Genomic DNA, 72,089 nt, shown 5'->3' with positions numbered 1-72,089 from the left:
TTAAAGAAATTATGTACCATACTAACATTGAAATCTTCTAGCAAAAAATCCCAGGGATCAGCATATCAATCAATGAATAATAATAATATAAACAAAAACAAACGAATTCATTTTTTTTTTTTTTTTTCAAATAAAAGGGATAAGAATATTTCCAATTATAGTACGTGTCAAGGCTGAACCATTCAGATCCTGGGTTTCTTGGTTGGGCGTTTTAGGGCTGCTGTCACCAGTTTCTTATTTCCTGCTGCAGTAACGTTAGCGTTATCTGTCTTCATACGATCCTTGTTAGATTTTCCATTTCCCGCCTTCTTTCGTTTATTTCCAGCCCGTGGATGTTCATTTTTTTTTTTGAATCAAAAAAGGATCCTCCTTGCTTGCATTGCCAGTAAATGGTCTTTTATCTTCGTTGCTGGACTGCTTTTTCGTTGATGAAGGAATATCCTCAACCTTAACGGTCTGGCCAGGTTCAACTTGGATCCTTTTCTTGCGTTTTTGGGTGACTGACTCATTTCCAAATCGAGCTTCTTTTAAAACATCGACGAAAGCAGCTGACCACGACTCGTCTGCGTTCTTACATGCCTCGCTCTCAGTCGATGGCAGCTTCTTAAGGACTTTAAAACGATTCAACGGATAAATACCTGATGCTCTAAATCCTGTCCGCAAATTGTCGCTGGCCTTGTCCATTCTATCGAGTGCTTTTTTAAGGAGTCCTGGGAATACGAATTTCGGAACCGTTCCCTTATGTTTAGTCTTGTATTCAACCAACACTTCCTTCCATTTGATCTTAGGCGGCCGAAAATATGCAACATCTAAGGACTGTTCATTTTATAAAGTGGACACTTTGTTTATGCTATAACTTTTTTATTTGTTTATAAAATCGTAATCGGTTTTCTGTGCATCGTTCAACTATTATTCTACAATGCTATGAAAATATAAGATCTTAGAAAATGCTTTTGGTTGAAGAGCTATATAGTTTTTCCAAAAACTGCTAAGATAAGCTGTTCGTCAAAGTTTAACATGATTTTTCGCAAAACAAAAATTCTAATTTTTTTGAACACATTGTATGTTTGTATCCTTTACTATTCTACTAAAGGTATAGCTTTAAAAAAATCAATTATATTCCACAATTCGCTGACATTAGGTAACTTTAGTGATTTACCCATTTATGGCCAGATTTGCTGATCCTTTCACTCCCAGCAAAAGAGAAAAATAATAAGCGTGTTCAAAACTAGTTTGGATTACTAAATAAACTATATTTGTATAAACGAGAGCTAAATCGTGGGTTTAAACCACAGTTTTTAGTATAAATTTTACTGTTTATGGTAGGTTTACTAAAAAGTCTAATACTTTTAAAATCATGTACGCTTATTAATCGATCTACAGCAAATTGTAATCGGTTTTCTCCGAATATTTCAATTGGTAATCTCAGAACAACATATTATGAAAATAATATGTGGAAAATAAAATCCATTTTATTACAGCAGTGTTGCCAATTTTGATGATTGTCGATGTACTTTGAAAGATCTTCTAAGAATAAAGCATTTGTGTTTCTATTGTGCTTTAAATGTGACGTGGGGACTAATAAGTAACTCTATGACGGCGTAAGTTATTTTTCATATTAATACTATATTAGCACTTCCCCCAGGACTTACTTTTAACCAAAAAATTCTACTCATATCAATTCCTTTTAAATTTAAAATATTTTTCTCTAAAAAATATAGGGGAAAAATGATTTTATTATATCTGTAAAATTGTTGTTTCAAAAATAACTTGATTTTTTCCATCAGACTTCTGATTGATGATGCTTTCGGAGAACAAGCCTTTTTTGAAAATAAAAAATATAAATTGTCGAATTTTCCAGCTATTTTCTAACGATCATTGATATTGATAACCTCCAAAAATCGACCAATTCAATCGTTTTTCAATATTCGTGTGAAATTTAATTATTTAAGAGAATTTTTATTTTCACAACATTGTACAATACTAGTCGAACGATGTGCAAAAAACCGATTGAAATTTCATTGATAAATTAAAAAGATACAGCATGCACAAGGTGTCCACTTTATAAAATGAACAGTCCTTAGAGGCTGGCAAATGTGTGTGCTGTTAGGAGGCAGGAACACAAACCGGATGTTGTGATTTCGACAAGCTTCGATCACTGAAATTGAGAGTGACTGGCCAAATTATCTCCGATAAGCAACTTGGGGACAGTTTCCCCAACTTTTGGGTCAACATCCTTGAAATGTTTCAGAGCAATTTTGAAAAACCATTGTTCGAACAGATAGTTATCAAACCATCCGCTGTTGGAACAGTCATAGACAGTTCCTGCAGGCCCGTACTCAGTCCACGTGTCGTAGATGAACTTGCTTTTATACACCACGAATGGAGGAAATACCTTACCCGATGCTGTCCCGGCAAACATTGCTGACGTACTGGTTTTTGTAGAGTCCATAATTCGTTCTGCATGTTTGGCTCCACGACGCACGATGACTTGAGAACGACCTGGATCATCGGTCAAATTCGTTTCATCGTAATTGATGATAGCATCCGAGGAAACATCTTTCAACGTCACTTCCAAGTTATCAAAATAGTTCCCGATTTGCTCTTTCGACACAGCTGCTCTTGACCTCTTAATATTCTCACAGCAACGAGTCTTCAGCTCCTTATGCCGATTCAGAAACGAGATGCACCAGTCGATACTGGGAAGATTGTCCTTGAATCGTGTTTCTTTTCGACCTTGCTGGTCGAGAAAGCGTTTTACTACAGTCCGCACTTCGGTTCGATCAAAAGGCATCCCCCACTCGGCAGCCAACAGGAGGCCATCAACGAGCCTCTTCTCTTCCCCAGCTGTGAGAGCCGTAGGTCTGCCTTAGGACCGTTCCTTATAAGGATTATCTTTTTTCATGTTCCGGCTGATCGTGGAATGACACAGACTGTACTTATTTGCTGCCTCACGGATGCTAATTCCTTTCTTTTTAACTTCAGTCATTGCCATTTGCAAAATGCTCCCCGAAAAGTTCGCATTGGCACGGCTCCCGGGTACTTTTTTGCTGTTTCGGGCATGTTTTTCTCACAGCTGTAAAGAAAACAAAAAATCAACGCTGTTGCATGTTACGCCACAGAGTGAACCAGAAGCTATTTTTACATAGTTTTGAACTTTGTTGAGATCTCCGGAAATTTTTTAGTATGCTTGTTTGTTCACTACTGTGTGTCCTATAAGGGTATGCGATATGGATTTTTTCCATGTCGATACGAAACGAAACGATACGCGGAATATCTTGCGCTGATAATGACGAAACGAAACGAATTTTAAAAATGTTTCGTGTAACTCGATACGAAATTAAATATCTCACGGAATTTTTCGAAACGAAACGAAATTTTTGAGTTTGTTTCGCGGAATACATGTTTAAGTTTTTTTTTCTTGTCAAAAGCTGGAAATTTGACAAAAGGCTTAAAAATCGTATTTTTAAATCCTCTACCATATGGAAACCTTAGTGTTGCTCAGCGGAATCCTTAGATGTTTTGGTAAGACTCTTGTTTGTTTGAAATCTTCTCAATAACTTTATAAGGTTTCATTTCAACATATCTGACATTCACACAATAGAATGAGTGGGTTAAATGTTACAACTAAGAAGTGGATGGAAAAGCAGTTACAAACATTTAAAACAATCTCAAAAATATTGAGTTGAGCCCAAAATTAATTAAATTTTTAGAAATGCCTTACAATTTTTTTAATCATGTGGATGTGATGTTATGCCAATATATACCAAAAATGGAATAATGATTTTCATTTATTTTTTGCTGTACTGTATGCTTTGTGGCTTGAATGAATATGATTGGGGAAGTGATCATGAAAACACTTAACTGAGAAGTAGACTCTGTTCCAGTTGGAACATAACGCCAGAAAAAAGAAGAAAAATAAGTAGAACAGATGAATCTCTGGTATATTTGCTTTAGTCTTTACTGGAGTATTGAATTAAATTACATTTTAAAGAATCCATCAACACATACCTAAGAAATCAATCAAGATCAATTTAAAAGAACTGCAAGAGTAAAGGGGCAAGTGAAAAGTAAGGAAATATTTTTCAAAAAAAAAAATCTGTATTTTTTTCTTCAATTTTTCATAAAAATCAATTTCAGCATGCTGCTTATATATGGTGGGAGTCAAGCTAAAAAAATATACACAACCTCATTTGTTTCAATTTAAAGTCTCTAGAATTGGAACAATCTCAACTATGCGAATTCCATTACCCACTTGCCCCTTGGTACCTTAACTGATTTGTGATTTTTCCTTAAAAAATCATCAAAATCGATCGAAAGATGGCGAAACTAGCGAATTTTGAAACTTTGATGTCGGTATTGAAAAGGTTAAGACCTTTGCCTTGCGGCATTTGGCTTCCAATACTTGTGATGATATATTATCAATATTAAACAATCCGAAAAAATCGCATTTTTTTTTAAATTGGGGGTCGTGAGGAAATTTTGTTAAGATATAAGAGGAGAGAGGAGTTGGTGGTGTGGTACAGCGTGAATAAACCTAGATTCATTTTTCGATATAAAATAATGAACGCATCTTCCTTGTTTGAGGTGAATATAAATCGAAGGCTTGCCTCAGAATTTCAAGAGCACAAATCTAACAAACCCGACAGCGGTTCAAGCTGAACACTTGATCGATTGGCCAACGAGTAACCAATCGATAGAGTTTTCAGCTTGAATCGACATCTGGTTCTTAAGATTTGTGCTCTTGAAGATTTCAGGTGTGGCTTTGGATCACCCAAATCAACGCGATTTTTTACGGCGACAACGACAAACAATCGCTGCGATTTCGCTGCTACATGTAGAGTCTTATGACACAACAACGAACTCGCGGCGGTTTTTCGTCGCCGTCGCGGAAAAAATCTTTTAACGACGACAGCGACAAGAAATTGTCGTGATTTCGTTGTTGTGTCGCTGAAAGCACTCTTCTATGGAACTATCTTGACTGACACGACGCTAATCGCTGCTAAATCGCGTCGCTGTGGCTTAGACGTGCTCATCAAACAGTGCATGCAGCGAAATATCAGCGAAATCGCGGTGATTGTTTGTCGCTGTCGCCGTAAAAAGTCGCTTAGATCTGGGGGAGCCTTACTCATATGGCGCGAATAATTGATGCGTGCTATTAGTTTTCTCTTCTTTTCTCCCGCTGTTCTTATAAAGAGTTAAAATTCACGTCACAGCGGGAAACCAAGAGAGAACTAATGCGCGCCTCAATAATCTGCACCATCTGAGCAAATCCAGAACATCAGGGACTCACGCTCCGCAGCTTTGTTTTTGACATTTGTGTATAAACAATTTTTGAGATATATTAACGAATTTACTCAAAAGGACACGCGATGTTCTCCGGAGGAAACGAACAACCGTGGTTTTGCTTTCTTCAGTAGCCAACCGCGGTGGGAACTTTGTTCGTATACTGACAGGGAAGGAAGGGTTTATTTCTGCAAACCTGGACCGTCTGTACTCCATATTAGAAGCGGCTCACAACAGCGTCTGTACCCCATGTCTGGGGCGGCTGATCATCGACTGAATATCAGAGAAGGACTCTAAGATAAACTGAGCACCATGGTCCTCCGAATATTTAGAGGGAATGGTCCTCCGGATATCCAGGGGGTTGGTGTCAGGCCCTGTAAGCCAGCCGTAAAATAAATCAAGCATCGAATAATCAACGAGATAATACGAACCGGGACAATCGGCGAAGACCACCGCGACGTAAAGGGACTAGCGATTGGAAGCTCGGTACGTGGAACTGTAAATTTCTCAGCTTCATCGGGAGCACACGCATACTCGCCGACGTGCTGAAGGACCGAGGTTCGGCATCGTACAGGAACCCTGAAAAGATGGTGTTCGCTTCGAATCCGGTTGGTACAAGAAGGCATGGAGTGCAGCGAGCTAGATGGGTGGATCATGTGCGTATCGATTTGGCGAGCGTGGGCAGAACCGAGGATGGAGAAATGCGGCCACGAACCGAAATTGTGAAACGTGTAATTGTTGATTCAGTGTTATCTGTCTAAATGTTAACTTAATGAATGAAAATGAAGTTACACACTAACATTCCTTCCCCAATCCTACCTGACTGCAAGGACGTTGCCGGTGCCGTTATTGACCCTATATAAATAGAGGAACTGCATTATACACACTGAAATAGATTCCGGCCAATCCCAGCCGAAGTACCAGTTTATTACTTGTGCATCTTCATTGTCTTCGGTCAATCACGAAATAGCAGCCATTGTTATGTGCAGTCAGTCTAAGTTAAGCTAAGCTAGGAACAATAGTAAAATTCCAAATTGCTGTCTTGGAGTAGAAGGCAACTCTTACATAATCATCTCATGTTGTATCGCATGAGAATTTGTGTGGCTTATTATGCATCTTCTGAAATTTCGGGAATTCCCGAGATTTCAAATAAATATATGAGATCTGGGGTTCTTAAGATCTCGGGAAAACCAGGGATTTTCGTCCCAAGAAATCCCGGGAAAAACCCTCTAATTAAAGCTCTCGTTTTGACCATCTCATGGTCAGGATTACTTGTCGCATTTCGATCTCAAATTGAGGAACCGAATTAAGTGCAGACTGTTAATCTTGGTACCCGTAACCTGGTATTTTTTCTATCGTTGGAAATTAAATTGGCTGATATGTAGGCTCTAAATAAAGTATTGCATGATTTTACTGACCTTGAGCGAATTAAGTAAATTTAGTACTATACTTGTTTGAACTTCAATTTGTGCCCTGAAGACTAAATCATATATTTTATTTACATGAAGAGACTACACTAAACTATTCAAAGATTTATGATCAGCTATTCTACTCTATAAGTGCAGGGTGAAGCTTCAGATCAATTCACGGAGTCGCATCGTCAAACAAAATTGTACACTACTGAGCCATTTTCAGGGGTGGTACACGGCGTGTATATGGGAAAGGTTTATATAGTTCGTAAAATAAATATAAAGGAGGTTTTATTTTGTAAAAACTAAACTGTTATTTTGAGGATTTAGGATTCGATTAGATATGTTGAAAGTTCGACTGTTGGACACATATTAGTACCACAGACAAACAGACGTAATACTTAGAACAAATTGCGATCAAAATTATAGTCGAGAGAACATGTACGTTTAATGCTAAAATCGGTGTGTTTGGCCGATGGGCCAATAGATGGTGGTAGTGTGTAAGCGTCAAACGCGAACAAAAACGATGCGAACGCTGCCGGTTGTGGATTGACCACCTACAATATATTTGAACCGACGTTTAAAAAGGTAGTCGATGGACAATGGTGAGAGTATGACGTCTGTTTGTCTGTGCTTGTATTGTGAAAGTATTGATCCGAGCACTATTTCTTTTCATGGTTAGAATACATCAAATGTATTATTTCTTCTTCTTCTTCTGTCTGGCATTATACCTCTGCTGAGACATAGTCTGCTTCTCAGTTTAGAGTTCGTTGGGCACTTATATAATAATTGATAGTTGTCTTATTATCCGGAGTATCGATTTTTTTTTCATTCCGGATAATCGAATCCTCCGGGTAATCGAATCACTAAGAAAAAAAATTGAATCTTCGATAAAAATATTTAAATATTTTCTTTTTTCGTTGTTTTATTTATATGATGCGGTGGCGTAGCCAGAAATTATTTCTAGGAACAGTAGGGGTCTTTACAAGGATAAAAAAAATATAGACCAGCATACACAAAAATAAACTTTTTCAAACTCTCCTTTTCTTAAATACGCTCAAAACTGCAAAACCATTTATATTGTATATTGCAATATCAAATTATATCAGATCTATGCATAAAAATTGAAAAACAAGAACATCAAAATCGAATTCCGGATAATCGTGTCTAAAATTCCGGATAATCGAATCCCGGATAATCGAGTCCCCGGATAATCGAGTCCCCGGATAATCGAGTCTCCGGATAATCGAGTCTGACCTGTACCTGAAATTCGTAGACACAAAAGTCAATTTGGACAAATTGAGATGTAAGATTTGAAAAATAATAGAATCGTTCTGGTGGGTTTCGATCCCACGACCCAATACGCTAGACTGGGCGCGTTAACCAACTACGCCACAGAACGGATAAAGATTCTGCAGCGCAATCGGCCAACCTGAAACCAAAGTTTTTCACAACATCTTTTACATCTCAATTTGTCCAAATTGACTTGACCTTCTTGTATTTTCAAAACACCGTCGGTTGGTTTAAGCCGTAATAGACATGACAACCCTAGTTGAGTTTTCTTTGCCAATCAACTGTTAGTGCATTTGTATTTTGTGTTGAGGAACCAATCAACCTTTTGATAGTGTGGTCTATGAGTGCGATCTTGTCCGATTATTTTTGTGCTGGAATGAGTTATCTGAATTCCTGGCAATCATCTCACACTGCGCGATAAAATTCACAGATGGCTCAGAAAGACGCAAAACGATAATATCAGGTATCAAAAGGCCGGCTCCAGAATCACGTTCCCCAATGAGCATATATACTAAGATGTGGAAGAAGAAGCAAAGGCTATGTATTAGTAAAGATAAAAACGTTAACAAAAATAACTACGTCAATAATTTACACGGCTTCTTATGGGAGTTCGTTCGCTTGTAGTTGTGGAACATATTGCACCGTACACGGATGTTACGCACACTTAATGTCTTCTTCCTCACCTCGGTATATACACTACCCGTCATAAATACGGACTCACTAAAATAAGTATTGCAACACTCAGCTGAATAATGAATCACCCCCAAAAAGTTTAGCATCACCTCAAAACAGGTTAATTCACATTGCTATCTCTCGAGATCCTTACGACTTGCAAAGAAGCGATCTTCAGCAAAGTTGTTCAGGGGATCAGGGACATCCGGAAAGCGATCAGTTTAGTTCGCGATTTCACCGTTAGGTGGCGCTAGTGAGCATGTAAAATTGAGCATTTTGAACTAGTTCTAGCTTGTGATCCATAAGAGATAGAAAGTTCGGGTCTTCGGCAAAGTTGCTCAGGGGTTCAAGGACATCCGGAAAGTGAACAGTTAGGTTGTAGATTTCGCCGCTAGGTGGCGCTAGTGAGCGTGATAAATTGAGCATTTCAAACTAGTTCTAGCTTGTGATCCACATGAGATAGAAAGTTCGAGTCTTCGGCAAAGTTGTTCAGAAAGTCAAGGACATCCGGAAGACAGATAGTTTGGTTCGAGGTTTTGCCGCTAGGTGGCGCTAGTGAGCATGTAAAACTGAGCATTTTGATCTAGTTCTAGCTTGCGATCCATAAAAGATAGAAAGTTCGAGTCTTCGGTAAGTAAAGAACAGTAAAGTAAAGGACATCCAAATATCAAATTTTTTGGTTCTTAATTTTGCCACTAGGTTGCACTAGTACGCATATTTAATTAAATATATGAAACAAATTCTATCTTTCGAGCCAGATGAGATAGGAAGTTTGAGTCTTCGGCAAAGTTGTTCGGAAAGTCAAGAACATCCAGGAAACAGTTTACTCTGGAGGGATGACTGTACCTAAAAATTATGAATTTGATAAGATAGAATTTCCAGAATGCTGTTCAGAAACCCTTTGACATTTGGAAGTTGAAGTGATTAGGGATGGAATCATATTAAATTAAAATGATTCAGGTCTGATCAAATGTATATTCAAGTGTATCATACAGTGAATCCTCCATGAGTCGATATTGAGGGGACCATCGACTCATGGAAATATTGAGTCATGGAACAGTAATCCTATGGAAAGCTGTTTCTAGGGACCATCATAGTAACCATGAAATTTCGTTTCTAGTATGGTTCCATGAGTCGATATCGAGTCATGGAACATCGACTCATGGAGGTTTTACTGTATCTGATTCATATGCTAGTGTTTCTGGTATGACTTACTCCATGTGCGAGTGACTCAGTCAGGACTCATATTCATCATATTCAAATTATACAAGTCAGAATCTCTTCATGGTTCAAGTTTGATTGACTTCATATCCAAGTGATTGATGTCTTATTCTCTTTATATTCATGTCTTTCGGGTTTGATTCACTCTACAGTCGACTCTCCATAACTCGATATTCAAGGGACCATTGACTTATAGAATTATCGAGTTATATAATATACCAACGCAAAAAATCCCAAAATCGAAGAAACAAATTTCTGTATTTCCAATACATATATGATTACTTCTGAAAAAAACAATAATATTTTGTTGATATTATTTTACAAACAAAAATCCCATTATTTACCTCAGAGTAAAGTGGGGCAAAAGTTCGAGCGGGGTGAGAGTTTCTTTTTAAGATATCTAGCTTAATTCAAAACAAATCTTATAAATGTCATGGTGGTTCGAATGCTATTCAAGTAAGAGACTTTCAATCCAAATATCATAAAAATCGATTGAGATTTGGAAAAGTTATGGCTGTTTGTTGTTTTTCGACGTGAATATTGTAATTTTTGGTCGAACTTTCGTAGCATGGAACCAATCGAAAATAAAATCTTTTTCAATGTTTTATATAAGGGCGTTTCTAGGCCTAGGGTTGCTTTGAGGTGTATTAGTTTTTGCATAAATGCTTGTAAACAATTTTTGGCCCATAGCGGGGCAAAAGTTCGAATCAGCGGGGCAAAAGTTCGACCCATGTATAAAATCACGGAAAAATTTGCAAATTGCCTAAAATCCACATATTATCTTCAAATTTAGTTAAGTTTGTCTGATCGTGTAAAAACTGTCACCAAAATTTTACATTTCCACTTAGTTTTGCGAAAAACTGCTATTTTTGAGTATATTACAATTAACCCGGATTTGGGCAATTTTTTGATGAAAATTTTGTGTGTATTTTTCGCAAAACTTAAGTTTACGGCTGGTGTAAAGTATGCCTGTCATAAAAGGATCGATATTTTGTGTTTTAGCCAGCGAACTTTTGCCCCACACTAGATTCGAACACTTGCTCCACCGGTGAGGCAAAAGTTCGAATAAGACAATCAACTTTGAAACTGTTATAACTAAAAATGAGTAAATATTTTGACACAAGTTCGTTCAGCAAAATTATAGCCAATATGTTGAAGGTTCACTGTATGGTATTTGTTTTGTTTCAACTGCTATTGTTTTCCTGGAAACTTTGATTATATCACTAAGGCCGAACTTTTGCCCCACCTCACTCTACGTGTTTTTTTTATTTTAATGTTTTAAACATTTATTACAACTTTCAAGTATTTATTCGCTTCCAGTCAAGAGTAAGTCCAAGTTTCCCAGTATAAGAAGGATTTTAAAATGGATATCGAGTTATGGAGGGAAATTTTCCTCTCACCTGACATCGACTAATGGAGATATCGAGTTATAGAAATATCGACTTATGGAGAGCACGATATATGGGAATTTGAAGGGACCGAAAAATCCATCGAGTTATACAGTATATCGAGTTATAGAATATCAAGTTGTGGAGAGTCGACTGTATATTCAAGAAATTCAGGTTTGGCTTGAATATGGAGTAAACAAAAACATGTCAAATTCACTCCATGTTCAAGTGACTCAGGATTGATTAATTTAATATTCAATAGATTCAAGCTTAGTTCTCTCCATACCCGCAAGTGTTTCACGTCAGATTCACTTTATTATTAAGTTATTCATAATTGATTCATTTTATTTTCAAGTGATTCAGTTTGTTCCATATCCTAGTAATTCTTATCTGATTCACTCATATTCGACTGGTTTAGGTTTGATTCATTGATGTTCAAATGATTTCAAGTGATTCACTTCATTTTCAAATGTTTCAAGTTTGATTCACTTTATGTACAAGTGATTCAGGTCTGATTGATTTCATATTCAAGAGATTTAGGATTTATTTCCAGTGATTTATATTTGATTCGCTTCATATCCAAGTGATTCATGTCGGATTCGCTCCATATTCAAGTGATTCAGGTTTGATTCGCTTTATATTGAAGTGCTGCAGTTCTGAAAGTGCCTAGTTTGAATTGCTCAATTTTACATGCTCACTTGCGCCACCTAGCGGCAAAATCGCGAACTAAACTGTCCGCTTTCCGGGTGTCCTTGAACCCCTGAGCAACTTTGCCGAAGACCCGAACTTTCTATCTCTTATGGATCACAAGCTAGAACTAGTATGAAATGCTCACTAGTGCCACCCAGCGGCAAAATCGCGAACTAAACTGTTTGCTTTCCGGATGTCCTTAAACCCCTGAGCAACTTTGCCGAAGACCCAAACTTTCTATCTCTTATGGATCACAAGCTAGAACTAGTTCAAAATGCTCAATTTTACATGCTCACTAGCGCCACCTAGCGGCAAAATCGCGAACTAAACTGTTCGCTTTCCGGATGTCCTTGAACCGCTGAGCAACTTTGCCGAAGACCCGAACTTTCTATCTCTTATGGATCACAAGCTAGAACTAGTTCAAAATGCTCAATTTTACATGCTCACTAGCGCCACCTAGCGGCAAAATCGCGAACTAAACTGTTCGCTTTCCGGGTGTCCCTGATCCCCTGAACAACTTTGCTGAAGATCGCTTCTTTGTAAGTCGTAAGGATCTCGAGATATAGTAATGTGAATTAACCTGTTTTGAGGTGATGCTAAACTTTTCAGGGTGATTCAATATTCAGCTGAGTGTTGCAATACTTATTTTAGTGAGTCCGTATTTATGACGGGTATTGTATTCTCATTGCACGTTCCCCGCCATTTGGGAGATTTGTGCCATCGCCATATTTGAGCATATTTAATCATCTACCCGATGGGGGAGGAAAGGGACGGGAAAGATGGGAGGAAATAGGGGAGGGGGTCTATTGAAGAGGGAATATCGCATAAGCGAAATTAGAGCATATAGCTCCATACCACAATGGGTTCGAACAGCGCCCTGCAAACGCATGAGCGTAATTAGAGCCTATAGCTCATTATCACAGCGGGTTAGGAAAAACATAATATTCTGAAAATTCAGGTATCTGAAATTAGTTTCACTTAATAAGTATTTATCAAGTAATTGCAATCGCATCTGCGCAAAAACTGGGCAGTTACATATCAGGTGATACGAAGTTCCATAATACTCATACACAAATGAGCCAGCACGCTGAAAATTTGCCTTGTGATAGTTGAGTTAGCAGTGGGCAGTCAAGGCTTTGACCAAAAGACTGCAATTCTGCTATGACAGATTTGTTAAATACGTTGTCACCTTGGGGATAGCTCAGTAATGTACAATTTTGTTTGACGTCATGATCCAAACTATTCCAGTATTGCTTTTGCTGAGTTGCCGCTCAAGAATTTTTGAAGCTTCACGTAGTACATCGAAATTGGAATAGCTGGTTTAGAGCCAATGAAGTCATGCGATGCTCCATTATAAGCTAGGCCATTAGCCAATTAATTCCCAGCAAATGGGGGAACGGCCAAGTACCCTTACAATTTGAGTTCAACATGTGATAACAAGCCTAGACCTTGACTTGGCCGAAGCAAGAGTTTCCATAGCTGCCTGACTATCTGACATACATTTTTTTGCAAACAGTCAAACGTTCACTGTTTCCGTGGAGAGAGTTGTGTGGGAAATTTCCTATAAGGAAAGTGACAAGCAATTGTGAGATCACGCGGAGCAAGGACAATTAGTCCTAATACACCAGAAGTGGCAACATCCAAATCACTAGGATTTCCAATGGACGGAGAGAATCCATGAAATTTGAACACAAAAAAATTCCCAGCTTGTGGAGTATATAAATGCAAAGTCTGTGAATATACATTCAAATGTCCAAAGAAGATGTAGCGATGGTTAGATAATGATTTACTATCTGAAACTTGCCAATTTGTCAACTCGTGACTGTTTCGGTTCGAGCAGAGCATTTGTCTAACACTTCTTCTTTAGCAGATACAATGTAGGTTAGGCGATTACCAATACTGAGTAATCCAAGATCTGTACTACTTAAGTATTCGAACAGACTGGAGCTTCTTAAATTTAAACCTGAGCTGTGCCAGATGATGTGATGAGTATTAGCATCACTGCCCATAATCAGTCAAGGCCTTTTATTAGGCAATGTACGACAACTCGTTTGAAATCATCTGTTGAAGATGGTTCATCGTGTGGTAAATATACCGAACGGTAGACGTGTTTCCTGTTGAGGTCACCAACAGAATTGTGACATCATCTCTGACTGTTAGCTCAGGAATGAGTGTAACAACGATTGCTTTATTAACGAGGCATAACACGCGAGTTCGCCATTTCATGTTTACTGTAAGTAGAAAAACTGGGTCGACAAGGTTACCAAGATAAAAGTTCTCCTTACGAAAGTAAGGTTCTTGAATAAACGCCTCTTGCGCTGTAGTCTAAAAGTCAGCAAAGGCGAAAAGCACGGAATATACTGTGTAATACGCACAATTTAAAACTATAAAGGTGATAATTTAAACTAAATTACATCCCTTATTTAGCCTCGGCATTGAGACTGAAGAAGGGAAACCGATCTTCTCGGAGAAACACAAGGTCGCCTGCACCATTGCTCCGGATAGCGCAGGAAGGGCACAATACTGTGGAGGGAGTCCTGGTACTCAACAGGTTCCATTAGCGGTTAGGTTTTATTTAGACCTCCCTAACCATTCATTCTTAGGCACGGTAAGCTTGAAGCCGCATGAATTAGGGATACCCTGTGAGATGGACTTTTACCACCGGAACAAGGTAGTCCGTAGTGTTAATTCTTAGCCAATTGAAACAACCACTACCGACACTACGCACCTATCTAGGCTAATCGGGAAAAGGAAGGTAACACAGATGATTAACCATCCAGGCATTTTTACATTTCAAACAACAATTGTAGCAGTGAGGCTGTCATCAAAGCCCTTTCTTTGGCTAGCTCGAGTTTATTAAAACCGTCTCGAATGAGGTTTTTTAGTATAGGGCACATGTTTACTTGTTAGCAATTATATCGTCTCTTCTCAATCTTCACCCAATGTTCAAAAACCAACACAAGCATCATATCGAACTTGAACTTCAAATCCGACAGTTTCAAATCCGTTCGAAACCGGTACTCCCGCAACAGATAGACAAGCATTAGTTTCATGCTCATCATAGCGTAACGCCAGCCGATACAATTGCGTGATCCACCACTGAATGGCAGGAATGCGTACAGATGTCGCCCCACGGATCTTTCCGGTGAGAACCGTTCCGGATCAAATTGTTCGGCATCCGGTCCCCAGATGTCTTTCCGACGGTGAAGTGAGTAGAACGAAATGAAAAAGATATGTCCGGCAGGGATTGTAATGCCTTCTAGTTCGATCGGAGTCATGTTCAGCCGTGCAATGTTGGGAGCAATGGGGCATAACCGCAGACATTCGAACATGAACATTTCCGTATAAGTGAGGGTCTTGAGCTGCTCCACCGATATGGACTCCTTCCGCGTCAGAGGAATCAATTCTATGATTTCTGAGTACACTTTTTCCTGGATGTGCGGATACATTCCGAGAAGCAGACAAGCGTAGGCCATAAGCTGGCCGGATGTGTCGTTGCCCTTAAAATAAAAATTAAATGATCAGTTAGACATCTGATATTTAATCCGAAAATTCTTACCGCAGCTATCATCGTGCATACATTGTGCATTATCTCCTTGTCACTCATTGTGTCGGATAGCTTAAGTAGTTGATCCATGTAGATTCGTGGCTTTTTATACTCAAGATCATTTTCGTTAAGAGGTTTGTCCTTCATTTCATTTTTCTTGATATTCAGTATCTATGGGAAACGGAAATTAGTAAAACTGAGAATATCTCGCTGAAACCAGGCCGCCATCGGCACATTTCCAAAGAACTCAAATTTTTCTTATAAATTAGTTGGAAAGCGGTTTGATTTGCACAAAATGGTGGTTGACCGTTATGACTCAAGTCCCCTACATATTGAAATTGTGAAAATAACAATATCATGGATATTTTCATGTTCGCAAACTGTTTAGTTTGCTGACTAACGAGGAGCTCACCAACTTTAGTAAACTAATACGCTTCCCTTCTAGTTTTAGCAATTTCTAGCAAACAGCGATAACAAAATCGTTTTCTAACGATATGTGCCGATGACGGTCTAGTTTCAGCAAGAATTTCTCAACTACATCATCGTGTTGTTATACCATACCTTCCTAGTTGCTCCAAGGATCACACCGTATGACTCTGATTCCATGGCGAAGTTTTTAGTCAAACGATACACCGGCTCCCAGTAATGATGCAAATTCAACACTCGATTTGTAGAAATGAAGAAAAATCTATACATAATAATCAAAACCTAATTGAGAAGAGGTGATAATAACGAAAGCCTTACCGTTTGATATGTTTCACCAAACTAGCGCTTTCTTCGTTCGAAAGACTGTCTGTGTCCAAGCTGGTTTGAAGAATCATGTTCAAAGTGCAGCGCGTCGTATGCTGAAGGATATCGATACGATCTCCATTTGCGAACGGTTCCAAACAGTTCACCATTTGTTGGCAGCATTTCTCGAAAATGGGCAAGAAGCTGGTCAATATTCGTAGGTTGAAGGTGGGATTCAGCTGCTTCCGTTGACGCCGCCAGAGATGAGCTGGAATTGAGTAATTTTGGGATAGAGTAATTTTGGGATAGAAGTGAAGCAAAAGTTCAAGCGAGAAAAAAAAAATTGTTATCAAGATTCCACGCTAGATTCCAATTAAAATAGTAGTTGCAGAATGATGATTTTTACAGCACGAGTCGTAAATTTATCCTACGAGGCTTGCCGAGTAGGATAATTAGGACGAGTGCTGTAGAAATCGAGTTTTGCAACAAGTTACGTACAACATTTTTTGCAATTTCATAGAAGACCACTTGAGGGTATCAGAAATAATATCGGAATTCATTCAGCATTATTTTACAATTTATGAAAAATTGTTGTGTAATGATTCATTACGTAACTCAAAACAGTTGCGTACTGAGAAAGCGTTGCGTAATAAATCATTACAGCACTGCTCTTTAATGAATGGTCGAATCCTCTGAGCAGAATCTCAAATAGAGAAACTTAAAAGTAGATGGAGTACCGTGTACCTTTTAATTCCACTCCTTAATGCTTATCTTTGACAGATACGTGAATTTCGACTACCACTTGCAGTCTTCTTCAGTGCCAGTTACTCGTATCCACTAATGGATACTCCACAGAACAACCTTGAAATAGCATTTGAGTTTCTGTAAAGCCTGAAGCTGGAAGTGTCGATAAAGCAATTAATCACCTCAACTAAATCTTATTAACTCTCTAACTCACTAATCTGCTATTTCATTCACTAACCCATACATTTTATCATTATCTCACACACAGAAAATTTTGTTTTCCATCCCAAATTAAAAAATCATATTTCCTCTTTTCTCCACATGTTTGGCTTATGTCACCTCAGCCTTCATTAAGTGCCTCAAAATAGTCTCATCCTCTATATTTGGTACCAATAAACGTAAGAAGGATCATCAGTACGCTCAGCACATAATAGATCATTGCTATCAGCGGGACTGTTATGCGTAGATATTCACTTAAGACCCCGTATTTCTTGATTTCCCACTTTGAATTTCGTAGCAAAATTCACTTTTTCCCATATTATAAACTCTTGATTCTAGTGAACACGATATACTTCAACAATTTCATATAAATTTATTACAAACCTAACCAATACGTTACATGAATGTGCTAAAATCATGAAACGCGTTTTTCTCGGTTGCATATTTTGGAACAGGGGACAATTATGCGTGTAACGACAGTACACTTTCCGAGCCATATGAAGCTTTATGGATAGGAATAAAAATGGTTCACGAGAACTGGGTGAGAATAGACTGTAGTAGAATTTGTAGATCAAAAGAACATGAACTTCAGGATGATTTGGATGACTTCTTATAACCAATATCTTGTCAAAAATTTATGGACAAGTCTGTTAAGGTCGCTTATTCATTTGAATGATTTCGGATCACATCGCCGGATTGCAAAATCGAGTCCAATAGCTTTGAAAAGTCATGAACTGATAGATTTATCTATTGATCATCATTTTCTACCCAATTTTTTAAACGGTAACTCGAACGAAAAAAAACTTTAAATTTCCACGCAGCGTCTCACGAGAAGGAGTTGTTTCAGTTGGACTATTGTCATGCTGCTCACTATCATTGAATATCCATGCTCCTACTATTGAGTTGCAGTGCTTGTTGTGGTTCATTTGTTCTATGCGGATATTGCTCGCTGCGCGTTATTTCCGCGAAACAATCCAAATTTTAAAATTTTCCCCGCAATATCCAAATATCACGATTTTTGGACCTTTACTAACAATAATATGAACCACGCCTACCTTTGAATTGACTTGTATTTTTTTAAAGAGTAAAACTTAATCAAATTCTGTTCCCAAAACAGCAGAAAAATCAATTTTGAATGGATATATCGAAAATATATCACGATTTGAATTTGAAGAGAAATCATCCTTAGGTAGGTAGCTACGTAGGTAGGTGTGACTCACAGCAACGTAACTTTTTTTTGCACAGACATATGGTTATATGGTTAATTAAAAGAATATCTCTCCTTATACAGCCATTCCATGAAAACCCGATCTAGTGGGTAACCGTATTCCATGAAAATTTGCTATTTTGTTCCTTTTCCGAAATAAGGATCAGTGCTGGGAATGGTAAAGTAGTAGGCTTGAATTTCGAGAAACTCGCGTGGTTCTTCCCAATACAGTACTTCAAAAACGGGAAATGCAGCGAGAAATAGAATATTTTTCTACAGTAATTTTGGGTTGCTCTTAGCAACGGTTTTTTGCCTACAACAGCGATGGGCGTGAGTTTCACTGAATTCGCTGACTGTGATTTGCTGTGCTTGGCTACTGTAGAGTGAATTTCAAGATTTTTTCCCAACCCTGATAAAGATACACGTATTTTTGGATTGTTTATTAGGGTAACCATTTGCGAAATAGAGCAGAAAATCGCGACTTTGCAATATTTTTATTTATTATTTAAAATCATAACTTTTGAACTGCTTGACCGATTTTCAATTTCCTCGAACGAAATGAAAGCTAAAGATTTTGACATTTCAAAAATTCAAAAATTGTTTTTTTACATGACAAAACAAAATACAAAATTCCCATTTTTTCTTGTTTTGAAGGCCTCGGGACCAGAGGGGCTATTGCTGTTCTCATTTTTTCTTGAAACTTCAGAAAATTTTACGTGTGCTGTGAAGTTTTTAGCGATGTATGTTTTTTAGTATATTTTAGATATGCATATATTTATATTTTTATTTTGAAAATAAAAGATCAGTCATTTTTAGCGGCGCACACTGTTAGTCTAAGCGCATTAGATTTTTTATAAAAAAAACTACCTTTTGAATAGCTTTACTGATTTCAATTTTTTTTTGGAATGAAAGCTTAAGATTTCAACTTTTCAGAAGATACAGTCAGTGACATAAGTTAGTAACCAAATACTGTTTTTCCATACAAAATGCCCAAGTTTGGGGTGCTGTATCTCAGCTTCTGGTAGTCCAAATTGGCTGAAATTTTGATGACGAACTACAAATAACTTGAAATTTTGCCTGTAAAGGAATTATTACTTTGCAGTCATTTTACATAGAGTTTCAGAGGGTTGTTCAAGGACAAAAGTAAGTAACCAAGAGACTTTTTAATTTAATTCGAAAACGGTAAGTTGTGGGTTATTGGTCTGTTGCACAAGGTTGTTCAATTTCAGAAGTCACACAAATTTGCAGAACACACCAACTTTCCACGACTTACCGTTTTCGAATTAAATTAAAAAGTCTCTCGGTTACTTACTTTTGTCTTTGAACAACCCTCTGAAACTCTATGTAAAATGACTGCAAAGTAATAATTCCCTTACAGGCAAATTTCAAGTTATTTATAGTTCGACATCCAAATTTCAGCCAATTCGGACTACCAGAAGCTGAGATACAGCACCCCAAACTTGGGCATTTTGTATGGAAAAACAGCATTTGGTTACTAACTTATGTCACTGACTGTATATAAAAGTCTGAAAAAATAAATGATTTGATATGAATAATATGTAAACATTTCTAGTTTTTAAGACTTTTTTTTTTGTTTTTTGGGTTTTTTTCGATTATGGAACCAGAAAGGATATTACTGTTCTCATTTGTTCTAGTAACTTCAGAAAATTTTAAGTATACTCCTCTCTTTTCAGCGATGTATGTTCTTTAGCTTTTGAGATATATGTTTTGAAAATTAAAAATCAGGTATGCCGCAATCAGACACTCAACATTAAGGGTTTTTTCCTCAATACCTGGTTCCTCAAGCAGCTTTCTTTTCATTTTTTTAACTCAATCCTTTAAGAGTTTAATGGTTCAGGTATATAAACGACACTATACCTTGTAATAGGTACGTTGCGATACATGATGTTGGTATGGTTTTAGATAACATTTGAAAATTTAAGTGTATAAGTGAAATTTTCTGAATTTTCTAGAACAAATGACAACAGAAATACCCTCTTTGGTCCCAGAACCGAAACAAACCCCAAAAAACTAAACAAAAGTCCGAAAAAACTAGAATTTTTTATATTTTTCCATGTAAAACAATTTTTTTCAGAGTTTTATATTTGTTTTTAAAGTTGAAATCTTAAGCTTTTATTCCATAAAAAAGATTGGAAATCAGTTGAGTTGTTCAAAAGTTATGATTTTTATTAAATGAAAAATCTAATGCGCTGAGATTTACATTGTTTGCCGATAAAAAAGACTGATTTTATATTTTCAAAAAAATATAGCGTCAGCGTTGTTACGGTATACTTCGTAGATTGAATACTAGCAACATTCATGTTTTCTTTTAATAATCTAATCCAGACTGCTTTCAGAAACAAGGCAGGGAAGTATACCTTGTTCTAATCATAAGCAAGAATATTAAAAGCATGAATATCGCTATTCCCGGCCACGATTATCTTAATTTTCAAAAAAATATATTTCAAAAACCGCGGTCTTTAAAACACAAAAAAAAAACGGATTTGTTTTTTCATGTAAAAAAAAAACAATTTTTTTGAAATTTTATATTTTTCCTGAAAAGTCAAAATCTTTAGCTTTCATTTCGTCTAAGTAAATTGAAAATATGTCGGTTCAAAAGTTACAATTTAAATAATAAATAAAAATTTTGCAATGTCGCGATTTTTCTGGTCAAGAAATCCAAAAACACGTGTATTCTTATTTCGGATAAGGAACAAAATAGCGAATTTTCACATAATTCGGTGTAGTGGGTCATCGGTTTTTCATGGAACGGCTGTTTAATAACTGTTTAATCTTGCTCATACTGAAAGTTAGTAGAGGATTCAAAGCGAACAGAGTGAATCGTATAATTCTCGACAAACAAGCAAGAAAACAGTACCTCTAAGTGTTACAAAATTAGTACTTCTTAATGCACCTCTTTAATAATAATAAGAGTCAATACTAGTTAGAACCAGTTGAAGGTGATAATCCTTCCTGGACACCGGTTTGGGGATAAAACCATTGTAAGATAACAGGTTACAGTATACTAAATTTTCACTTGATTAATTTACTATCACGAGCAAAGGAAAGGCACGGTGCTCCCCTGACCGTTATTATCAGAAAAAAATCTCCATCAAATCTGTGCTCACCAGTCGATTTCTATAGCCAAGCTGCATGTCTGGGCAAAATTTAAAAAAAAATCCGCTCGTTTTGGAGTTAGGCCCTTTTGAATGTGTAAGTCCACTTATTCTAAAGAAACCCGAGATATTCAAACGAGTTTTCATTGGCCGTGATTATCAGGATAGATATAATGTTAAAATTTGAATCAAAGTTGGATTATATGGTTATTTGTAAATTCTGGGGAGAATTTTGAATGAGAAGATAGACGAAATTTGGAGTTACGTCCTTTTGGAAGCGTAACCATTGAAAACACTCATTTCCAATAGATTAATTAGGTATTCTTAAACCTTTGAGCATGTTCAAATGTTTTTAATAGCACATTGCACTTATATGCCGCCAAAGTATTTCACAATCAACTGATTTTTCATAGGCTCAAGTGTTTTAAGGCATTACGGAGCTAATTTCATCATGTAACCAAATTAGTTCTTGTAGCACAATATTCTGGATAGCTTGGTGAACCCATGTACTCACGATTCAGTTTATTTTACATGCAATTATTGTTACCTGTTGTATATCGAAGCGAAGTATACGTGAAGGAATACTTTACGAGTTAAGTTTTCGATTATGGATAGCAGTGTATGGAATAAAATAAAATTAACAACGTAGACACCAGCGATACAAAATGGAAGAAAACAATGCAAAGTTTAGAACATCCGTTATTATTTTGTTTAATGGAGTTCAAAATTGTAGCATTTACAGAGCTTAAATGTTTGTCTTTGTCAATTTGGAAAACTTTGTGAGGCTCCCAAAGTATGCATTTTTTAGTTTGTGATGAGTCATAGCATCTCTTTACTTCACAAGCACAGTCTGCGATCGAAAACAAATAAAAGTGTACATGGAAATCTTTAGATTGTGTAGGATTGAAACCATATTCTGGTATAAAGTCCAGCAGGTTATCAACAGGGCCACAGAACAATTTACGATTTTCCGGTAATCATAACTGGAATTTACGTAAAATCCATGAACAACTCTGTTATAACCATATTTTATATATCTTTTCAAAATTATACCCCTTGACTTTGAATTCCATTACCCCGAATACCCGAAGACCATCTTCGCAAGTTCCAGTTTCTAGAATGGCATTACTTCGAATTCCATTATCACGGGACAATGTCATACAAGGTAATTATATATCCGGGACAAAAGCATTCAGTGTAATAGTGCGTTCAGAGTGACGACACTCAGGTTAATGAAATTCTGAGTTAACCCTCTAATACCCAACCCCGCCTTTAGACGGGGTACTCTTTGGAATTTTGTGTATTTTTTCGTAGCTCGGAAATCAAAACTATTTTATTTTTGGCTTAAACCTTGACTCATAACACGCATATAAGAATAGTTTTTTATGACTTTCGAAACTTTTGTGTATTTTTAGAAATTGTTTGAAAAATTGCATTCTTGTATAACCTGGCTGGGCTTCATTTAACGTGTAATATAAAAAATCGTACCTTTTATATTTTTATACGATCGACCTATCACAAAAGAAGAGCCAGGTGGTATCAACATAATTTCAAACCTGTTTTTCCGTTAGTTACACGGAAAAAAAAATCGCTCCGAAAAAAAATTAAAAATGTAATATTTTTAAAAGTACCACAAAAATTTAAATTTTTATTATTGCCAAAAATCAACAACCAGAAAAGGTTTCAAGAAAAAATTAAAAAAGTAAGGGATGTTCAAAAATAAAAATTATAAAAATCAAAAACCAAAATTCAAAAATTCGAGAATAAAAATAAATGATTGCCCAGAACGTGTTTAAAACGATTTTAGATAACGAAAAATAATATTTAAATCGAAAATAAAAATTTGGGTATTAGAGGGTTAAGGTATAGAATCTTCTCAAGAGAGTTTGATTTTCAAGGAGCCATATAACATAGAGCTCTGAAAGTGTTTTGATTTTAAATTCAATAAAACCAAATAATAACGAATGTTTCTTACTTTTCTTAAGCATATTTCAAGTACTGAGGCTTTGTTTCACAACATGCCATGAGAATGGACTGTTTGATTTATACAATTCTTTCACTATTGTATTTTTACAGGGCTCTTACGTGTTTGTGAAATCGAAAAGACCGAGAAATCCAATGGTAAAATTGTAGATTTTTGAAAAATATAAATGAAGTTATGTATGCTACAACTGATCACAAAACTATTGACAGTGGTCTAGAGTTCTATTAGGTCCGTCACACTCGGCCTCAGATTGGGTACCACTTTTAGTACTTTGGTCCCTCGGTAGTGCAAAAGGTACCCAAGTTTGACAGATCGCAGTACACTTTTCACGGCATTCTAGATTATCTTATGAGCCATAAAATTTTGGGAAACTGCAAGGGACATGGCGGTCTTAATGTGTCTTTGGTTCTATAGTTTGGCCAATAGTGCATTACTCAGCAATTGAAGTTTATGTTCTGGGGCAGTACAAAATTAGCCGCAATAGCCGGTAGCTCTCGGTTAGGGAAGGCCCAAGGTAGCTAGTTGGGCCATAACAATATTTTATGAATAATAATGACACGAAAATTGTTCCGTAATGCCTCACAGCGCTTGAGCCTTTGAAAAAATAATCAGTTATGAAATACTTTGGCGACATATAAGTGCAATGTTGCATTGAACACATTTGAACATGCTTAACGGAATGCCTGCCTAAAAGAATACCTAATTAATCTATTGGAAATTAGTGTTTTCAATGGTTACACTTCCAAAAGGACGTAACTCCAAATTTCGTCTATCTTTCAAAACTACTCTCAGTAGTTACAAATAACCATATAAACCAACTTTGATTAAAATTTTAATTTTATATCTATTCTGATAATCACGGCCAATAAAAACTCGTTTAAATATCTCAGATTTTATTAGAATTAGTGGACTTACACATTCAAAAGGGCCTAACTTCAAAACGGGCCCTACGATTTTTTTTTAAATTTTACCCAGACATTCAGCTTGGCTATAGAAATCGACTGGTGAGCACAGATTTGATGGAGATTTTTTTCTGATAATAACGGTCAGGGGAGCACCGTGGAAGGAGCAACCTCTGAATTCACTGCTTTCTTCGAAAAAGAGGATATCAAAACTATTTCTCAACGTGTCAAAAATTAACTGAGGGGCGTTCCTCCGCAATGCCTGCTTTCTTCGGCATCTTTTTCTCTTCGTTATGGATGGATTCTGGTGAAAAAAACTGTGTGAAGTACGACTATAAGTCTTATAGAAGAATAATATCCCTGCGTACGGAAAAAATAATGTCAGTTACTCTATGCAGTTCAGTAAATGGTGGAGAATTATTCTTATAGTATTATGCAGTGCTACTTGGGCACTTCCATGATTCACTTTGGCACAAGGGGTTTTTCCCGGGTCAAGAATTGAATCCGTCTCCCTACCAATTGCAAAAATAACTTATTTTTACCAGGCCTGTTTATTTGGAAAGAAGTTCTTGTGATTTCAGGAAAGCAAAATTCCAAGTTTAAATGTTGACACTAACAATTATAAAAAAAATGTCAGACAAAAATCATTCCAATCTTCTCTTGGTACGATAAGTGCTATTTATATTTAATTTTCATTAATTAGACGCGGTTTTATCGTACACGCAGGAGAGTTCAATTAATCTGAAAAAATTCTGAACCATTACGGCATTTGATATGTAATATGTTGACGAAATGTATTAAAGGCTTATTAAAGTTTTACTTTTAGAATACCTAAATGTAAGCAATGAATGATATCTGAAAAAAGTGTGTCAGAATAAACATCACTCTTTTAATTCCATCACACAACTTACCTCTTCCCACCAGTAAACCGTGATCCAATCGTGCGAACCGGTAGAAAAACGGCTTGTCCACACACTCTGGGTGGGTCAGAATCGCTTGGATGACATCTGGATGGCAAGTTGCGAATGCCATCCGCGGGCCAAACCACACTCTGAATAATCGATCATGCTGCGCGAAGGTTTCCGCCAATATCTCAAATTTCTGCACGGGAGAGGCACGCAGCAGTTTCCAGTCGTTTATGAACAGCGGATACCGGGACATTCCACCGAATGGAACACTATTCGCGAAACGGTTTATGTACTGAAGCACTCGGACGTACAAAAATATAAGAAATACGATGGCAAGGGGACCAGTAAGTAGCAGTAGAAATAAATCCATCTTGTTGGAGGCACAACCGATTCTATACTGACTCCCATAGATAGTCTGTTTGAATGTTCTATTCTGGATTACAGAATACCATTTCCGTACCCAGCAATCAGAAAACTATTTTATATTCCAGATTCGCGGTTCTCGAAAACTGGAATGGTATCAGCGCAGTTAGGAGAAGTGGTCAGCGTCAATTACCATTTAATCGTTACATGGCTGCATGAAACGTGCTTAATAATATGTCATTGATCATTGGCATCAATAACTGATAGAAGCATGCTGTGCTATTGAGGACTGGATCGATAAGCTGGTAGCATTTGAGACTTTCAACGGAAATTTCATGTATGAGCTAACTAATGTGCACATTTATGTACAAGAGGACATAGTTTCTAATCTATCAAAAAGATAACATAAATTACCGAAACATGGGACCTTCCATAGCCGAGTGGTTAGAGTCCGCAGCTACAAAGCAAAGCCATATAGAAGGTGTCTGCGTTCGATTCCCGGCCGGTCCAGGACATAGAGTAAAGTATCATCATCACTGTCATCATCAATCACGCGCAGCAAAGTATTTTTGTACAACTATGAAGTTTGCAACTACTTTTCGATACAGACCATTTTTTCTGCGTATCTGCTTCAATTTGAAGCACTTGACAGTGCTATCAATTAATACAATGATGTAACGTTAGAATGTCAGATGCTGGATTGATTGTTGGTTTAAGACCCTTACAAAATCTGCCCGTGCATTGAATTTGTACGGCTATAATACAAAGTATTGAATACAGCTACCGGATGAAGAACGTTCACCTTCCCGATCAGGAGGGCAAAATAAAATCGAAACACAATCATACAAACCAGTATCAAGTTTTACTACCTTACTTCAACGTGGTGAGATGACCGAGAGGTATCGGACATGGCTCTCACTTGCTTAACCAGGGTTCAAGTCTTGGTCAGACTTTTACTATTTTTTGTCAACTTGTCAAACCGGTTCTATCGATTGCTAGATTTCATTTTTCAGCAGTAGCTTAAGTTTTAAACGTTTAAATGATGTAATTGTACATCCTATTTGCGACGGGACTCATGTGCAGCTAAGATCACGTGGTATTACAATATTTTTTTGCTGTATAAATATCGAGGTTTATTTTATTCAGATAGGCTTATGAAGCGTGTTATGCAAACAGATAATCATAATTACATAACAATAACAAAATAAGTTCTAGAGTCAGATGGATTTAACCAGACAATGACTTGACATCGGTCCAACTAGTTTTTGATCACCGAACCGACTGTTCGGAAATACTTCAAATAACTCTTCGTGAGGGTTTTCAGAAATTTATTCAAGATTTACCCAATTAGTAACATGTATTGCCGTTGTTGGGAATTCCGGGAAGAATATTATGAAATTCTGTGATACCTTATGAAAACACAAAAACTTCTTTTTTGAATATCTTTAATGAGATTCTGCTCAGAGGGATTGAATACGTAAGAATATGAGAAATCTGGTATACTCCTGCTATTCCCTACTAAATAAATATCATAAGTTATGGACTTCTCAATGCATTCTTCGATCAATCCACTCGTTTCTCCAATTGAATCATATGGTCACAAGCTAGTTTCAAAGTTGATCCAAACTTGTACCGCAACTGCTCCGGTTTCAGTTGAGTTGTCAACCTAAAGTTCCGTAAAATGTACAAGATCATGATTTTCATACTGATCATTGCATACCGCCCACCTGAAATGAAAGGAATGTCAGTATCACAGCAGAAAGCACAGTCAAGCCTCTCACCAATGCAATCCCTTGGCCCGGTACTGAACGGAATGAAAACTCCAGCCGGTCGGGTTCTGCATTTGTCCTCATCGAAGTTATCCGGATTGAAACGATCTGCCTGTGGGCCCCAAACATCCTGCCTTCGGTGCAAAGCGTACAAGCTCAGTATAATGGTGGTTCCCTTAGGGACGATCAGTCCATCAAGCTCCACGTCTGCCAAGGTTTCTCGCGCAATATTGGGGGCAGGTCCGGTCAGACGCAGCGTTTCTTTGATGCACATCTCGGTATAGGTGAGCTTTTTCAGTCCTTCCGGGGTGATCTCGGAGTCGGAGTAGGGGAAATGTACCTTGATTTCGCTATGAACGCGTTCCTGGATTTCCGGATACATAGCGAGCCACAAACAGCAGTGGGATATCGCCAGTGCGGACGTATCGTTCCCCTGTTGATGGAAAAAGCACATTTTTTTACTAATGAGAAGTCGCTCAAGTGACTATAAGTCACCCGAAGAGAATAAAAATGGAATAAATTATTTAATTCGATTTTTTCCAGTCCAAGTAATCATTATGAAAAAGAGAACCCAATCTGGCATTGCTCGGAAAGGGCTTTCTCAAGAATATTATTTAGTCCACTTGATTTAAAAAGATCTAAATAATATTAAAGCTTAAGAAAAAGCAAGACTTATGTTCGATGTCCGTGTGACATGGGAACATTTCCAGAAATCTGGAGGGAATTTCCAAAACCCCACTCAGTACCGTCGGTGCTAAAAGTGTAATCATGGCACAAAACATTGTCGCAGGGATACCAAATGGATGATTTGCAGAGGTTCTTCTCACGCTAAGGACGTCTGTTATGTGAAGGGAGATACCAAAAAGTGTGTATGCCCAAATTGCTGTGGCAACCATAAGTCTAACGTATGCGAGTCGTCAAGGCTCGTGTCTGGCTGATGAGCGGTAATGATTGTCGTTCCCGGAATTCCCCTGACAGAATTTCAAACAATGCTCATTTTTTAGTTAACAATCGCTTACTTAATAATTGTACCCATTAGGTGATTTATAATGATGCTCATTTATAAGTTAATTCTCTTTCGTCAGGTAGTCATTCGAATCTTTCAATTACAAATGCATCTACCCAAGGTAATCCTATGTCGATTTCGTAGCAGATAATTTAAACGCCTCCCCCTTTTTATACCACGAATAATCGTTTTAAATGTTTCAAATCAAATGGAAAAACCCTGTCGACAAAGGAAACTTCTACTCCGCCTCTTCGTCTGCCAAAAATTCAAACAGAAAATCATCAGATAATGTGCTCGCTGCAGACAATATGTCTCTCTCTGGTTTTATTTCTCTAAGTGAACAATTGAATGATTGATGCAATAAACCACCACTTTGACTGAAGTGTGAAATTTACTAATAAAATTGTTATCGAATTACGTTTATCGAATAAATCCAACTATTATTTGAAATATTTTAAATTGAAAAGCTTGTTTTTTTTAATGGTAAAGAGGATAAGCTGTTTAATTTTCTAACAGCTTATAACATCAACTTAGCAGTTATTACTGAAACTTATTTGAAACCAGGATCTGAAAACAAAAAAAAGATCCAAACTTTTTTGTGTATCGTAATGATCGACTTGATAAAGCATGTGGTGGAGATGCAATCATCATTCATAGGCGTGTAAAATATCAACTTTTTCTTCATTTCAAACCAAAGTTTTTGAAACTTTAAGTGTTTCTGTTGAAGCACTGCTTGATATATATATTTTCAAAGCTGCCTATTTCCCTTTTCAAAGCACTGGGCAGCAAGTTTAGGCCATTCTCATTGCGCCGTGCCGGGCCGGGACTCGTCCGGAAATCGACCTGGTTATGTTTTGAATGTCTTCCATGTGTTTTATATGTGAGCGTTCACACCAAAGTTACCTTAGGTACCTTCCTCTTGAAGTTCTTCATGAAATGCCTCCTGGAGTTTATCCAGGGATTCTTTAAGGAATTCCAGCAGGGATTCTTGAAGATGTTCTTTCAGGAATATCCCCAGAAGTTTCTCCAGGAATTACTTCCAGAGTTACTCCAGGTAATCTTCGAAGAGTTCCTTCAGGATTTTCTCCAATAGTTCCTTAAAGATTTCCTCCAGGAGGTGTTCCAGGGATTCCTTTAGGAGTATCTCCATGGATTACTCCAGGGTTCCTCCAGGTATTTTTCCAAATATGTCTTCAGAATTTCCTCCAAATTTTCCTCCAGGAGTTCCTCGAAGAATTTCATCAGGAATATCTCCAAAAGTTCCGTTAGGAACTCCTCCAGGAATTCCTGCAAGAAATCTTCCAAGGGTTCCTTGAAGAATTCTTTCAGGATTTCCTTCAATAATTCCTCCAGGAATTCCTTCAGAAATTTCTCCTGGAGTAGCTTCAGTGTTTTCTGCAGGAGTTCCTTCATGAATTCCTTCAGGAATATTTTCAGGTCATCCTTCAGGAATTCCTCCAGGATTTCCTTCAAAAATTCCTCGTGGAGCTCTTTCAGATATTCCCCCAAGAATTTCTTCAGAAAGTCCTGTAGTAGTTCCTTCAGGAATGCCTCCAAAAGTACCTTCAGTAATTTCTCGAAGATTTCCTCCAAATATTCATCCAGGTGTTCGTTCATGAATTCCTCAAGGCTTTCGTCCAGGAATTCTTCTATGAGTTTCTTCTGGAATTCCTCCAGGAGTTCCTGCTGGAATTTCTACAGGATTCCTCCAGAAGTAACGCCAGGATTTCTCCAGAGATTACTTAAGGACTTCCGCTAGGAGATCTTCCAAGCATTTTTCCTGGTATCCCTTCACGAGTTTCTCCAGGGAATTGCTCCAAATATACCTTCAGGAGATCCTTCAAGGATTCCTCCAGATTTTCCTTCAAAAGTTTCTCCAGAGATTCCTTCAGGAGTTCCGATAGAGATTCCTAAGGAGTTTTTCCAGGAGTTCCTCCTGGTATCTTTCGCTAGTTATTCCAGGGATTTTCTCAGAAGATTCTTTATGGCTTTCTCTAGGAGTTCTTTTAAGGACTCTTTCTGGAGTTCTAGCGATTAGTATTAGAATTATTCAAAAAAAATTCTTCAGAGATTCCTCCGAGAGCTCCTTCTGGGACTTCACTAGGATTTCATCATGTGATTATACCATGAGTTCCTCCAAAGATTACTGTAGTAATTTCTCCAGGTATTCCTCCAATTATTCCTCTTGGAGTTCCTCCAAGGATTCTTCCAGGAGTTCCTGCATGTATTTTCTCAAGAGTTCTTTCAGGGATTACTCCGAAAGTTCCTCCAGGGATTCCTCCAGGAGTTTCTCATGGGATTTCACCAAGAGTTACTTGAAGGATTCCTCCAGAATATCCGCTAGAGATTCCTAAGGACTTGCTCGTGGTATCTATTAAGGGATTTCTTCACGAGTTCATCCAGTGATTTCCTTAGGAGTTTCTTTAAGGATTCCTTCTTAAGTTTCTTCAGAGATTATTCCAGGATTTCCATCAAAAGTAACTCCAGGAATTATTTCGGTAATCCTTCTAAGCATTCTTCTAGAAGTTTCTTCAGCAATTTTTCCAGAAGCTACTTCAGGGAATTTACCAGGACATCTTTCAGGGATTGCTCAACGAGTTCCTCCAGGGATTTATTAAGAAGTTTCTCCAGGTATTCCTACAGGAATTTCTCCAAATATTCCTCCTGGAATTTCTTCAAGGATTCCTCCAAAAGTTCTTCCATGGATTTTCTTAAGTTTTAAATTTCTACAGGAGTTCCTCCAGCTGTTCTTTTAAGTATTCCTACAAGAGTTTCTTTCGGAATTCTTCCAGAAATTGCCTTAGTTACCTTCCTCTTGAAGTTCTTCGTGAAATTGCTTCTGGAGTTTATCCAGGAATTCCAGCAGGGATTCCTGAAGGTTTCTTCAAAATTTCCTCTTCAGGATTTCTTCAGACATTCCTTCAGTAGTTGCTCCAGGAATTACTTCCAGAGTTCCTCCAGGTATTCTTCAAAAAGTTCCTTCAGGAATTTTTCCAATAATTCCTTGAAGGATTCCTCCAAAAGGTTTTCCAGGGATTTCTTTAGGAGTTTCTCCATGGATTACTTAAGGGGTTCCTCCAGGTATTCTTCCAAATATTTCTTCGGGAATTCCCCCAAATTTTCCACCAGGAGTTCCTCGAAGAATTTCTTCAGGAATATCTCCAAGAGTTCCTTAAGAAATATCTCGAAGAGTTCCTTAAGGAATATCTCCAGGTGTTCCGTTAGGAACTCCTTCAGGAATTCTGCAAGAAGTTCCTGCAAAAATCTAACAGGGTTCCTTCAAAAATTTCTCCAGGATTTCCTTCATTAATTCCTCCAGGAATTCCTACACAAATTCCTCCAGGAGCAGCTTCAGGATTTCCTCCATAAATTCCTTCAAGAATATTTCCAGGCCATCCTTCAGAAATTCCACGAGGAGTTCATTTAGATATTCCCCCAAGAATTTCTTCAGGAAGTCCTGTAATAGTTCCTTCAGGAATACCTCCAAAAGCCCTTTCAGGAATATATGTAGAAGTTCCTCCAAATATTCCTCCATGCTTTCGTCAACAAATCTTCTACGAGTTTATTGATGAATTCCTCTAGGAGGTCTATCTGGAATTTTTACAGGAGTTCTCCCAGGGATTCCTCCAGAAGTTACGCCGGGATTCCTCCAGAGATTACACCAAGAGTTCCGCTAGAGATTCCTTAGGAGATCTTCCAGAAGTTCTTTCTTGTATCCCTTCACGAGTTTCGCCTGGAAATTGCTCCAAATATACCTCCAGGAGATCTTTCAAGGATTCCTCCAGAAGTTCCTCCAGGAGTTCTTCCAGAGATTCCTCCAAGAGTTTCTCCAGAGATTCCTTCAGGATAAGGAGTTTTTTCAGGAGTTTCTCCCTTTTCTAGTGATTTTCTCAGGGGTTTCTTTATGGATTTCTCTAGGAGTTCTTTCAATGACTCCTTCTAGAGTTTCTTTGGGAACTCTTTCAGAAGTTCATTCAGAAATACCTCCAGCAATTCTATTAGCGATTCATCTTCGAATTCTCCAAAAAGTTTCTTCAGAGATTTCTACAGGTATTGCTTCATGGACTTTACCAGGATGTCCTCCAGTGATTCTTCCATGCGTTTCTCTAAGGTTTACTGCAGTAATTTCTCCAGGTATTCCTACAATTATTCCTCCTGGAGTTCATCTAAGGATTCTTTCAGGAGCTCCTCCATGTATTTTCTCAGGAGTTCTTTCAGGTATTATTCCGAAAGTTCCTCCAGAGATTCCTCCATGGTTTTTTTTTCAGGGATTACTTCAGGAGTTTCTCCTGGGATTCAACAAAGAGTTACACGAAGGATCCCACCAGGAGTTTCGCTAGAGATTCTTGAGGAGTTCCTCCTGGTATCTACAGTGAAACCTCCATGAGTCGATATTGAAGGGACCATCGACTCATGGAAATATCGAGTCATGGAACAGCAATCCTTTGGACCATCATAGTTACCATGAAATTTTGTTTCCAGTATGGTTACATGAGTCGATATCGAGTCATGGAACATCGACTCATGGAGGGATCACTGTATTAAGGGATTTCTTCACAAGTTGCTCCAGGGTTTTTTTCAGGAGTTTCTTAATGGATTCCTTCTGGAGTTTCTTCAGGAATTATTCCAGGAGTACCATCAAAAGTAGCTCTAGAAGTTTTTTCAGTGATTCGTCTAAGCATTTTTCTAGAAGTTTCTCCAGGTATTCCTTCAGGATTTTTTTTTTACCTAGAATTTCTCCAATGATTGCTCCAGAAGTTCATCCACGGATTCCTTCAAGAGTTTCTCAATTATTTCAGAACTTTCCCCAGAGATTCCTCCAAGTGTTCCTCGAAGGATTCCTCCAGGAGTTCCGCTAGAGATTCCATAGGATTCCTCCAGAAGTTGCTTCTGGTATCCCTTAAGGGATTCCTTCAAGAGTTTCTCTAGGGATTTTCTCAGGAGTTCCTTTATACATTCCTCCAATAGTTCCCATGGATGTTCATTCAGGAGTTCTTACAATAGCTCATGCAGGAATTCCTCCAAGAGTTTCTTCAGGAGTTCCATCGGGAATTCCTCTAGAAATTCCTGCAGCGATTGCTTAAGGAGTTCTTAGAAGTGGTTCTACGAGAAATCCTCTAGAAATTTCTATCAAGGTATCCTGGAGGATTTCTTTATGCTATCCTTGAAAAAATTAGAAAGGACTGCTTAACAAAAACACTTGCGTTCTCGGAGGAAAATCTGGATAAACTACTGGAGAAATTTCAGGAAGAATCCTTGGAGCACAATTTTAAGTAATCATAGCTAGATATATTAGGTACAAAATGTGTAAATGAAGATTATACATTGTTATTCCATGTAGGGTGCAGAACCACTTGGGCACTTCCATGATTCACTTTGGCATGGGGGGTTTCTTATGCGGCCGAATGGTCTGAAACTTTGCAATAAGAAGCGCATCAGCACAACGCAAATTGTGGCCAAATATGAGCTCGGTAGCTTTCAAAAAAAAACCTCACTGCCGAAGTGAATTAAAAGAAGGATCCAAAGAAGAAGAAGAAGAATCAAGAATATGATCCAGCTCCCTATTTGTTTCAGTGTGCAAGATTTATTTGTCAGTGTACAATTTATTTGACCTAGTAAGAATCTTTTGAGCGTGCTCCTAATTGACAATTCCAAAGAAAATAAGCGCGAAAAGTGGTTTGAACTTGATGATGATGATGATGATGATGATGATGATGATGATGATGATGATGATGATGATGATGATGATGATGATGATGATGATGATGATGATGATGATGATGATGATGATGATGATGATGATGATGATGATGTTGATGATGATGATGATGATGATGATGATGATGATGATGATGATGATGATGATGATGATGATGATGATGATGATGATGATGATGCGTTATACATTTAGGTTGAATAAATTGAAAGCGTTATTTTCTCTTATAAGTAGGTGAAATCAGCTCACCTGTAAAAAATCTGAACTGTTACGGCAAATGAAATGTAACAGGTTGTTAACAAAATGTTAATAAAAACTAAATATAGTTTTACTAAATTAGTATGACTGTGTTGTTGAACACAGAACACCTAGATATAAGAAATTAATATTATTATTGAAAGAAAACTAATAAAAGAAATAAAAACATCATTGGTCAGATAGCCAAAAAGTACCTTAGTCATAGTTTTCGACAAATTGCGTAAAATTCTAATATAGAACTATTAAACATCTTATAAGCCTAGCTCTATATGACTCTATGACTAATTGGGTGGTGATAAGAAATCGAACTTACAGCGGCAATCATAGTACGAACGTTGTGTTGAATTTCTTCATCATCGAAAGGCTTCCCCGCTCGATTTGCAGACAGAATCTGATCCAGAAAGATCTGCGGCTTATGGTAGCCATCTTGGTCCTCGTCTATTGTATTACTTTGCTCGTTTGCTTTCATTTTTCGACGTCCTTCATCGATGATCTAGAATTTGGAGAGTTTAACATATGTCATCAGTATACTTAATACCGGTTCACCTCAGCAGCATACTGTCGATTCATCTTCAATGAGTGCATTTCCTGCCAGAACATAGGAGTGAAGAAATAAAGTGCAGTTATCTGCATGGGTATACTCAAGATCCGTTCGCCCATGATATCCATCACTCGTTCAATATGATGCAGAAATCGACTTCCGGACTCCTGCTGCAAATGTTCCATTCCGAGGGTTGTTCCGCAGACCATCTCCAGCGTACATTGGGACACAAACTGTGCCAAATTGATAGGTTTTGAACATCCTACGTGGTTCTGTAAACGATTCACCAATTTCCGACTGCACTCCTCAAAGATCGGTATAAAACTGTGAAGAATTTTCAGATTGAAGGTGGAATTCAGTGCCTTACGCTGCTGCTTCCAGAGTCCATCTACAAAAGTACAACGGCATCACAAACAAACTCGTCCCCATTCCCAAACCATCATTACTTACGTCGAGCCACCAGCAGCCCTTGCGTCATCCGAAGCTGTTTGTAGAAAAACAGAGGCCGCTCGATACAGTCCGGATGGTTGACGATTTTTTGCACCAACTCCGGATGACTGGTGCCAAGTGTGAGCTTCGGCCCGAACCACAACTTGAAAAGGCGATCATTTTGAAGAAATCCTCGCGCTAGGTTTTCAAACTTTTGCTCAGGGCTTTTTCCGACGAACATCAATGCATTGCCCAACAGTGGATAGCACGGTTCGACGGATGGAAGGTCCTTTGCGAATCGGTGGTTGTTTCGATGAACTAGTTTTAACAGCGTAAGTACAATCAAAAATGAGATGAGTAGCAGTACCATTTTGTTGTTATCTAGAAGGCCGAATGATTTGAACTAAGCGTTGGGATGTATAACACGCTAGAACGGAGACTCAAGTAGAAGCAATTATGTTTTTGCCAGTAAAAAGTGGGGCATGATTTGACAAATATCTGCGAACGCTTTCAAACGGCAATGAGGAAACTCCCGTATGACGCTCCATGGTTTGTCCCATAGTGGCATCTGTCAGCAATTTGTACTAACAATGACTAGGTTTAGCCTGAAGTTGTGAATGAAGCGCGTTTTTTACTAGGGCCCATACTTTTTTTTTCTTTGCATTCCTTCCTTACTCAGACGTCTAGATTTCCAGCATAATGTTTTATGAGCACTTCCACAATTATTAATCAAGATATTTTTTGTCAAAGTTGTCAATTTTGCATTTTAACATCGTGGTACCATACGATAATTTTGTACAGAGAAGTCCACATAATTTCCACATCAAATTGATGCGAGATAGTTGCGGAGAACGAGCTCAGACAGCCTCACAATCAGTATGGCTTTGTTAAAAAATATACTATTACCCGCTCTACCATCAGCAACATTTTTTCTTACCACATAAAAATATAAAGACTGTTCATTTTGTAAACTGAAAACCTTGTTTCTAAAATATCTTTTTAATTTATTATTGGAATCAAAATCGGTTTTGTGTTTAACCTTTCACTATTATTCTACGATGCCGAAGCTTTTGGTTGAAAAACTCAAAAGTTTTTCTACAACAGCTGTTGTGAAAAATCAAACCTCTAACATGTAACTCCACCTTCAAACGAAGTTCATTTTACGATTTTTTTTTCATAGTTTTGAAATGATGATTTTTTCAATTAATGAGTTGAACCATAACACGCATATCATGCGAGTTTATTACGACTTCAATAGTAGTGTACGCAACAAGTTTCAGAATGATGATTTTTACAGCACGAGTCGTACATTTATTATAATAACGACGTGCGCTGTGAGAATCGATTTCTGCAACGAGTTGCGTACAACGTTTTTTGCAATTTCGTAGAAGACAACTTGATGGTACAGGTCGGACTCGATTATGCGGAGCATCGATTTTTTTTTTCACTCCGGATAATCGAATCGAAAAAAAATCTTCGATAGAAGAACTTAAATATTATGTTTTTTCATTGTTTTATCTATATGATGCGGTGGCGTAGCCAGAAATTATTTCTAAGAACAGTAGGGGTCTTAAAAGGAAAAAAATTTTTTTGATCAGCATACACAAAAAAACATTTTTTCAAACCCCCCTTTTCTTAAATACGTTCAAAACTGCAAAACAATTAATATTGTATATTGCAATACCAAATTATCTCAAATTTATGCAGAAAAATTTCAAAACAAGAACATCAAAAAACAAATTCTGGATAATCGAGTCTAAAATTCCGGATAATCGAGTCAGACATGTATCAGAAATCATATCGGGGTGTGTTCGTAATCAAATTACAAATTTTGAAAATTGTGGTGTAATGATTCATTACATTACGAAAAACAGTTGCAAAACGAAAAAGCATTGTGCAATCAACCATTATGAAACTGAAAACAGTTGCGTAATGACTATAACAATATGGAGTGTTGTTCATATTGTTCAGTGTAGGAAACTGGCCCGTTTCATGACAGATTGATGTGAGGAAAAACGGCCTATTACGATGAGAAACTGCAAAAAAAACATTTTCACAATTCCTTTACATATTAGCTTTTCATTTTTTTGTCTTGAGTACAAATAAGATAACATACGACTTTTCCTACAAATATAAACAGTGCTGAAAAATGATAATTTTCAACACTAATATTGGTATCGAAAAGTAGCACTTTTCAATACTTTTTTGGAAGTTATTAAATAAATATTTGATTACGTCATTTTTTGAATTCATGAGCATTTCTCACCCAGACAACCACGTACGTATATCGAAATCACCTGCAGGCTTTGCATGTGCAAAATTTCACTTATAAGATGTCGCGAAAAGGCCTTCTACGTACAAAAGATGAGGCGATAAACGTGCATATATTATGAGATGAACAATAACATACAATGCGAGTGTATTAATATTCTACCGAACTAACCTGTGATCTCATGCGACTTAACTTATGATAACAAATGTTGATTTGTCAGCTGCTACGGACTGATTCGACTTACTTTGTACGAGTGTACGGGATGAAACAAAATGTACAAATGAACTCAGAAAAGAAGTGTTTTATGCGAGAAAACTCATCAATCTGACGAGTTTATCCACGGTGTTTTGCGGGTTTGATGTAATTAGTATGAATAAACGAGTTGTAACGTGAACTTTCATACGATTTCTGGTTGTCTGGGGCAATGACTAAGTCAATTAAGTTCTGATTCTACAGTCGCCTCTCCACATCTCGATATCGAAGGGACCATCGAGATAGGGAGAGATCGAGACAAAGAACTAATTTTTGATGAATACTAGATGGAAAAACTCTCCGTTGCCAAGAAAGTAATGCACAAAAAGACGTCATTTTGCACTCCTAACTAGTTTTGAATCCCAAAACTTAGATCTAGTAACCTTCGATATTTGTCATATCGACATACGGAGAGAAAATTGGGAATAAAGAATCAACAGAAACACATCGAGATATGGAGAGAGAAAAAGTATGCGGACTGAAGGGACCTATGAAATCATCGACATAGGAAGAGATATCGAGATGTAGAACATCGAGATGTGGAGAGTCGACGGAATCGACGTATATACGTTGGACAGTCCGAATTCAGTCAAATTTGGATCGTCCAACGGATGTAGATTGAGAAGCTTGTTGACTGTAAGGGATTCTAAGTAGGAATAGGACTACGTTTTGTGGACTTAGTGGAGGCAGCAGAATGTGTTAGTTCGTAAGCTCTCAATAAGCATGGTGGTCGTTCAGGGATATTCTAAGCTATGAATGTCAAAAATTGTAGAGAGCATAACTAAATAAAACTCGTTACAGGTCTGGTGGAAGATCTTTTCGGAATAATAATTTTCTCAACATCCCAGAACATAGAGTATTGTTGAGCTTGTTGCGATACATATATTTGAAAATAGTAAATTGACAAAGAAAGTTCGCAGTTATTAATAAAGGGAACGCGCATTAAATATTTCTCTGCAGATCAAGCTCTTTCCCAGTTTGGACGTAACACTTGATGAAAATTACTTGGTAAAAGAAGGGAAAATTTATTTTCAAAATATTGCAATTTAAGAGATAACTTTCCGTTCTACGGTTGAACAGAAAGCTACCGCAGCTACCACATTACTGATTTTCACAAAGCATCATCGACCGGCAGCGATGATACCTTGGAAACCACGCAAATTACTGTTGTTTTCTGTTGTTTATACAAGCTTTGGACTCTACTAGCATACTTTGATTAAATGGTTTCGTTCAATGATTCAATGATTTTTAAGCCTGCGGTAGAACTTTGACAGCTGCGGTAGAACCCAGACAACCAGAAATCGTATGAAAGTTCACGTTACAACTCGTTTATTCATACTAATTACATCAAACCCGCAAAACACCGTGGATAAACTCGTCAGATTGATGACCTTCCTCGCATAAAACACTTCTTTTCTGAGTTCACTTGTACATTTTGTTTCGTCTCGTACACTCATACAAACAAAATCGGATCACTCCGTAGCAGCTGTCAAATCAACATTTGTTATCATAAGTTAAGTCGGATAAGATCACAGGTTAGTTCGGTAGAAAATGTATACACTCGCATTGTATGTTATTATTCATCACATAATGTATGCACGCATATCGCCTCCACTTTTGTACGTAGAAGGTCTTTTCGCGACATCTTATAAGTGAAATGTTGCACATACAAAGCCTCCAGGAGATTTCGTTATACGTACATTTTGGTTGTCTGGGAACTTGGCGGCTACCGCAGAACGGAAAATTTTCAAAAGAACCGTAATATTCAAAGCTCTTATCCATAGATAAGATAGATTGCAGCATACTGCAAAAATAGCCTAAGTACGAGAGCAGGTTATATTAAGTTTAAGATATTTAAGGCTCTAACTCAAAATATCTTTTCACAACATAACTCAAACGAACTACACATGTTTGAAAAAAAAAATGTGGAAAAACTTTTTAACGATTCAATATAAATTTTAATATTGAAAGTGTACCTGATGTACACACTGTAAACACTGTCTATTATCGAAAGAAGGAAAAATTTGTGATTGAAATAATTTTTTTTTTCCAGCATATCTCAAAAGGAGATCTTGTGTTTGCAAAAATAATATCATGAATATAGGCAGGTTCTGAAGAAACTATCATTCCAACAGCACGTTTGCAAGAATTGATAAACAACTAAAATAAAAACGGTTAACATTTAGCTTAACTAAATAATACAATTTAAAACAGTATAAATATTAAGAACAGCCTGTTATTAAAAGAAGGCAAAATTAATGATTAAACCAATAGAAGATTGGACGCCAAAAATAATTGCGGCATAATAAAACAAATCACAATTGCGTTCAGAATCATCGAAGTGATTTTGCTACTTTTCCCTGAATGTCGTTTCTCCGAATGCCGGTTCTCCGAATAACCCTTTTCCCCAAAAAGTGGTGCAGTTAAAATAGGTGCTATAATAGCCTTCAGCGGCTGGATGAAGGAGGTATTCTGTCATTTTCAGCTATACACATTTTGGAAAAAATGCTAAGACGGTAAAACTCGAAAAAATTAAATAAAGAAGGGTGCATATCAGATGGCCAGTTCGTTCACCACCCTGAAATGTATAAAGTTACGACAATTATGAGTGCCAAAAACTTTTCGTAGGCTGTTCGGGGAAGCGAGAACTGGCATTCGGGGAATTGGCGTTCGGGGTAACGACATTCGGGAAATCGACACTCTGGGAAAAGTAACACAACCTATCGAAGTAACTGCAGTAATCGATTTCTCTTTTTGCTTATAACTTGAGCCGATCAATGTTATCGATTGCCGCCCTTTGGCAGTTGGAAGCAAAAACATATCTAAAAATACACAGCGTAACAAAAATGACATGTTTGCGTGTCTCAAGGATCAGATTATGTGTCTCTTACAGATTTAGGGCCGCTGAATCTGATGCCGTTCTCAGAAATGTCCCTGCACGTCACAATTTTTGGCTACAAGTCGCTATAGTTGTATGTACCACTGTTTTCATTGATGTTTACATGATATTTAAAGTATGTTATACCAAACTTTTTTGTAATCTGATCCAGCAAGCATGCAAATTAGGACCTCAACTTTCGTTTCAGACATAATTTGGTTGAAATTGCACGATAAAATTTAGATTGAATCGATTTTTTCTACCTACTTGCAGTCTCCATAAAAAACGCTTCGTTTCTTTCATATGAAAAAATATAATACATATCTGAAACACTGAAAAAATAACTTTTAAGCATCGATAATATCATGAACTTTGCAGGTGATTATTGTTATAACATAAAGTTTGAATTCTGTGACAAATTAAGCAAATAGATTGCCTTACAAGCTGGCAAACTTGCATGCAAGTTGGCTGAAATAGTCAAATTTTGCATTTTCAACTGCCAATATCTCAAAAAATAGACGTGCTGTGATATTTTTGAAAACGGCAATGGATTCAGCAACGCTTAATTAAGTAAATAACGATTGGTGCTGTAGACAAAAACGTGTTCCGCAGTGATATAGCTCCAAAGAACAGCCTATGTATAAAAGAAGGCGAAATTTATTTAAATTTCAAATCAGTTTCTATACCTATAATTATCAACCCCCTGAAGAAAGCGCTAGTTCTTGAAGCCTACCACAATCTGTGTGGCGCTAGTGCTGGAGTAAACATATTTAGGCTTTGCCCTCATCAAACCCCGCGCGGAAGCGACAAATGTCGTATGAGAAAAACACTATACTATTGATAATCGTTTATCGTTGGGCCTAATAAAATGTGGCTAAATTATCTAGAAATTACAGAAAAACTGGATAAAATAATACACCCTAAATACCAGATTGGTAGATAAAATATGAATGTCGCATTCGAAAACGAGTGTGTCTCGTGCCTAAAACGGTATTTTTGGACGAGCTGTCAAATCAGCACCTTCTCCAGCACCAAATTTTTGGCTTCACTCCACTTGTTCGAGGATGACAGCCGTTTCAGTCCTGTGATAATTATGGTTACATCATATTTACAAAAAAAAAATATTATGTTTGAAAGAAGGGTAAATTTGTGCTAAATATATCAAACGGCTTTATGCCAAACGTTTTATGCCAAATGACCTACCACCAAGCCAAGTAAAACAAATGATTGCGCAGAACGTATTAAGACCGATGAAGATAGTGAAAAATAATACTTAGATTGTTAATAAAAACTTGGGAATTGAAGGAGTAGCTTTATATAATACTTTTTTCTCAAACAAATTGTTCCGAGTGCTTTTAAAAGTAGTGATTATACAAGATTTTCCTAGAAAAACAAAGATTATATCATACAGACACGGTGCTCCCCCTGACCGTTATTATTGAAAAAAAATCTTCATCAAATCTGGGCTCATCAGTCGTTTTCTATAGCTAAGCTCCATGTCTGGGCAAAATTTAAAAAAAAAAGTCATAGGGCCCATTTTGGAGCTACACCCTTTTGATTGTATAAGTCCACAAATTCAAATGAAATCTGAAATGAAATATTTAAACGGGTTTGAAATGAGTTTGAAATGAGAAAATAGACAAAGAAAATATAACAAAGAACACGTAAAAGTCCTGTATAAATGCAATAGCGAAAGAATAGTATATATCAATCAACCCATTCTCAGCCTTAACTAGTTGCAAAGATGGTTAAAATGAAAAAGATGATCGACTCTTTATTTTGTCATATATTTTGTCGACGACACGTTATTCAAGTAACACTACTGCCATCTGTTGAGTCAAAAGCGCGTAAACATTATAGTCAGCTAAAATAAAATCATCGTGCAATCAAAAAACGAAAAGTGGAAGAAATCAAAACAACCACGCTTAAAAATTGTTACACAGAAGTGAGTTTGACTCACATAACATCAGGCTTTTCTGGAACAACACAAAATTTGAGTAATTTTTATATATACTAAAAACTGTTCATGTGCTGTATTTTTCTTCTTTTTCTCACATTTTATGCCATTTAGAGCTGACTGGCAATGTCGCACACCCTCGTTTGAGCTGTGTACCTTTTTTCAAGCGTGAATGTCATTAACAAACACCTCAACATCTAGTGGTCACTAGGAGAACATTGCATATTAGTTGGCTTTTGACTCACCAGAGCGGCACTATTCATGTCACCTAGAAAACACGAGAGTCGGTTATCTTTTTCCTTCTAACCATCTTTGCTAGTTGGATCAGAGTCATGAGTTGGCTTTACGAGGATGCCGCAATACTTGAAATACGCTTCAGAAAATAATATTCGTTATTATTTAATTTAAATGAATTCAAAATCAAAACACTTGCAGAGCTTAATTTAATTAATACTTAAAAATTAAGAACTTAAATTAAAACTCTCTTGAGAAAATTTTACACCGAATTCCATTTTCCTGAATAACATTAACCCAAGTTCCATCACTCTGACGCACCATTACGATGAATGCTATTGTCCCGAATATATAATTACCTTGAATTAGGTTCGAAGTAATGCCACTCTAGGAGCTGGTGCTCGAGGTGATGGTCTTCAGCATAATTCAGGAGGTGGTGGTCGGGAAAATTCGAAAATAAGTTTTAAAAGATGTATATACCTTCCATAACATAGTTTAAATCCTACACAAATTGATGATTTCTATGTGAAATCTCTTTTTTTTTCGATGGCAAACTGTGCCTGTGAAGTTAAGACTCACCAGCTGCTATAACCAGTTAAGACAGACAATCATGATTTGGGAGCTTCACAAACTTATCCAAGCTGACGAAGACATATATTTTAAAATAAGGCTCTGTAAATGTCACGATAATTAAATTGATTTTTACGAAAGTTACTACATTTGCATTATTTTCTTAAATTTTGTATCGTTGCTTCCTACGTCGTCACTTTCATTTTATTCCATACACTGCTACACATAACCAAAAATTCAAGACCAAAAGTATGCTATGACGTATATTTTTGCTTCGACAACAATAGTTGCACTTATGAATCGTGAATACATGGCTTTAACAAACTATTCAGAATATTATGCTACAAAAACTAATTTGTTTTCATGATTAAATTGGCTCCGTAATGCCTTATAGCGCTTGAGCTCATGAACAATCTATTAATTGAGAAACACTTTTGCGGTAGGTAAGTGCATTATGTCATTGAAAACATTTGATCATGCTTATCGGTATTGGAATGCCTAATTACACCTTAAAAAGGGCGTAACCTCAAATTTTGTTAATATTTTTACTCAAAACTCTGCCCAGAAGTTACAAATAACTTTACAAACCAACTTATATTCAAATTTTGTTTGCACATTTTTTCAGATAATCACGGCCAAAATAACCATCTATATATCTCAGATATTCTTTCAATTTGTGAACTTATGTAAACAAAAGCGCGTAACTTCAAAACGGACCGTACGATTTTTTTTTTTAAATTTTGCCCAGACTTACAGCATAGCTATGGAAAACGACTGGTGAGCACGGATTTGATGGATATTTTTTTTCTGATAATAACGGTCAGGGGAGCACCGTGAATCCTTCTCAATTTCCACCAAGGAATCTAGGAGGGAGGTAATTCAATCTATCAGATTCGTCATTCAGCCATTTTGAAATAGAAACTGACAGCTTCAGTTCAGGTTCAGGATTCTTAAGGTGAACCTATCAGGATTTGGTAAGAATTGTATCTAAGATTTCGTCAGAAAATCGGGTAAGATTTTTTGAGACTTTTTTTTAGAACAATATGAGACAAACGGAGTTTTCACATTATTCTGCTCAAAAATCTATTAGATGTACCCAGGCTCGATTTCTTTCAGAAAAACACCGAGTATTATGCTAAAATCCACAGATATGTCCAGGACTGGGAGGGAGGCACAGATACTACACACGAAATATAAGACAACGTTTGTTTGAACTGCAAGATAACTCCAGCTTGCCATCAACAATCAAGGCAGGCTTGGGAAAAATCGCTAGTTTTCTTTTGTTGTGTACTTTCGATCTTTCCTGACAAACATGGAAAAAGGGCCACTGTTTTATATGCACTAAATATTTATTTTCATTGGAAAAAGTAAAACGAGGCGTTTTTCAATGCTTATATTCAATCAGATTGACAGGTGCTCACGTGGCATAACTTGCACTATGTGCATGAATTTATTTTAATTCGATTTTTGTCACTTTTGATGGAATTCGAAAATGTGTTTTAATCAGTTACGCGCTTTTTCCATATTAGTCCAATGTTTGAGATCTGGGCTCACTGTGACAGTTCGTGACAGCGGAATCTTGGCTCACTATGACGTACAGAAATTTTGTATCGGTTTCTCCCTCCCAGGTCCAGGATATCCTTTGATAACTAGGGTTGTTAGGCAGGTTATATTTTCGGGAGCTTTGTCATGAACGGTTCTTTAAAACGACTTCCTGTTCAATTCTCACCGATAAGACCGAACTTTTTCGAAAATTTCACATCAGTTAGTCCATTCAATCCATTTGCAAAGTATATGGAATGTTTAGATTTTTGGTAGTTGGTAAACTTCCACTTACGTCCATGAAATAAATTAAAAAACACGAATTATTATTATTTAAACAATTATCAAATTGAATTTTTTTCTGTAAAATTGTTGTGCATTCACAAAATTCTCCGTTTTTTATTTATGTTTTTGATATTTGTCTGCTGTTTCTTAGGTTTGAACTGAAACTCATAAGTGTATAATGAAACAAAATACATTTTAGCAATGCAATAGTCAAAATAATTCTGGTAGTAATTTCGCTGCTACTACGTTACGAGGCTCTTGAATAAACTCAATGTTATACCAATTTTATGGTTGTTCTTACCACAAAAACTGGCCGGAGATTCCCTACGTTGTGTTCTTTTCTTATTAAATTTCAGTCGTTTCGATCCACACAGGCAACAGGCGAAGACGGAGTAACTACGGTGCACACAGGTAGGTAATTTCGTTTCCTTTCAGGTTTCGCGGTGAACGGCGACGGACTCAACAGGCGACGACGGCTTCGAATAGGAACGATCTCGGAGTCTTCAAACGCACAAGTCACTTGGCACTGAAGAATCACTTTATTTTATTGAAGCTCACAAACTCACAATACAATTTGTTCCAGCTGCACTACTACAAACTTTATTTGCCTTCCTATTCCTAAGCACTTCTGTTCGACAGGGAAATCAAAATAGAACTGACCTTGCACAAAACTTTCACTTTCGCTGCGGCTCAGAACAGCTGATGTCTCAGAGGTCGGCTAGTGGGATCGATATACATGGAGCACACACGATCGGGATTAATCGGTGCAGTGCTGCCAGAAAGTTTTAGAAAAACACAAAAGTAGCGCATTTCGAACCGGTTATTCCGGGAGCTACGGTAAAAACTACTACGATCGAACATACCCGCCGCCTTGAATCGCATTCAAATTGTAAACAATCATGAGCTAACTGTATTAACTCGAAATTGTCCGAAATGTCGAATGCGACAAATACGCAGTTATAGGCGGTGTTCGTCAATGTTTCTGAAACGCGTGTACTCTGGTTGACAGTTGCGTAAAAGTGAAAGAGTGAAACATCTTCGCCTACTAGATCGTGTTGCCTAGTTGCGGTATAGAGTAGACACATTAGAAATAGAGTGCTAATGTCACGAGTATTCACGTTGCAGTTAATCATTATTCTGCTCAGGTATTATGCGTTGTTACGCGTAGATTTTACTTATAAATAGTCTCAGACTTGGAAGCGATCAATCCTGAACAGGCAGTATACGGATTGAACAAATTTACTGCTCGGTATGAGAACTGAGTGAAATATATTTGGAGGTTTACTGTATACATTCGATATATCTCTTACATTTTTTATCAATAAATTAGTAATTTTAATCATTAATGTATAATTGCATCACAATAAAACCAATTCATCTACTGTTTTCAATTACTTCTTTTAATCGTTACAGGTGCCCGTTTTTCCAACGATACCTCTGGTTCGATTGACATCTTCAGCAGCGCTTCAAATTCGAAACGAATATCTTCGAAACGTCTCCGAGTGTGTATCTTGAAATGCCTCAACAAACGTACCAAAACGATCTTCATACTGTACATCGCGTAACGAGATCCTGAAATGTATCCAAATTCTAAACTTCGTCACAACTTTAAACATTTTCCATTTGACTCACCAATACAATTTCGATTTCCACCGCTGAACGGAACGTAAGCAAACGGGTGCCGGCCTTTGCTCCGCTCGGCCGAGAAATTCTCCGGATCGAACTGGTCCGCATTTGGTCCCCAGATGTCCTTTCGCCGATGCATATTGAAGATGCTGACTGCCAATATATTACCCTTGGGAATCGTGACGCCTTCCAATTCCGTGTCTGCGGTCGTAAATCGCATAACGTGCGGTCCAATCGGAAGCAACCGCAAGCACTCCTTGATGAACATTTCCGTGTATTCCAGCTGGCGTAGGTTATCCATGGTGAACTCGATCTCCCCTGGGAAAACTTCCATCACTTCCCGGTACACTTTTTCCTGCAGCTCCGGGAAGAAGGCCAACATGAGTGAGATGTACCCGAGCTGGTTACCAGTTGTGTCGCTGCCCTGTTGAAGCGATTAATATTAAACAAATTCAGTAGATTTACAAGAGAAAAAAATTTGGAAGCATCTTACCGCTACTATCATGGTATAGACGTTGTGAATGATCTCAATTTCTGTGAAATTATTATTCTCTTGCTGATTGAGTAACTGCTCAATGAAAATCTGTGGCTTTCTGTAGCCATCACATTCGGGGTCGCTGTTGTCGAGTGTCGGAGCTTCTTTATTGCGACGATTAATTACTTCCTGGATGATCTGTGAAAAAGGAAAACAAGAGTGTTATTTATTTCAGTCGATGCAGTGCACGTTTGAAACGTCACTACTTTTATGGTTTCGTACCTAATTAACGTGATTTGCGTCTGTAATATGCCAATTCTTCATACCTAACTTAACTATTTAAACAGAAACTTTCATGCACGTAAATTCCATTTACTTAATTCCATTGACGTAATATATGCATTTATGCATTTGAGGCAACGCAGTTAGTTCAGGAAATACTTATGAATGTTTTGTATACTCGGATCATTGATACTTGTGCTAAGCAAAGAGAAAATTTTAGCGACGGTTATATCCTCCGTGATGATTTAAGGTGTGTCTGCTTGAGCTCCTTGGAGTATAGTTGTTCAGATTTATGAAAATAACTTTTGCTCATCGGGAGCTCTATAACGATAATTCAGGCTTACGGAACATCAAGCAATTATTATCTGTTTTAAGTTCAACGCCTATCTGATTCTTAAATGTTCTATTTTAACAAATATGACATCAATCCAACATGGCGTCCAGTGTTCTTGTTTTGATTATTTTGGGAGGGACGAAACATATGCTTTTTTATGGGTAGGATACATCAATGATACCTCGCTGATGCGTAAAACATTAAACAAAATGATGATCAACAAAACCGTTTGGCATAAAGCCGTTTGGCGTAATGGTCGTTTGGCATAATGGCCGTTCGGCATAATAATTGACTTAGAATGAATATAGGCATTTTTGAAGCTTTTACCGAGATCAAAACCACCGAGCCCATAGCAAAATGTTTTGATGGGTTCTCAATGAGCGTGGTGTTCGTTCAGAGATTTTGCAACCTATGAATGTCAAAAATTGTTGTGACAATAGAGAGCATAACAAAATTTAACTTGTAACGGGTCTGGTGGAAGATCTTTCTGGAATAATAATTTTCTCTACATTCCAGAACATTGAGTATCTTTGAGCCTGTTACGATATACATATTTGAAAATATTAAATTGGCAAAGAAAGTTCGCAGTTGTTAATGAAGGGAACGCTCATAGAATATTACACTGCAGATCAAGCTCTATCCCAGTATAGACGTAACACTTGATGAAAATTACTTGATACTATAAGAAAAATTTTGTTTTGCAAAATGTTAAAGCTCTAATCTAAAGATCTAAAATTGCAGCATAACGCAATATGAGCCTATATGCGAGAGCTCATTTAAAATGTTTAAGGCTCTAACGTAATAAAAATCTTCCCACAGCATAGCTCAAATGAACAACACATTTTTTAAAGGATATATGTATGGCAAAACATTGAGACGATTCAATATAAATTTTAATTTGGGAAGTGTACGTCGAAAACATCGTCTATTATCGAAAGAAGGTAAAAATTGGGTTTGTAATATTTTTTCCAGCGTATTTCGAAAGGAGATCATGTGTTCACAAAAAAAAGAAAGTTGAATGTCGGCAGGTTCTTAAGTAATTATCATTTTAACAGCACGTCTTGCAAGAATTGATGAACAGCAAAATAAGAAAAAGGTTAATGGTTAGCTAAGCATTCATTGCTGCACAGATACTTTGAAAAGCATGCTTTGAAAAAATCAATGCTTCACAATGGATTCGCGCTTTTTGCATTTGGTTGCTCCTGTGCTCACTTGATCAAAAATAATGCATCATTGATTCAAATCATTTCAAAGCAAACTACATACCTACTCTACTACCCATAAAGGCATAACTGTCCCATATTGAAAAAGTAGGCATTGAGAAAACACCGCTCAGAGTTTGAAATTTGACTTCTCATACAAATGTTCTTGATTTCCTAGTACATTTCTACTTGCCATATTCATTCAGCACAACCTCACAGGTAACTCATTTTGCTTCTATTAATCATCAAAAAATATAAACTTGAACACAATTCATGTTTCGCAGTTGCTATTTCGGTTGAAAGTTCATATAGAGACTGTTATGCCTTTAATTTTCAATATGGGACTGCACCAACTTCATATTTTTCCACAACATTTTCAAACAAAGTGTGTACATTTTTATGTGCATAGTAAAATACATATTAAAACATGAATGTTGCGATGAAAAAAGGTGTTAGTTCGAAAATCAATATGGGACAGTTATGCTTTTATGGGCAGTCTAGACCACGGTAAGCATAGAAAATAAATGGCAGTGTTCAATAACGGTTTTCAGCTGAAGATGTCTGGGATCGAGCCTCCTGTCAATTTCCTTGACGTAGAATCTCGCTTAGATTATCACCCTTTTTCTTGTTAACAGCTTCCAATCGAATTTTATTCGTTCCAATCCATGCTCCATGTGACGTAAACGGGAATGCGAAATGATTTTTAATCGGAAGTGAATTCGAACCTTAACAAGAATACGGGAATAACACCTTGCCTGCAATATACGAAGGCTAAAAATGTTAACTTTGACAAAGAACGTTTCCAGTTCATAACTGTAGAAGTGCTCTTAGAACACTAACCTGATAGACAGACTCTGTTCTAGTGAGGACGTAATACCAAGGAGAACAGAAGGAGAAGAAGAATTTGGTATTACTATCATTAGTCAAAACTACATATTTTAGTAACATAAATCGTTATATAGCTATATCTATGAGCAATATCTATGAAACATAGTCAAACTTGACTATCCGGTCATAACAGAACTTGCTTATCGGGTGAAATGGACTTTGAAAGGGGAACTTTTGATACGTTTGTTCAATTTGGGGTGCTGTATCGAACTGCCGGACGCTTCGAAAGTCGGACATTGGACTTTTTCCTGGTGTTTTTGGAGCAAATTCCAATGGTTTTCTACTAGAATCCATAATTCAAATGTTTTCTTCATACCCTATGCATAAAAATGTCGAAAAAATATTTTTTGGGTGATTTGAGGCCGGTGTCCGGAATCCCAAGCATCCGGACACTTCGAATCAACACGGTATGTCAAAAAAACGTTTTCCATGATTTTTAATGTGGTAGATCTTTTTCAGACATATCAAGGGATTTTTTATTGCCATAAAAATAGGATGAATATTGTGGAGATTTGAATAACAGTGTGTCAGAGATCAGAGTCCGTTGCATAGAGCCTTGTTCTAAACGTGGCAAGAATGTTTGGGCTACGTGATATGATCCATGCCTCCAACAGCGGCTACGGAGATGGTGTTTCTGTTCGAGCATAACGCCAATGTCATGAGCAGCATATTTGATCATGCCATTTTCTCCAGAAAAGACAGCTGAAACTGAAAGATTACATTAAAGTCTATTTATGACACATGAACAAATTCAACTGATACTCAACAACAGCGTAAAGCAACAACCCTAGATGAGTTGAATTCTGGATATTTAGATGTTTTAGAAGAATCACTCTGTTTACACAAGATCGATTACTATTTAGAGAAATAACTTCATTTGTAAACCATTGACGCGTACTTAGTAAAATAGCGATGAAAAAAAAAAACAGTATTGGTTGCTAGGCCTACCAACAATGTTTGTTACCCATCTGCAGCATAGTCAACCTTGTTGAATGAGCCACAAATGATTCAGAAAAATGATGCAGTATTTTCACCGAAATGATAGGATCAAATCAAAGCCTTTTTGGATTGATAAATAAGGATCGTGCATTCTCTTTTTCCTTGTTTTATGAATCAAAGCAACGCAACGCAAAGGTAATTTTGAAGACTGGTTAGCTTTACTGAATAGCAAAATTTGACACAGTTTAAATATAAAAAACAGCATATTTTCAAAAGAAGGCAAAATTTATGATTGACGCCAAAAATTATCGCGGCATAATAAAACGAAAAGACATAAAAAATTACGTTCAGAATCATCGGATCCCCGAATGCCAGTTCCCCGGTGCAGTTTGAATAAGTACTACAGGTCGGACTCGATTATCCGAAGTATCGATTTTTCTTCACTCCGGATAATCGAATCACTAAGAAAAAAATGAAATCTTCGATAAAAGAACTTAAACATTATCTATTTTTGTTGTTTAATTTATATGATACGGTAGGGTAGCCAGAAATTATTTCTAGGAACAGTAGTGGCACAGACAAACAGACGTAACACTTAGAACAAATTTCTTCAAAATCCATCACCCAGTTAACACCATCATCTCTGGTGAGCTTGTTGCACGAACAGGTGTTTCGTGTAACAAGACCGGCAGATGGCGGTAGTGTGAAACGTCAATCACGAAGAAAAACGATGCGCGCGCCTCAGGTTGTGAGATTTGTAACATAACGAATTTGAAATGATCGGTAAACGAGTGGTCGATGGAAATTTCGTCAGTGTTACGTCTGTTTGTCTGTGGTAGTGGTCTTTACAAGAAAAACAATTTTTTTGACCAACATACACAAAAACACTTTTTCAAACCTCCCTTTTCTTAAATACATTCAAAATTGCAAAACCATTCATATTGTATATTGCAATACCAAATTATCTCAGATTTATGCATAAAAGTTGAAAAACAAGAACATCAAAAAACAAATTCCGGATAATCTAGTCTAAAATTTCGGATAATCGAATCCCGGATAATCGAGTCTCCGGATAATCGAGTCCGACCTGTATAATAGTTTTCTGTGGTTGAACAGCAAGGGGTGGGACAGCATTGCACAGAGCAACTCTTTGAACATTGAGCAAGCTTGAGTTACTCACATCTTGCTCAAAACTGTGTACGACTACTTGTGTCTTAAAAGCAACCGATATCAATTATGCGAGATAATCAAATCGTTTTTCATCATAATTGACTATAGTTTATCAGAAAAAAGCCATGCAACACATCAATGGCATAATGCACAGCTCTTAATGTTAGTTTTAACCACAGGCAACGCCAGTGAAGTTAAGGAGAAATTTGAAATTGATTAGGACTTAGACAGGACTTCAATCTTCGAAATGTACCCAAATGTTTTCAGTGCACACTTCACACTTTACAGAGAACGTTACTTACATTTAACCCCTAAATGGCACAGAAAGAAAACATTGATAGCAAAACGTTCTCTGGACAGAATTGGAAATAGAACCCACACTTCTAGACAAACAGATTTATTCCGAAATATATTAAACCATCCACCACTTCTACTCAGCAATCAGTGCTTGGTAGATGCTTTGAAACATAAAAGGGTATTCCACTTTCCTTACTACTCCAGGGAAGTCCACGGAACTCGATATCAATAAGCAGGGTTGGGAAAAAATCTGAAATTCACTCTACAGTAGCCAAGCAAAGCCAATCACAGTCAGCGAAGCCAGTGAAACTCACGCCCATCGCTGCTTTAGGCAAAATGCCTTGAAAATAGCAAAACACCCGTTGCTAAGGGCAACCCAAAACTACTGTAGAAAAATGTCCTATTTCCCGCATTTAGAGCCTTCAATGACACTCATGATTTAGAAAATTCGTGCACCCAACATAGGCTACTTGATGAGATTCACGTTTTTGAACTACTGCACTGGGAGAGCCACGCGATTTTCGCGAAAATTCAAGCCTACTACTATTACCATTCCCAGCACTGTCAATAAGCCCGTTTCATGAGAAGCCGTTGAAAGTAGACCAGCGTCTTGGGATTCAGGTCAATCCCTTGTGGTCGGAAAGCGATCACAGCAGATAGCGATACAATAGAAAGTGTTATTACAACGTTCTTTACAACTCTCCATTAACTCTTCTCAAATTAAGAGGAAACAAAACTTCCTGGATCCATAAACGCACTTCATTGACGGAATTAGTATCAACATTATGACAACGGGCAAAAACACGGGTTGCTTTGTGCGCTCTAGCTTAAGCAACAAGAGTTACTCAGAGTTACTCTTGATCTCGCTCAAGAGCTTGCTCAAAAGCAAAAGCTGTCCAACCCCTAGTTGGATAGTGAACGAGAAAGAACGATAAGCAATAAAAGAAGGAGGTATGCTGTCATTCTCGGCTATACACATATTGGCAAACATGCTGAGGATGTTAAAACTCGAAAGAACTGGCAATTAAGGTGAAACAGTTTGGAATACAACTTCTAAGATTGAACCAAAACTTAAAAGGCACTAATCTCGCGAAAGAAACATCAAATAACAGTGCGTTTTTTATTTTGGCTTTGTGCACTAGCAGAAAGCTTAAAATAAGAAAATCAGCAATGTTTGCCTACTATTTCTCTAGTTTAGTGCTTTTGAAAACGTGAGTAGGGGCACAAGTCGGCCATTGTGACGGCCATCTTCGGATTCCGAGATGTTTCACCTTAAATAAAGAAGGGTTAGATGGTTAGTTCGTTCACCACCCTGAAATGTATAAAGTTACAATAATTGTGAGTGCTTAAAACTTTTCGGGGAAGTGGGCCAATCGGGGAAACGGGATATTCAGGGAACTGGCATTCGGGGAAACGACATCATAACTGCAGTAGGGTAATTCGCTAATTTTTGAACGCTACCCAAATGTTGAACGGTCTGTAGAAACCTTGTTAAAACAGGCCTTATTGCGCATCGGCTACCGAACCTGCTTCCAGAAAACGGTCGAAGCGAAAACAGTATCCGGAGTATAACCTCAATCTCGCGATTAATGCTGTAATGTCGAAGGTAGTGTCCTTTACCGCTAAAGTCTAATGAGTGCCGAAGGGGACGTTTTACTTCCGTCTCATCCAAAAGTGGTTCGCGGGCCTAACCCTGTTCTCACAACCAACAAGGAGCGCGAATTTGCAAGTTGAAGGAATGCAGGAGTAAAACGGTCAACATTTAGCGACAATCGTTCAACATAAAATTAAGATGGGTTATGTCAAGTTGTGTGCATTTTACTCTGTAGCCAGAGTAAGGTGTGATCACTTGGCGAAAGCGGCTAGGAGGCCATCCTTAACTTGCTGGCCGTTTTGTTTACAAACATTACTGCCTTGCATGGATGATGCTGAAACTGAAACTAACTGTGCTGTCATCAGTGCGAACGCAATTGTCAAAAAAGAAAGAAAGGAGTAGAGCACACAAGGAGCAGGGGCGACCAGATTAGAATAATTCTTGACAACACTGTTGCTCCAACCAATCAGGAATCAATCTCTCGACTACCTGTCTCAAATGTTTGTAAACAAAACGGTCAGCCCTTCCCTACCTACCCTGTCTGATTTTCTCCACAAAGTGAGCATAATAGGACACCTTAGAGAATTGGACCCGCCTTGGGTTATGTATGTGTTCAACAATTGGGTATAGAACTATCTTTCTATACATATTATTTTTTACTTCAAAATGGACATTACAGTGCCAAAAATGTAACAGAAATAATGTTAAACAATCGTCTACGGTGTTTAATGCTTGTTTAACAACCTTTATATCTGAATTTCCATAAAAATCAAATAACATAAAAACTACTGTCTTAACCGTTCAACGTTTGGCGATTTACCCTAATCGTTTTCTCTTTTCGCCAACAGCTTGAGCAGATCAATGTTATCAACTGCCGCCCTTTTGTCAGTTGGAAACAAAAACAATATCTGAAAAATAAAGCTCCAAAGACCAGCCTATGTACAAAAGAAGGGGAAATTTATTCAAATTTTGAATCAACAGTATTTATACTTATACTTATAGTTACATCATATTTTTTGCCTTTTTTATGCAAAAAAAAAATGTGAAATTTTATATTTTTCTTGAAAATCCAAAATCTTTAGCTTACATTTCGTCCAAGAAAATTGAATATCGGTCGAGTGGTTCAAAAGTTATGAATTTCATTTGTTAACAAAAATTTTGCAAGGTCGGACCACCTTCACCGCTTCGGCCGAATATGACCGCACCCGGCGAACACTACACGGTTCTGTAACGCGAGGATTGTAGTCGACAGATGCCTGATCTCTCTGTTTTCTGCCGACGAGGATTGAATAAGCCGGAAGATTCCCGCCTAGAAGCAGCAACAGCCGCGCAAGGAAATTTTGAGCGGCTGTTGCTGTCTCTAGGCGGGAATCTTCCGGCTTATTCAATCCTCGTCGGCAGAGAGATCAGGCATTTCAAAATTTCCTTGCGCGGCTGTTGCTGCCTCAAGGTGGAAATCTTCCGGATCAACATCCAACATCCAAATTTAGGCATTTGCCGGCATGAATAGTAAAAATAGCCTTCTACAGAACTAGGATGAGAGATTTGTTGTTAGGGGGTGGTTTTGAATTTTGAATATGTGGAGGAAAACATATTTTCCTAAACCTGAATCGGGTTGGAGTGATTCAGAACGGGTTGCGCCAGTTCCAACCTGGTTTAAAAACGTTTGTTTAAGTACTTTCAAGTTAGTTTCGTTGGCGCTCCTGTTTGGGGCGCCCTGACCGGGATCACGGTCAGTTTGAGCGCGCACCTGATTTGACGTTTCCAAATGTAAACAAGCATCCCAATGCAGGGGTGGAATCGAAAAACTGTTGCAAAATCACCACGCTGATTCCCATAGGGTTGAACAAACTGTGCCGCATCTCGAATTGTTTTTCAAAATGTGGTGAGTATCCATGTTTTCAAAAATTTGGAAGAAAATCAGGAGTGCATATAAATAAAATTTGAAAGCGTTAACATTCATTAAAAATGATTGCCTTTCGAAGAAAAATACAAAAACTGGGGGTTAGATCTGACGGAAATGGTCTATTTAATGCATTTGTAACATTTACAAGAACAAATAAGTTTTTACTTAGTTTACAAGATATCGATCGAAAACCTATTTTATGTATGATGAAAAATGACAGATTTTTTTCTTATTGTTTTTGCATGTTCGATACAATGATCGACGGAACCAATGAAAAATGAATGTATTTTGAGACACTGCACAATGGTCGGGCTCCATATAAAGGAGCGGCCAAAACTACCAAAACACTTTTTTGAGATTTTTATGGTTTTTATCATTTTAAAATATACCTCATGTATTATATTATTATGATTCTTAATTGAAATTGAACTAAAACTTAAATTTCTTTGACTTTTATGACGTCAAACTGACTGAAGTCAAAAAATTGAAAAATGTAACAATAAAATAAAGCATAGAAATCATATTTAAGGAATGCAATATTTTCCCAAAGTTACACACTATCTGAAAGCTTATGGTTCAACTCTTTTATCGAGCATGAGGATGGAAAAAAATATTTGGTTGAAGCTTGATTACTTTTCAATATTACACCTTAGTAATTTTGATGATTTTTAACATGAAAAACAACTCTTGTCGCGTCATGTCGCCGCCATTTCGAATATTGCACTTTAAAATGCATCCTTAGATCTTACAAAAAACGTTTAAATTTTTTGCAGAAATTTGCTGATTTGCAAGTTAGAGCTATTTGAATAATGCAATATTTTCATACATTTTGACGATAATTTTCATACAAAGTTGCTATAAATTATATTTAACCACTCTTTATACATAATTCAATCAAACTCGTTAAAATACAAACATAATTTATGCTCTCAGCCAAGTTTAATTGCATTTCTAATTAAAAAAAACTTAAAAAAAAAAGTTACGTAATATGTGAACAACCCCTTCTGGAACAATAAAAACGCCAAATAACATATTCAGAATACATATTTCATCGATTAAGGCGATAAAACAAGTTTTGGCCAAACTTCGTTTTTTTCCGACCATTGTGCACTGGTGCAAATGATACAAAGATATCATATAACAAATCAAGCTGTCCAAAACAGGGGACAGGAGATGCTAGCCCAAAATTTAAGTTTTTTCACATTTAGTTTGAATATGCTACAAAATACATTCATACTTTCAAATTTTGTTCACCCATATTCGATCATGTATTGTAATTCAAATTATTTTGCCATATTCATCATCATTACTTATTCGGCTGAAATTTAAGGCTTGGTAGTGTTATTCGAAAAACACGCCAAGTCGTTCCCATAGGGGACGTTAGCCACAAGGAAGGATGTTTCAAGTAATACTGTTTCATATGGTATGCCTTCATCAATATCTAATCCAATTTCTTTCGCCGTTCTCTTACGGTACCTATCCATCTAGTATTCCTTGTTTACTTCTCCATGCTAAGGGTATGCGAAATACCGAATGATTCCGTCAAATACGCTTCGAAACGAAATTCCGCGGAATTCCACGGAACTCATACAGGCGAAATTTTTATTTTTCTATTTCGTTTCGTTTCGCCAAATTGTTAAAATATATCCACGGAAAATTGAAAACAAACGGAATAAAACGGAATTTCGCGAAATTCGAGTTTAATTTCGAACAAAAAAAAAAAGGCAAAGCGCTCGCTTCTAGTTCAAGCTACAGTCAAAAATTGGTCTGTATTATGGATCAAATCGACTCAAATCATGGATCAGAACACTATAACAGCAAATTATCTGCGAGGCAAACGAATGGTGTGCTAGTGAAAGCATACGTTTTGGCGTTTCTTTAGGAATCGTCTTATCTTACAAGGGAAGGTCACGATGGTGTTACACGGGGTTTTCAACCGGACTATTTTTTTTAGATTCTACATGTCGAAATATGAAAAACCCCAAAGCCTTTCGGGTGATGGACCAGTGGTGTAGCCAGGAGGGGCTCAGAAAGGGTCGATTTTGTACGAATATAATATTATTGAGTCAATTGAAAATTTGTCAAAAAGATTTATCTCAGTAATTATAACGATAGTAATGAACAAAATTGTCATTATTGTATGTTTGTAATGTATTTTTATGCCATTGGCGTAACTAACATGGAATATGGATACCAAAACAAATTTGGTTTTATTGAAATAGTATACCAACAAGGAACCCATCCTGATTACGCCTATGGCATGGAAAAAATTCATTTTAAACAAACATCAATGTCAATTCTGTTCACTATCATCACAATAATTACTAAAATAAATATTTTTGTCAAATTTCCAATTAGCTCAATAATATAACATACGTACAAAATTGCCCCTTTCAGAGCCCTTCCTGACTACCCCACTGGTCCATCACCCGAAAGGCTTTGTGGTTTTTCATATTTCGACATGTAGAATCTTACAAAAATAGTCCGGTTGAAAACCCCGTGTAACACCATCGTGACCTTCCCTTGTTAGATTCATAACTGTGATATGGGTTTCAATGGCCCACAGATATGAATCAATATGTATGAAATATGACATTTTATTTCCTACGAACGGAACAAATGTGTTTAAGTATGTTATTGTTGATTACGATGCTGTATAGATTTATGGTTCGCGTAGGTAAAATGGGTTCTGCATATTTGCAACTCTATTTGATGAGATATTCTCCGTTTAATCCAACTTTACTCCATATCTGTGTGCTATCCATAACTGTGGGGTGACTGTAGTGTTGACTGGTCCGCAGGATATGATAAACTGCACTGCTGTTGTAAAGTTTTCAAAAACGCCCATTTGCCCTAAATTCCTCGCGGCGAATAGCCCAGGAAAGGAACAACTGCGTTTGATGAACTACCGCAATCTTCCATAAGAATGAAGAAAGCAAAACCACGGTTGTTCGTTTCCTCCGGGGAACATCGCGTGTCCTTTTGAGCAAATCCGTTAATATATCTCAAAAATTGTTTATACACAAATGTCAAAAAAAGCTGCGGAGCGTGAGTCCCTGATGTTCTGGATTTGCTCAGGTGGTGCAGATTATTGAGGCGCGCATTAGTTCTCTCTCTTGCTTTCCCGCTGTGACGTGACTTTTAACTTTGCATAAGAACAGCAGGAGAATAGAAGAGAGAACTAATAGAACGCATCAATTATTCGCGCCACATGAGTAAAGGCTCTCCCAAAACAACGCGATTTTTTCCGCGACGGCGACGAAAAATCGCCGCGAGTTCGTTGTTGTGTCATAAAACTCTACATGTAGCAGCGAAATAGCAGCGATTGTTTGTCGCTGTCGCCGAAAAAATCGCGTTGATTTGGGTGATCCAAAGCCACACCTCAAATCTTCAAGAGCACACATCTAAAGAACCAGACGTCCATTCAAGCTGAAAACTCTATCGATTGGTTACTCGTTGGCTGTCGGGTTCGTTAGATTTGTGCTCTTGAAATTCTGAGGCATGCCTTCGATTCATAACACCTTAAACAAGGAAGATGCGTACAATATGTTATATCGTAAAATGAATCTAGGTTTATTCACGCTGTACCTCTCTCCTCTTATATCGTGACATAATTTCCTCACGACCCCCAATTAAAAAAAATATGCGATTTTTTCGGATTGTTTAATATTGATAATATATCTTCACAAGTATTGGAAGCCAATTGCCCCTTGCGGCAAAGGTCTTAACCTTTTCAATACCAACCTCAAAGTTTCAAAATTCTCTAGTTTCGCCATCTTTCGATCGATTTTGATGAATTTTTAAAGGAAAAATCACAAATCAGTTATAAATTTCATTCATGCATTGCATGCATCATCAAAATTGGTTCCGGATTTAGATTCAAATTTGTCGGGGTACCTAGGATATTTCACAATGGAAATGCGCAACAATTTTTTTTTTCGATTTTGCAAATCTAAATCTCGAGAAAAAAAAGCCAAACATTAAATTTAGCTCATTGAAAGACGGATTGTCTGAACGAAAATGGGTGAACTTGTCAATTTTATTTGCGGTTCCTCTATGCTGTGTAGTCCAGGTTCAAAACTTTTTTTTCCGAAATTATCAAATATTTTTCAAAATACTCTCGAGGCTCAAAATTTAGTGAAAATGTGGTTTTGTAGTCAATTTTAAACAAAGAATCTGAAAAAGAGATAATATCAACAATGCATAATTCTTCCAGAAATCGTCCAGAAATTCCTTCACAGATTTTGGAATAGGATCATTTTTAAATTCATATTTTTACAAGGTTTACTCTAAAAGTTTGCATTCATCCAGATTTGATCATCCAGAGTGATCTCTCCAAGAATTAATTCACAGGTTATGCAAGGCTTTTCTAGAAAATTTATTAGGAACTTCTAAATTAACCCCAACAGGCAATCCTGGTTAAGTTGCTGCCGCAATATCTCTTGGAATTTATTACTCTTGCAGTTCTTTTAAATTCACCTTGATTGATTTCTTAGGTATGTGTTGATGGATTCTTTAAAATTTAATTTAATTCAATACTCCAGTAAAGACTAAAGCAAATATACCAGTGATTCCTCTGTTCTACTTATTCTTCTTCTTCTTTCTGGCGTTATATTCCAACTGCGACAGAGTCTGCTTCTCAGTTTATTGTTTTCATGGGCACTTATCGACTTGTGTCCCCAATCACATTCATTCAAGCCACAAAGCATACAGTACAGCAAAAAGAAATGAAAATCATTATTCCATGTTTTATGGTATATACTGGTATAACATCACATCACAAAATTGTAAGGCATTTCTAAAAATTAAATTAATTTTGGGCTCCACTCAATATTTTTGAGATTGTGTTAAATGTTTGTAATTGCTTTTCGATCCACTTCTTAGTACATTTAACTAAAGGGGGTTTACTCAACGAGGTGCGCTTACCGTTCATGCTTTGTGGCTCACAACGCTGCTAGACATTCCGCTGTTTAAGTGTTGAAAAGCATCAGCATTTGCTGCCTGGCATGGCCCGCGTTTTCGTCCTGTGTTGTTTGGGTCGGCCCGCGAGAGAGATGATTGTTAGGCGAGCTTTGTTTGTAGTTGACAGCCGTACACCCACCCTGCATTTAACCCACTCATTCCCTTGTGTGAATGTCTGATATGTAGAAATGAAACCTTATAAAGTTATTGAGAAGATTTCAAACAAACAAGAGTTTTACCAAAACATCAAAGGATTCCGCTGAGCAACACTAAGGTTTCCATATGGTAGAGGATTTATAAATACGTTTTTTAAGCCTTTTGTCAAATTTCCAGCTTTTGACAAGAAAAAAAAAACTTAAACGTGTATTCCGCGAAACAAACTCAAAAATTTCGTTTCGTTTCGAAAAATTCCGTGAGATATTTGATTTCGTATCGAGTTACACGAAACATTTTTAAATTTCGTTTCGTTTCGTCATTATCAGCGCAAGATATTCCGCGTATCGTTTCGTTTCGTATCGACATGGAAAAAATCCATATCGCATACCCTTACTCCATGCTCTCTCTTACTTCGAGCGAAATAGGGAGTCGATGCCGGTTATGGACCCTTTGCGTATTATGGACCCCCTACAGAAGAACATAAAATTAACACTCAAAGCAACTTTATTCCTATGAAAACCCACCGGAGGAACTTCGATTACATTGTTAGTCAGCAGTTTCAGGCAAAATATTTGGTTTGAGACGCATAAATACAGATATTTGAACAGTTTTGTAAATGAAACCACACAAGAGGGTCCATAATACGCATTTCCAGGTGGGTCCATAATAGGCTCGTCGGCAGCGAGCCGGATTACATGGGAATCAAATGGAGGGTCCATAATACGCAACGTCAAATTTGTAAACAATCCTATTATGGACCCCGGGAGGGTCCATAATAGGCATTCGGACAACAGTTTTTCAAATGCATATTTCGCTAGAAAAATCGAATGATTTTGTATGTTTCATAGACGTACTACGAAGTAAAGACATTGAATTTGTTGTTAGACTCCACAAAACGTATATGCGTCTGAGATATCATTGCGGAAAAGCGTCTAGAATGAATTTCAGCTACTAAGGGGTCCATTACTAGCATTGAAACCCTAGACCGATATGCCGGTAAACAAATTGAACACAATTATGAATGATGAATAGATTTTCACATGTCCAAGAGCACATTTTCTGTCAATAAGGAAAATGAATTTCTTACATGTATACTCCAGAAGACAGAACCTCGTTTAACGAACTGATTCATGAGCATCAGCATGACCGCTTCGTAGTTGCACTCCGTGATTGACCATAACAATCGAAGTGGAACAGAGATTTAATGAATGGGGCTTGAGGTTAACTAACCATTCTCTGGTGTACAAATCACGAGTTCAAAGTTCAAAAGTCAATAACAGCGCCGGCCACGCCCAATGCGGTCTAGGGGAAGGGAAGAAATGTTAGACAACCATTGTTACGAGTGATCGAGTATACTTCTTCATTAGACTGGCCCTTAAACAAAAAAGTTGAAAAACTCAACGGGGCACCCCTTAGATGTGGTGTGCCTTATGGTAAGAAAAGAGCTCTCTCAAAATGTCAACTCATTTGGTTGCTCCCCCAGCTGGCGCATTCAATTTGAAGTTTGTATGGAATATTTGTTTCAAATATATTGAAAATTGACCCCATGCCACTGTTTCGTTCCGTAGACCGGTAAATCGCGTTCAATTGAGCCCAGAATGACAAATTCACTAGTTGATACCCTAATTAACATAGTTACAGAAGGTTGTATCTGGTTTTATGCTCATTTTAATTAACCTTTCAGTAGTTGAAAGTTAGGCTTAGATCAGCACTCCCGTACAATCACATATATACATGCACCTTGTACCGCAGCTCGCCCAGCGTCATAGGTGGCTATGATACGCTTAGTGGCTACCACCCAGCTACGTTGAAGAAATACCAAGCATTATTGCAAATCTACTTCAGATAGTCAAAACACCAACTTTATTAATTTTAATCATCATACATCCTTCTACAATATTGTTCGCTACGGTATCAAGTAGTGTTTTCGACATTCTGGGTTCAATTGAACGCGATCAACAATTTTCCTGACCCCAACAGGAGATGATGTGCTGTTTCCCATATGTGTGAGCTGAAAATTCCATATTAACTTCAATTCAATTGCGCCAGGTCATGGAACGACTAAATGAGCTGAAATTTTCAGGAAGTCTTCCTCTAACCCTAATAAATAATCCTAGGGGGTGCCCCGTGGAATTATACAACTTTATTTTTCTCCCATACTGAGATGGGCCAGTCTACTCTTCATCTTCACAGTTTTGGAGGGGGCCTAGCAAACTTTTATTTTACAGAAGTAATGTCGGTCGCTGTAATCATGATTTTTACAAATTTCGTAGTTTGAATAGTTTGTCATTGTGTCTGACATCGCTGCACATCAGTGATATTTGTAAATTTCTACGGAAATGTTCCTTTTTTGTCTTACCCAGTAAACAAATCCTACAAAAGTTCTTCCAAAGAACTCAGGATGAATATGCTTCAACGAACCTTCCAGGCATTAAACCATGTGTTTTCAAGAGAATTCCCACGAGGATTTCTTCGTGAATTATGTCCGTACTTTTTCAGTGCTCTTCCAAAGAACACCTTTACCAGTTTCAATGAGTTCTTCTTGAGATTCCCAAGAAGAATAATTTCCGGTATTAGTACACTCTTAAAAATAATAAAAATCACTCCGGACGTAATTCACATTATGACTGAATGACACATGATGTAAGTGATGAAGTGACGAAAAAATGGGTTCTGAATTATGTATTGGAAGAAAAATGTAATTTTACATGATGAAGGACATGAATACGATGTCGCTATGATTGACATTTTCCGAATCAGACACCATCGTATTAAAAAGCGGGCATAAATGCATGTCGTTTGGCGTAAATCGCATGATTTTTTCGGAGTGTGTAGTTATTATTCAATAGATTTTTCTTGAAATTATTTTCTGAGCTTACAAAAAAAAAATATCGAAGAATGCCGATAATGCTTCAGAAATTCTTTAAAACATTCCTCCAGGAAGTTTGTTAGTTTAAAATATCATCCAGTTGTTCAATAATAATTTGTTCAGGATTTTCTGGAACTACTGCGGGTTTCTCCAAGAAATTCTAGGAGTCTCACCGCAATTATTTTCAGGATCTTCAAGGAAGGATTCTTTCAACAAATTCTTCGGAAAGTTCACCAACAGTTATTCCAACTTTACCTTCAACGTTCTTCTAAAATTTCTCTTCAGCATTATTCAACAAATATTTTAGAAAATCCCTCAAAATTGTTTCAAAGATTATTTGGATAATTCACATCAAAATTTGTCCAAGCCTTCCTGTGAAAACAATATTAAATTATTTTTTCAGGTTTTACTTTAGGGATTCTTACCAATATTCTATAAGATTTTCATAAGCAATTGAGTAGGGTTCAATTGGAAAAAAGCTCTTAGAGAATTATCAGAGACATTACCACAGGTCTACCTACATTTTTTTCATAGAAAATTCTTCAAATGTTTCTTTAGATTTCTAAAAAAACTCTATTGTATCCCACATTCCTTCAAAACTCTTTCAAAAATAATATATGAAAATGTCTTTAAAAAAATGCCTACTTGAGAATTTTAGGAACTTAAAACATTCCTATGCAGTTTCTAGCAGAATACTTTAAAAATTTATTCCGTGAAAATACTCAGAGGTTACCCGAGCAACATGTTCAGGAAATTCTTCAGAGAATTATATTCTTGTTATCTTTGAGATATCGTCCTAGGAAAAATTCCGAAAAATTTATAAGAGATCCATCCAACTATTTTCCAAAGGTTTCTTTCCTTAGACAGCACTAGTTATTCTCTAGGGGATTGTTGAAAGGATTTTTTCAACAGGTTTACTAAAGGATTTTGCAAATCATTCTTGAGCTTCCCAAATTATTCTCCAGGCATTCCATCAGATATTCGTTCAGGTTCTTAAAATAACGCTTATTTTTTCCCGAATTTTTGTACCGTGATTCTTTTATAAATAACAATTAGAAATGCACTATCCATTTCTGGTTCAAAAAATGCTTCTGAAATACCTCAACATACTTTTAAGATATGCTTTTACAAACTACTTTACGAATAACTCCATATCCATATAATTTTTCTAGAGTAACATGTACAGAAATATTTACTGAATTTCTTTCGGAGTATTCAAAAAATGACCAAAAAAAATTCTGAAACTTTTTGATGATATGCCTAACAGAACTCAGGTGTTCTTAATATTTTATACAAAAATTCTTATTTCCTTTTCATCGTTTTTTATTTTTACTTTTACTGATGGCCTTTGTATTGAACATCTGAGAAAATGTTTTACATGAACTCCGAAGTTTAATAGTATAACAGATTAAAGAGGAAATGATTTTCCCTACTTGCAAAAATTCCAAACAAACTTTTTTGGAGGGACTGTTTTCAATTGTTGGAGAAGAACGTTAAAATATTGGCGTAAGTTTTGGAAAAATTACCAGAAAACATCTCAGGGTAACACTTTACTGAACTTAAATCTTGGAGGGATGTTTCAATTACTTTGGAAATTTGTTAAGGAGTTGCTGACGGTTTTTCAAATGTGTTATTTTTTTAAAACATCTGGAATTTACCTTTAATCTTCAGATTAGAATATTATAAGACTTTAAAACGAAGTTCCTCAAGGAATCATTATGCGAAGGAAGGTGTTTGTATGAACTATGCGAAAGAATTTGAAATGAAATTTGTGGAAAACCTATTTGAAGGAATTCAGAAAGAAGTTTCTAGTAGAACCTTCAGCGAAATATCTCAGTGAGAGTGAGAGTGAGAAATATCTCAGTGAGAGTGAGAGACAGTGAAAGAGACAACTTTGAACTTTTGAAAGGTTTTTAGTTGAATCCGGTAACATTTTCAGAAATCACTATGTGGATAAAAATAGACATAGAAGAAATGGTGGTCCTTCAGGAGGAATTCTTGCTGAAATTATGAACATATATTACAATATTATTTGACTAATTTCCAAGAGAATGGTAGCAAAAGCTCTGAAGTCACCTGTTACGAATAGTTTCGTAACTTAATTTGAATACCTATTACATTGAACATTCCTAACAAAGTATTCTATACAGCTGACAGTCAATAGAGATAGAATTGTATGACCAGTGTGGAGGTGTTTATCCCACATTATGGAAGCAATTATCTTTCACTTGTTTGTCACCGAAGTTGTTACTAAATGCACTTTTAAGAAATCTATGTTTTAATAAATGTTTATTTTAGCTTTTTAACTGATCAAAGACAATTTATGTGTTGTGAAGATGATGTTCAACGCCTCCCGCAACATCACCTTTCGGTACTCCTTGAGGAGTTTGGTTATACTAAAATTCTTCCAAAGTGGTTTTAAACATTTTTCTACAAATCTGTAGGAAATTAGTCAAATGTTGTTTGAAATATGTTAAAATTTTGAAGGCCGATACAAATTTGATTTAAATTTTTTGTCTCACTCAGCTCAGATTCTTGATATTATTCGGATTACTGAGATACTATTCGATTACGCATTGCATGCCAAACAAGTGTGCTTCCAGACCCGTCGCTCGCTTCCGCCGGAGCAAGTGACACACACACAATCGATGGATCAACTACTAGCCACCTCGTTTAGCGAACGGACTCAATTTACAAACCCCAATCTAGTTCGTAAATTATGATTTCAGTGTACAGTTAGAGCAAATGAATGTACGTTTTCCTCAAAATGAAAATTTTCAGAGAACTTTTCATCTGCTCAAAGCATTTAGTATTATTTTCTCTCAAAAATAAGCCCTACCCTTCCAACTCACCTTGTCCGCATAATAGTAAGCCTCTTTCCTCAGTTTGACATCCTTCCGATAATCGCTGGTCAACCGGTAAATTTTCTCCCCGTACAAATGCACTCTCAGTATTCGTTTTGAAGCCAGGTGGAAAATCCTAGCAAATAGAAACACTTTATGAAATTCACTCCCAGAAAAAAACAGTCCAGTTCCGTTATCTCACTCGTTTATCAGTGCGGTCAACTTGAAAGCATTCGGATTATTGTTGATATCCACACCGAAAGTAGTTCTGCACAGCATTTCCAGTGTACATCGCAAATGGCAGTCCGTTATTTTCACTGAATCACCATCCGTACAAGACTGCAACCTCTTGACTAGATTTTGGGCACACTGATCGAAAATCGGGAGAAATCCGTTTAGGATTTTTTGATTGAACGTAGGATTCAACGATTTGCGTTGATTTTTCCAGATGTCATCTAAAAATGATAAAAATCTTCTGTAAAACAACTATTTCTTCGTACAGTTTTTCGCCATTCTTACAATGAGCAGAGAACAATCCATAATCGAGTTTGAAGAAATCGTACAAGAAAGGTTTCTCAAGGCACTGAGTGAGAATCTTCTGCGCCACATCTGGATCGTTGGTGCAAAACAACCGAAGAACTCCCATTCGTATTTGAAACAGCTTGGCCGGATGGTTGAGCATGTCGGCAAACTTCTTGAACAATTCCTCACCATTTTTCCCCACAAACTGTAAAGCATTTCCCACTATTGGGTAGGCAGGTTCCACAGATGGTATGTTTTTAGCGAAGGAAAAGCTTCTCTCATACTTGACATATTTGACTACAATAAACACCACGAACAAGACTAGGAAAAGCAAAACTGTAATCATCCTTTTTTTTCAACTGGCACAAATCGTCAGAATCCCTGAGATGTTTCCTCGTAAAAGACCGTATCGGAACTAACCGGAACAGACGGAAAGCTAGTTTATTTTATTGTCTTACCGGGGCAATAGAAATGTGTCATGTGCAAAGAATAATAGCCACGTTGGCAGTTATTAGGATCACCTCTAATCTTGAAATGGAAAATAAATGCCGGCATTGTAAGTGTTGCACATGCGCTTCTACGGTGCTATTAAAGAATTAATCGCCTGAATGAAAGATCAAGTCTGTTGATTCAAGTGGATCCCAGGATGTCATCTATCTCCGGTGACACACACTTGAGATTTGCATTTTTCGTTTGAGATTCCAGCTTGGAACTGGAAACAAAATGCATTTTCAGACCGACGTTTTGTAGTATAAATTAAACTTTGTGCATTTATCTGTTGCTATAAGATATAACATTTTCCTAGTCTACACTTTATTCAGTACACTACGAATGATATTTGGTCGAATGACGATTCGTCGATCGAATATTTGGTCGGAAGTTAATTTTGAAATAATTTATGAAAGATCATATGGTAAAATAAACCTGCGGCTTTAGTGCAGTGGTTTAAACTTAACATTTGATCGGAAGCTTTATTTAGGTAAACTCACATTTCAATAATTATCATTTTATACATTGACGATTGTTTTCCACGTTTTGCGAAGTAGGTGCAGTAACATATTCTTTTGAATAATTCGAATTATCAACTTGTGTAGAATGGAGGAAAACGTTTTCTGTTATCCTATTTTTAAACTTTATATGTATATTTGTTGGTGATTTAAAGTTAAAGTGTGATTTTCATGTGTATGTAGGTGAAGTTTGTGAAAGTACGGTACGGTTCATTAAAAATGCGAATATCATCATATCATGTTCAACGTTCAAAAACCCCGAAAGCTCTCCGGTCGACTTCCTTCAATGTCCATGATTCATGGCCATATAGGACAACCGGAAGGATCAGTGTCTTGTACAATGTGAATTTTGTTTTCGTTTGTAGGCTACTGGACTTCAGCTGGTTACGGAGCTAGTAGAAAGCCCGACTCGCAGCTGCAATACGTCTTTTCACCTCACGGGTAACATCATTATTGCATGTCACTAGTGTTCCAAGATACACAAATTCTTCCACCACTTCAAACTTTTCAGCAACTAGCACCATTTCGCTACCACTTACACGTTGACCACCAGCTATCATGTACTTCGTTTTGTGGTGTTGATCGTGAGCCCGATCCTCGCTGTCTCCCTCTTGAAAGGCACGAACGCCTCTTCCACTGCTCGACGGTCAATCCCGATTATGTCGATATCGTCCGCAAAGTCAAGGAGCATATGAGAATGTGTGATAGTGGTACCGCTTCTCTGCACACCGGATCTCCTGATAGCACCTTCGAGCGCTATGTTAATTATTAAGTTAGAAAGAGCATCACCCAGTTTCAATCCATCTAAGGTTACGAACGATGACGAAATCGTAGAACCGTCGCATGTCGTTCTGTTCCATGGCTTCTTGCGTCTGAGCAATTACTGCCTCTTCATGCTCCTTTTCCTTCCTACGATGGATCCGTTTTTCGGCTGCCCTTGCTTGCTTGTAGCGCTCTCTGCTCTGCCGGGTAGCAGACACCAGCATCCGGCTTCTAGCCAAGTTCTTATCGTTCGTCATTCTCTGGCACTCCTCGTCAAACCAACCGTTTCTTGGTCTTCGTTGAGCAGTACCAACCACTTCTCACGCTACTGTGCTCACCGCTCCGTGGACTGACTCCCACAGAATGCTGAGGTTGATGCTTTCGTTGATTTCACTAATCCGCTCGTTGAGCTTTTGATGGTAGTCCGCTGCTACACCATCTGCTGACAAGCGTTGGATATTGAAACGCAACGATTGTCGATTTCTAGAGCTCGAAAGGGTTGATAATCGCGCTCGAATTTTGCGTACAACGAGATAGTGGTCTGAGTCGATATTAGGGCCCCTGAAAGTTCTTACATCGATGACATCAGAAAAATGTCGGCTGTCTACCAGAACATGGTCGATTTGATTGCAAAGTTCGCCATTTTGGTATTGCCAGGTGTGCTTGCGTGCAAAGTAGGTGCTACTGATGGCCATCCCCCTGATGACAGCAAAGCGGCACTAAACGCAGGGCGTTGTCGTTGGTAACAGAGTGAAGGCTCTACGTACCAATGATAGGGTGGAAGAAGTCCCCTTTTCCGACCTGCACATAAGCATCGCCAATGACAATTTTCACGTCGTGTTTCGGGCATTCTCCATAGATCTTGTCGAGACATTCATAAAACGCGTCCTTCATGTCATCGGGTTTGTCGTTAGTCGGTGTATAGACGTTGGACAGGCTGTAGTTGAAGAACTTGCCCCGAATCCTCAATACGCAGATCCACTCGTTGATCGGCTTCCACCTAATAACACGCTTCATCTGCTTCCCGATCACTATGAAACCGACTCCGTGTTCAGCTTCAGTACCACCGCTATGTTAGATGTAGTATTTCAATGCGGTGTTAGCGACGAGGTCTACCGCTCTGAACTTACGTTCTCCAGATCTTAGCCAACGTACATCCTGAATAGCAACCACGCACACGCCAACTATGCGCAATTCACGAGCCAAAAGGCACATTCGTCCTGGTTAATTTAAAGTCCTGACTAGACCTATTCAAATGACTGGAAGTTCTTCAATCAATCAATATTTTGATTTGTCGTGTCAAAATGAACTTCTGGTTAAAATTTCGGTCAATTTGGAGAAAATTTAGATGTGCTTCAAATCAATTATGTGTTTTGGACTATTTCCAAGCTTTGTAAATTCATAACTACTGAACGAAACATTAAAACATATCGGAAATACCTCTACATAGTAGTTTATTCAATTCTACGAACTTTTGTCAAACACGGTTTTATGATTGGAGCAAGTTTAAACATAGTTTGGTTGAGGTTTGTGCTTCAAGGTTCTAGAAAACAACTATTTTTGGGAAACGAAAATAGAAAACAACTATTCTGGAAAACGTACCTGTATGAAAATTTCGGATTTTGATTTTCCAGAACATGATGGCTATGTATTTCTAAAACTCAATCCCGTTCAAAGATACCTTTTATTTTACGAAAATATATTGCAAAAAATAGGCAATTAGGAAGCACATTCGTAAATCAGCTGTGGGTGAGCCAACAACACCACCGTGAGCTTCTAGGATTGTGAAAAAAGAACACGTTAGCACGATTGTACCCCGTTTGGCATAAAGTCGTTTGGCATAAGGTCGTTTGGCATAAAGCCGTTTGGCATAAAGCCGTTTGGCACAATGGTCGTTTGGCATAATGGCCATTTGGCATAATGGTCATTTGGCATAATGGCCGTTAGGTATAATGATTGACTTAGAATGAATATCGGCATTTTAGAAGCTTTTACCGAGATCAACACCGCCGAGCCCATAGCAAAACATTTTGGTAGGTTTTCAATAAGCAGGGTTTTCTTTCAGAGACTTTCCAAGCTATGAATGTCGAAAATTGTTGTGACATTAGAGAGCATTACTAAATAAAATTCGCAACGGGTCTGATGGAGGTTCTTTTCAGAATAATAATTTTCTCTACATCTCAGAACATAGAGTATCTTTGAGCTTGTTGCGATAAACATATTTGAAAATATTAAATTGGCAAAGAAAGTTCACAGATATTAATAAGAGGAACGCTCATAGAATATTTCGCAGCAGATCAAGCTCTGTTTAGACGTAATATTTAAAAATTACTTGATAAAAGAAGGGAAAATTTTTTTTTACAAATTATTAAAAGCTCTAATCCAAAACCCTATTATTACAGCATAATGCAAAAATAGCCTATATACGAGAGCAGATAATTTTTCGTTTAAAATGTTTGAGGCTGCAACGCAAAAAAAAAATCTTTCCATATATTGGTTATATATTGGCAGGTTTGAAAGTAATTATCATTCTAACAATTGCAAGAATTGATAATACAGCAAAATGGTTAACATTTAACTTAACTAAATAATTAAAAAAAAATAAAACAGTATATATAAAGAACAGCCTATTTTCAAAAGAAGGCAAAATTTATGATGGAACCAATAAAAAATTGGACGCCAAAAATTATTGCGGCATTATAAAACGAAAAGACATCAAAAATTGCGTTCAGAATCGTCGGTCCCTGAACGCCAGCTCAAGCACGTGTGTTGCTCTGCGCGCCATGGCACACATACAAGCACAGTTTGCTACTGCTCCGTTCTCTCACCGCTCTCAGCTTAGACAGAAAAAATTGCCCCGCTCACTTG

General features: G+C 37.3%; 3 protein-coding genes across 3 annotated transcripts; all 3 read right to left on the bottom strand.

Moving 5' to 3' along the window:
• Positions 1–14,831: 14,831 nt before the first annotated feature.
• Positions 14,832–25,759, bottom strand: LOC5575192 (probable cytochrome P450 313a2). The gene is made up of 5 exons (XM_001655520.3): positions 25,319–25,759; positions 16,251–16,503; positions 16,068–16,194; positions 15,519–15,677; positions 14,832–15,459 (listed from the first exon to the last, which is right to left on the bottom strand). The coding sequence occupies exons 1-5, from the start codon at positions 25,683–25,685 to the stop codon at positions 14,866–14,868; spliced, it is 1,500 nt and encodes a 499-aa protein (XP_001655570.2). The 5' UTR covers positions 25,686–25,759; the 3' UTR covers positions 14,832–14,865.
• Positions 25,760–27,106: 1,347 nt separating this feature from the next.
• Positions 27,107–35,987, bottom strand: LOC23687635 (cytochrome P450 4c21). The gene is made up of 5 exons (XM_021850942.1): positions 35,419–35,987; positions 34,974–35,356; positions 34,741–34,920; positions 27,460–27,880; positions 27,107–27,405 (listed from the first exon to the last, which is right to left on the bottom strand). The coding sequence occupies exons 1-5, from the start codon at positions 35,765–35,767 to the stop codon at positions 27,242–27,244; spliced, it is 1,497 nt and encodes a 498-aa protein (XP_021706634.1). The 5' UTR covers positions 35,768–35,987; the 3' UTR covers positions 27,107–27,241.
• A 10,646-nt stretch (positions 35,988–46,633) lies between these two features.
• On the bottom strand, positions 46,634–67,886 carry LOC23687556 (cytochrome P450 4c21). The gene is made up of 6 exons (XM_021850941.1): positions 67,450–67,886; positions 67,133–67,385; positions 66,940–67,066; positions 47,507–47,686; positions 47,020–47,437; positions 46,634–46,959 (listed from the first exon to the last, which is right to left on the bottom strand). The coding sequence occupies exons 1-6, from the start codon at positions 67,796–67,798 to the stop codon at positions 46,775–46,777; spliced, it is 1,512 nt and encodes a 503-aa protein (XP_021706633.1). The 5' UTR covers positions 67,799–67,886; the 3' UTR covers positions 46,634–46,774.
• Positions 67,887–72,089: the final 4,203 nt, after the last annotated feature.

Source organism: Aedes aegypti, chromosome 3 (assembly GCF_002204515.2).
Source record: "Aedes aegypti strain LVP_AGWG chromosome 3, AaegL5.0 Primary Assembly, whole genome shotgun sequence".
Classification (NCBI taxonomy): Eukaryota; Metazoa; Arthropoda; class Insecta; order Diptera; family Culicidae; genus Aedes; species Aedes aegypti.
Note: the sequence above shows the minus strand (reverse complement) of the source record. Positions and strands in the feature narration are given on the sequence as shown.

What these genes read in the sequence shown, in the direction of transcription:
- LOC5575192 (XM_001655520.3), bottom strand. Translation starts at nt 25,685, where the DNA reads ATGGATTTATTTCTACTGCTACTTACTGGTCCCCTTGCCATCGTATTT. An exon ending in CGGTTTACTGGTGGGAAGAG is followed by an intron (nt 16,504 to 25,318) that starts GTAAGTTGTGTG and finishes ACTCAATTCCAG; the next exon opens with CTCATCTCTGGCGGCGTCAA. An exon ending in TTGGTGAAACATATCAAACG is followed by an intron (nt 16,195 to 16,250) that starts GTAAGGCTTTCG and finishes TATTATGTATAG; the next exon opens with ATTTTTCTTCATTTCTACAA.
- LOC23687635 (XM_021850942.1), bottom strand. Translation starts at nt 35,767, where the DNA reads ATGGTACTGCTACTCATCTCATTTTTGATTGTACTTACGCTGTTAAAA. An exon ending in AGGGCTGCTGGTGGCTCGAC is followed by an intron (nt 35,357 to 35,418) that starts GTAAGTAATGAT and finishes GTACTTTTGTAG; the next exon opens with ATGGACTCTGGAAGCAGCAG. An exon ending in ATCGACAGTATGCTGCTGAG is followed by an intron (nt 34,921 to 34,973) that starts GTGAACCGGTAT and finishes TCCAAATTCTAG; the next exon opens with ATCATCGATGAAGGACGTCG.
- LOC23687556 (XM_021850941.1), bottom strand. Translation starts at nt 67,798, where the DNA reads ATGATTACAGTTTTGCTTTTCCTAGTCTTGTTCGTGGTGTTTATTGTA. An exon ending in TTGACCGCACTGATAAACGA is followed by an intron (nt 67,067 to 67,132) that starts GTGAGATAACGG and finishes TCTATTTGCTAG; the next exon opens with GATTTTCCACCTGGCTTCAA. An exon ending in CTTACTATTATGCGGACAAG is followed by an intron (nt 47,687 to 66,939) that starts GTGAGTTGGAAG and finishes CCTTTTTCACAG; the next exon opens with ATCATCCAGGAAGTAATTAA.